We start from the raw sequence: 72,089 nt of genomic DNA on the forward strand, positions 1-72,089 counted from the left end.
CATGTATAGCAGTCTGGGAGAAGACTTACTGAACATCTCTTTGTAAATTGATGAAATCCCAGTTCTGGTTCCTTTTGTTCATTTTGTTACAGCATTACAGAGCATCACAAACCACCACAGGCTTTATCTCAGTAAACCCACCAACCTAATGCAAGTATCAGTGCAACAACTGAGATACCTGGAAGGTAGAAGAAAGAGGACTGGATTCATATATAATGGCATAGACGCCATCAACCATTCTTGATGCACCAAGCAGGGCTCTTCCAGGCTGGCAAATGTGTGTGGCATGCTGTACCATGCTTGAACATTTGGAGCAGACAACTGTTGTGGCAAAAGCAATCCAAGTTCTGGAGTAAGGAAGAAGGCTTCTTAGACGTCATAGACCTCTTCTTCCATGGCATGATTGACCTCCCCATGAAGTTGGTGGAAAGTATTCTGCCTCAGGATCTCCCAGCCACGGTGAGAACTAGTCCTAGATGTATTGCGTGACAGTGATAGAGCAGGTAGTTCTTTTTTGTACAGGATGTTCCTATCAACTTCTATCTTTTCCAAACTTTTGTCACAATTTTCCCTGTCCTGAACCTTAAATGCTTCTGTGTACCGCATCATCTTGTGTTTGTTAGGATCAACTCGGTCTTCTACTCTATAGGAGAATTACAAAAACATAAACTGAATGAATTAGGAACGTTCCAGTTTATCAACAATGATGATCAGCCTCAAGAAGCAATTGGGAGAGGACTGCCAGCAAACCCAGACATTCTAGAATCATCAACACAAGAACAGGAAAATGATTTTAAGAACGATCCTTTTAGTTTTCTTTCCTTAATACATGCTCTTATGCAAGTGGCCCTGCCTTCTCAGCTGTTATCACAGAGTAATCCCCTTGGCTTCATCCCTGTTATTGACTTCACTATCTTCACAGTTTCCTTGGTTTTAAATCCCTTTAAATACTTTCCTAGTCACAATTTGCCCTTTCCATTTTGCCAGCTGCCAAATATTAGTAGATAATAGAATCCACCCACTGGAGACCCAGTCCATTTGGCTCCATGTCCAGATCGATTTCCTTTTTCTGTGCATATATTTATTTTCATCTATTTCCTTTTTTGTTGTCTTTCTTTCTCTGCTGCTTCATGATTTTAAGCCTCAGGATACAACATCTTTCAGCAAGATTTGATTTATCTTCTCCACATCCACCATCCCATCTCTGCATTGCTCATATCTTACCTTGTGAAATACTGTCCCACACTAAATATAGTGAACCTACATGTGATTTGACAGAGCTAGAAGACATCACAACTCTCTATTCCTATCATCAAATTCAGAATCGGTGCTGGAAGTTGCACTTGCAGAGTTATATTCCACATCTCAGACTGAATGTGTTGCATTTTACTAAATTTTAAATCTACTTGTTTTGCCCAGAAAACTTGCAAGAACTTCTTTCAAAAAAAGAATTCAAGCCTCATTTCTCTACTAAAGCCTGCAAGAAGTCCTACTTCATAGAACAATCACTCCCCCTTAGAGTTTTATCAGCAAAATATGAAGCAGTGAGAAAAGTCATATTCCCAAACAAGACATTCTTTTCTCATCCTAACATAAATGTTGATGAAAATGAGAAATAGTGAGGAATCTCATGCTATCTAGCAGATTATTTGTTTATTGTTTCAGGAAAGTCTAGTGTAAGACTTACAACCTGATGCAGTCTTTGCATAGCATAGTAGAGTTACCTGTGTCACTGTTTTTGAATTATTTCAAGGCGATTTGCTGCTGACAGCCTTACTGATTGCTTTCAGCCTTAACCGTTCTGTGATTCTCTAATTCTGCCTCTGCCATTCCACAGATACAATGCATAGGTACATCCAACCAACTATATAGGTGTGAAGAAGCTTTGTGATACTCACTATAAGGAGATTGAAAGAAAAATTCAGGCCTTATAACCTATGTAGCTGCTGGGATCTGTCTCCTGGGACTACTAGATAAGAAAGCATTAACTGATTTGGCAAGGACCTGCTTTGGGAGGGGAACAGCGCTTGTCCACCATGAACATAAACCAGGCAGGGATCTGTGTTCTAGAAAGGATGCACACCAAACACTCCTTTCCTGGCCACTGAAATGACTCCTTGTTCACATCCATACACTGAATGATTCTTTTGAGAAACATTCATACACACATCAAAAGAGAAGTCACCTGAGATACCATCGGTCTCCTAGCCCATATTCCCGACCGCAGATTCCAGAGCGAGGCCAGAGACATCGTGGCAGTTTCCGCTCCAGCATAACAGTAGTAGCGACAACCTTTACAATAAAAAACAAGGGAGGAGTTCAGATGAATGTGAAAAAAAAACTCTCTTAAAAATTATTGGTTTTGCTAATACTGATAGATCCATAGGTACTGAGAGAAAATACCTTGTTTATTATGTGACAATTCATTATTTTGCTCCTAGCTGTACCACATCTTGAAGAAACAGTGGTACTCTTAAAACATTTTATACCTTATATATATATATATCCTTTTATACTTTGTGTTTAGGTGTTGTAATCAATTTCCAAGCTAGAGAAAGGACACCACTTACATCAATATCACAGTCTTGGCAAATCGAGAGTCTATTTACCATCATACAAAATTATTTTGTATTTCTATAGTCTAAAAAACTATTGTTTTTTCTCTCTCTCTCAAAAAAAAAAGTATTGGGAAGTGTATATCCTGCTGAGCAGCTAGATAACTAGTCTTGTTCAATCATGCAAAAAGCAGTGCAAGCTTTCTGATCAAGAGAGACAGACCTACTTCCTCTAGTGAATCTAAAGACACAATTGACCTGTTTGAAACAATTTCTCTGCATTTTTATTTCTTTTATTTCTTTGGAGTCAATCTCTGTAATTATTATTTAACTATCAATTACAGAGAAATGTGATGTGTAAGACAGGGTCAGCTTTAATTCTTTTTTCAAGAGATTCTCTGAGTCAAGAAACATACAGCTATGGAAACACAGAAAGGCTGGAGACATTTCTAGCTGCTATTTGAAATAAAACAGGTATACAGGTAAAACAAATTTATTTTGGAAGGCAGTTTTAGGTAGGAAAAGCTGCAGAGGAGCAGTCTTGCCATTTATACTATAAACTTATACAGTTTAGATGATTGTATAAGTCAAAAGGATTTGAGGTCAAATGCACAGAATTACAAGGACATAGCTTACTGCATTAGCCCATGTGAAAAGACCTGACAAGGGTTTTTAAGTATGTGCTGTAGTGCAGGGAGGGTGAAGCGAAAAAATGGCCAGACATTTCCCTTAGTCAACTTTTTCTTCTTTATTCAGAAAAAAAATCCATACCATGTAACCTAAGTTACCTGGGCTCTCCAGAGCTCATCCCGTTCATGGGCCACTCTCCAGTGTGTGTCTCCCATCATGGCAATAAGCAAGTTGAGCATAAGAAGGGTAGCAATGACGGCAAAGGCAAAGTATGCAACGCTGTACATAAAGGGCAGGTCCACATCATAGTTTGCAGGGCCATCAATGATAGTGAGGAACAACTCAAAGGTGGTGAACAAGGACATGGGATAGTTATAGAACTGGCCAAGGTTTTGAGGGTTCTCAGTCTGGAAAATGATGTAAAAAGCTAGAGGAGAACAATGAAGAAAAAAGGTAAAAATAGTTTAATGGTGTGAATCATGTTCCAAGAGCAGCAACTAAATCCTATTAGAGATGCTGACAACACAAGCCGGCCAGGGAAGGTACTGCACGACATATTTAGTGTAGTACTCAGTAACAAGACCAGATCCCAGACTATGGTCACTGGTCAGCATTATAAAACAACTCTTTTTTTGAGACTTGGGTTAGCTGTATGTGCTCAAAAGAAAACCAACAAAAAAGAAATCTTCTTCAAAGGTAGAATACGTTAAATGCCATTTTTCAAAGATAAGCATAATAAATGCAGTATCTTTTTAAGTCTTGACTTACATATATTGACAGTGCATTGCCCACATTTTTATTATCCTGGAAAGCGCAAGGATTAATAACCAAAGCTATCAGAACAGAAATCAATGCTGGGAAAGACACCATGCTGAGCAAAATAGAAATTATATATCATCACTCCTTTTACCAGCTGAGAGGACAACCTGAAAGTACACCAAACTCTGCACTTGATTCAAACAAGGAGAGTTCGCAGGGATAACATAACCCAGTTTTCCTTTTGTAGACTCACCTGATGCAAAGCCCAGTATTACCACAGCCATGAGCCAGCAGAAGCGCATAAGATCACCAAATATCATCTGTAAAGCAAAAACAGCACTGCTGTAAGGTCCAACTGTCCCACCAAGCCATCATGCAACCACATGTAAACCATTTTCCAGATTCTAAGGTCATAAGTGCGTGAAAGGAAGCTTTTGCATTTTATGGATGATTCCGTTTCTCTTACAAGAGAAAGAAAGTCCCAAACTCTTCATGCAGACAAGAACTTGAACCTTTGCCATTAATTCAAATCCTGAGACAGAAAGAGTATTCTCTGAATTCTCTCTATCTGGAAAGTGGTGTCAGGATGTGTGTAACAAGCCCATGTTTGTTTCTTATACCTTTTGGATCATGATGGTAAAGGGTCCCAGCATCTGGAAGCCTCGTGCAAAGTACATGACATTGCACCATCCTAACACCAGGGCAAAGGACATGGGCACCACCTCACCAGTCATGCTGGTGAGACGCATCACCATGGTTATCAGAATCATGCAAGCATATGTGATACTGCAAATGAAAAAGAGACAGTGAATAAAGTTCAGTAAAGGAATCTTACCCTACTTTTTCTTTTCTTTCTAAAAATTTCAAGAAAGGCACACAGAGACATCAGTCCCATAGGCAGAGGAGAGTTACTTGGGACTTATCAAGGTTAGGTGCTCAACTCTACCTGCCCACTTGTCCGGCTTTTTTCACACCATTTGAGTCAGTGAGGAAAAGAAATCAAGAAAAGGCATATTCAAAAAAAGAAAAGAGAAGGTGATTCATCTAGCAAAAGATAGCAAAGGGAATTATGAGAGACAGTGCATTTTTAGATTTAACAGATGATATACTTACATAATGATGTGGAAAGGACCTCCTAGAATGGTTTGTCCAAAGTATTTTGCTGCTCCAACTCTAAGGATATCTGGGATCTAAGAGAGAGACTCTATTTACTTTAGGACTCAGACAGAATTCATTACAATATTAATTATACTGGTAACCCCTAATAGTCGCATGGTCTTGGAGCAAGCCACATCTGCTTTGTTTGCTTGTTCACAGTTTTTGTATTATGTTACTTTGAAAACAAAGGGATTGCGTCTTTTTTGGCCACTGTGGATGGATACATGGGCAGAGCGCGAGCTGTTTACCAGTCCTGTGTTCTTTCACATCTCTTTGTCATTAGAGTTTTCCCTTTTAAAGAGTTCGATCTTATAGTCCATATTTTAATAAATATCAAGTATGTGTATGTGTGTTTTAATAGAAAGAGCTCCTGCTCATTTTGCAGAAGAGTTTGTAATAAAGTGGTAAAGTGAACACCTAGATAGGTCCATGTCAGAATTCTGAATGAGGGTCCTGTCATAGCTCCATATAGTTCCTGATCTCCAGCTAAAGATAAATTTTCGATAGTTCATACAGAGATCACAACTAAACACCCCTGAATAGATGTATACAGAAATTCTCTAAGAATCTATTGATTTGTAATGAGACCAGTTGGCATCTGGAATCTTTCAGGTTAACTGTCACAATCTCTATTTCATTTCAAAGATGATGTTGCCAGTGCCAGTTGCCATGGCATATATTTTGAAACACTAAGACTCAGAAGATAACCCCTATCAAGTCCCAAACACAAAGTAATATTTGTCCAGTAAGTCAAACCTGACGAATAAATTCAAGACTGTACAGGTCACTATTTCTCTTACCTCAAAAATCAAAATTACTACAGCACCTATGACTGTGACCAGTTCGCCCACCAGCCTCAGCTCATCCTCATATGTCAAATATGACTCCTAAAATAAAAAAAAAAAAAAAGAGAGAGAAAAAGAGTCAGAGGAAATGACCTCAGCAAGAAAGTCTGCTGTTAGTGTGAAAAATGTGCCAAGGACTGAAGAGGCTACAGAAACAAGCTCAGCCTGAGCACAGAGAACAGTAGAGAACAGTGTATACCCAGTGTTTCTCACTGACCAAGGCAGGGAGAGAAAAGTTGGACAGCCATAACTGGGAGCTGAAAAGTTTTCTGACTTTCCAGTTGAGTAGTTTAGATTAGAATTACCAAGTTCTGCACAGTGGGCTCTGAGTCCTACAGACACAGTACCTGCAGCATTTTCTGGATATAGATAGTATTGTCTCTACTGCTTGTTTTGTTGTCTGTTCGGGGTTTCAGTGGTCGGTAGACGCAGCACATAGTGAAGCAGACCATGTAGAGCACATAGAATAAAGCCAGGAAACAGAAATAAGGCCGTCCATACATATTCCACTTCAAGCTCACCAGTTCCTTCACAGGTGTTAGGTCTAAGATCTGTCGGGCCTGAAGAAGATAGAAAAAGAAATAAAAAAGCTATTTGCCATAAGAGAATTTGTCTATAAGCATCATTCATGCTGTTCCCTGGGACAACATCATAAAATTATTCTTGCCTATACTATTCAGCATTAAGTATCTGAATTTGTTATGCAAAAATGAGAATGCTCAGGTCAGTTTGGATTAGCTTAGGTTACCAGTAAAGAACATAAGGAAAAAGTAAGAAAGATACACGCTGCAAAAATGGCTTTTGAGTACAGGTAAGAAGCACAAGAGAAGCATGTTAGATATTGGAATAGGTTTATTTTCTCTGTAGGCCTGTATGCATATAAACATTCTAGCTGTGATTTAGGTACATTGATGCTAATCTATGAGGCTGCATTGCAGGAAAGAAAAGATATCTTTTAAAACAGCTTTTATGAATTGTCTCATTTTTACAGGGCTATATACAAAAAATATGACAGGTATATAGTAGGGGTTGACTTGCAGTGTCAGGAAGTTTATAAACCCTGTGAACTTTAGGGATTCCAGTATGTATAAAACTATTCCACTTCATGAATAATCTTTTACTGTAATTGGAATCCATTTTGGAGAATATTCTATGTTAAGCAAGCCAGCACAATGTACTTTATAGCTGACAGGTTCTCTGATCTGTGCAAAATATACACCATTATTAAAACAGAGTTGAAAATAAGATCATTTGAATTCTATTTCAGTTGCAGGACAAACCTGCTGAGCAACCTTATGGAATTTGCTTTCCTTTTTGAATTTGCTTTCCTTTTTTAAAATTTCTTTTAAAATTAAAAATCTGAAATTATACATCTAAATTAACACAGAGTTCAGCAGTTCTTCCTATCAAATTTAATAACAATTGTGGAAATTCTTCATTTCTTGGGAACATATAAAAAGGTCCCTTACATTATTAGCCCTCTTTGAAAAAATGGTTCTGATATTACCTCAGCTTAACAGGCAACTAAGAGATTTTGGAAAAATTTTCAGAGCAACTTATTTTCAATCTGAAGGCAGCATCTTAGTAGTATAGCTTGGATTTTCACCATCTCTGACAATTATAAAAAAAAACAGTATACCCAGCGAGCCGTACTGTGAGAAGATGAGTCTTCCTATAAATTATTTATATCAAATTTGAAGTTTTGGTCCTTCTCTTTAAGATATTAGTCCAGCTCAAGTGTATCTATCTAAACCACACACATTTCCAGGAATAAACAGAAGCTTCAGCAAGACTCTAGTGTGCTATGGAAAATAGCACTACTGCGTACATTAAGGTTGTGCTTCTGCCAAAGTGCATATATGCATAAGCACTTCAGATACATATGTGTATCTGAAGAAATACAAACAAACAAATAGGTTCATCAGAAAAGTTAAAACCGTAGTTTTAGAAGTGACAAAAAGGGTCATTAAAAAGTAAGATTAGTGGAGTTGTGAGTAATGGAGGGAAAAAATTCTCTCCCATCATATATTTCCTTTTTTAAAAGGAAATATATTATATCTTAATTGTCCTCATGGTTGATTGGGTTAATTTCCACATATGTCCATAAATGACAAAAAAAAAAAAAAAAAAAAAAAAAAGCCATGGAGATGTTTAGGAAACAATAATTCAACTTGTTTTTTTTTTGTGAATCTATCAATTTGGAGCTAGAATGATTCTGATGAAAACTCTAAGACATGGAAACATCAACACCATTCTGCTCTTTTTAATTGTGTTTCCTAGGGCAAGATGAAATTGTGGCTACATTGGTAAGGCATTATCATTCTTCACAGGAACAGTATGCAAAAATATTTTTTAAATAAAACATGTCACTGTAACAACATAAAGACCTGATATTTAGAGAACAGTTTTTCTGTTTTAAGGAAAAATCTAATCTGTATGGGTTTTGAGGAAGTACTGATCAATGTGATCTTATGTTTGGAGAGATAACTAATTACGCATGTATGCAAGTCATGTAAAAAATGTACATTTTGGCCTGGATTGTCCCTTGGAATTATAATATACAGGATTAAACTTAATGCAATTATTCTTAGTTTATTCTATGTTTAAAAAATACAGCTTCTGTTTCAAGACCAGAATTTCAGCATGTATGCTCAAAAGCTTGTTTGATTATTTACATTTCTATCTACTTGTGTAACAAAGGTCACTACTTCTTCCTACTTCTTGTCCTTCATATGTGTCCTTAGATCATCATTACTATAAACACAACAGTCACAGAACATTATGCAATTAATTGAGGTACCCAAATTAGTTATGTGGTTATCCTAAGTTTTCCTCTTTGCAAGTAATAGGGTCCTACAGATGATCATTCAGATCATCTGATCATCAGTCTGTCTGCAGTTCCCCACAAACAATATGTGAAACTAAGGGTATCTCTACCCTCAGTGTGCCTGTGGCCCTTTGTTTGGCTTCCCTGTGTGTGAATGCGGATCCCATTAATTTAAGTAGCATATGTAAATATTCAAGGTCCAGAAACAAGTTAGTCGCTGGCATGTTTATGGAGGATCAAAGATTGCTTTGTAGGTCAAGGATCTAAGTCTACTTAGTGGATGGAACCCGTTGGATTCAGCTACTTTAGAATTATCAGGGTTATTTCATTTGCAGGTCTTTACCTATAAAAAAGGGAAGAATTTATTTGGCTCTTTTAATAAAACATGTGTAAAGTTCACAAGAACAATAAGCTACTCTTCTGAGAATCTTGGCTAAAGTTGCCTGGTAAGCACCAAAATGTCAGTGAGGCCTTTTCTGTAAGAGGTCTTTTCTGTGATAGGAAGACAAACAGCTCCAATTCATTGAAGATTAGCCTGAGTTCTGATAACTTCTTGAGGAAAAAAGTTGCTGATAATAGCAACAACCGTTTCTTTGATAAGCATTTGAAATATTTTTGTTGTGTGTGTGAATACAGAATTAAGGATGACAGGATATTCCTATCAGTACAGAAATACAGGAGACTTTTGTATCAGATGCTTAGATGCTTTAAGATAAGAAAATTGTTATTTTTTCCTAAATGTAATTAATACTCAACTAAAGTTTGAAGGCTAAAATAAAGATGTGACATTTTAAGCTTCCATATTATTTTTGGAGTGACATTTAATTGAGTAATCTATAGCCTTCAGTCTCCTAGAAGACTGACCCTTAGAGCATAATTAGGACCCAGAGGATTCACTTCACACCTTGCATCTGAGTTTGACCCATACACTTAATTAAATTCTTCTAGATTTATTTCCTAGTGCACTGCTTAGAGGAAAATTGCAAGGATGAGTCAAAGCGGCACGAGGAGGTTACTTTAAATAAAAACTTACTGCTCCCTAGATGTTCTCCCTTCTTTCACTGTTATGCCCTGTTTCCCTTAAGTAGTCAATGACAGACTGAACACTTTATAAGGAATATGTATATTTCCACAAATGGGCATGACTAAGAGAACTATTGAATGGCTAAGAAATATTCAGAAGGATCAGAAGAAATTGAGAAGGAATGAATCTAGCTAGAGTAGGGTAGCCTTAGATGTTCACATTTCATTTTCAAAAGAGTGAAAATAAGTTTGGAAGCTTACTGGAGTCTTCGTGTAGCTTAGCTGCCTTTTGCATTTTTTGTGGAGTTAAGTAGTAAAGGGTCAGAAACTATGCCTTAGTACCTATCTGTTCTTGCATCATCTAAAGGGGATGAAAGGGGAGTCTGCTTCTGATTGGTGCCTAAAGACACTACTCTAGTTAAGCATGCAAAAAAACCGTAATTATTCTATTTTAACGGTGTTCTGGAAAATAAAGAAGTCGTCATATCTTACAGTATTTGGGGACTCCCTAGCCTTTGAAATTAGAAATCTTGGATTTGCATGAACTATGTGGTTTGGGAAAAGATAAAGGGACAATTTTGTTTCTTTCCTTCAGGACTATGTTTTAGCATTCTGGACTACTTCCAAGGTTGTTCTGTTGCTAGCTAGCTTATAATTTCTGAATGCACTGTCTGCCTCACAGAGATATCATGTTAATCAGCATCACAGCTATAGAAAGTTATTTACTAGAGATATGCAAAAACTACTTGTTATTTACATCTTTGAGCTAGCGAGAATGAATCTTTTCCTGAATCACTCAAAGCCATTTCCTGATGCTTTCTAATGTTAAGTTCCTTCAACCATCTGCAAACAGTATCTCTAGAATAGCTGTTAAACCATCAGATTCATCCATATCATAACAGGCTGCTACATTCCATGTATTTCCTCCAGCATGTGGCAAAGTCGATTTTCCACAAAGACCTCTGTCTATATCTGCAGTACCTCTCTCTTCTTGGTTGAGACAATGAGCTCAAGGAAGGACTGATCTTCAGCCCAGGAGTCAATCTCTGTGAGATCATAGAGCACAGTGGTAAAGGGGCCAAAGGACCAGAGATTGTACTTCCGCTTCTGCATGAGGTATTGAAACATCTGAAGAAAAATGAAAGCAGTTGAAGAGATCAGAAACTACCCAGTTTATAATCATTTTCATTGCAACACATTAATATTGTTAAAAATCCTTCTTTACAAAATATTTCCGTTGAACTTCTTTGTTATTGTTATAGTTCTCACAAATTTCAGGACCTGCTTCTCTACAATAATGATAAACAGTTCTTCTTCCTCTTACAAAAATCACACTGGATATGCTCAAAATGTATGATAATTTTAAAACCTTCTTAACATATCTGGACTTATCACTTTCAAACAAGGTAATTCACAGAACAATCTTTTTGAGGGGTGTATATGTGTTTTATTCAGGAGGTATTTCAGAAACACATTATCAAGAATACAGGCAGGAACTTTTACTCTGGAGGAGACCACTGATCCATACAGTTTTGTCCATACATCTTTTTCTGGCAGTAGACAACAGTAGTTCAATGGGACCTTAATCACCTGCAATTATACCTTACATCAAGTTAAGCGAAGTATGAGATTTTATATTAAAAAGAGTTCTAGATTATGCTTTTCTATGTGTCATATGTAGACATCTAGATCATAGAGACAACTTTTTAAATGTTGCTTGGCTGGACTTTTCTGTTTACGCCTATATACCACAAATGTTTCAAAAATAGGGTGAAAAGATACATTCTTTAGGCAATTGTTCCTCTCACTAGGATTAAGAAACTTCTTACACAACTATTCTGGTCTTTTACCCACTAACAGTGTGTTAAAACTCCCAGAATCTGGGTGAGATTACTTGAAGTTGTCCATTTCTGAATACCTTTCCCTATGCAATATCTTTCAGACAGCTGTGTCACACACAAACTCACCACAGTATTGCCCTCAACACCAGCCAGTTTGAATGGAGTAAGCCCCTCATTGTTCGGAATCAATTCAAGTGATCCTGATCCTTGCTTGCTTCTGTCATAGGAAAGTATCAGGCTGTACATATGGCAGGCAAATGTTTTGTTAGGTTGTAGGACCAGGATATGAAGAACAGTGTTACCTGTGGAGGAAGCAGTACAAAGAAAATATGTGAAATAGCCCAGCCTTGCAGAAGGAAAGTAATTATTGCTTAACAACACTAATAAGCTGCTACTTGACTGATGCTGTTAACAATGACTTCATCCAACAGTTGTTTGTAATGAGAGAAAAATATACATTTTCACAAATGATAGGAACCTGAAGTATCCAGCTTTGCTGTACGCAATTTGCTGGGCCCCATCACACATACCTAAATAATCCTGAGCTCTAATGTCAGCTCCATTTTCAATGAGCAACCTTACAATCTCCTCATTTCCCACACAGGCAGCAAATGATAAAACGTGCTCTCCTGCAAAGAAAGGGACAGGGGAAAAACAACATTAATGACCCAAGATTCATGAGAAGTTGGATCACTTAGTGGGAAAGCTCTCCATACTAGGAAGGAAAGGAAGAGTTACTCCAGGTAACCTGTAAAACTCCTGCCTCCACTGCTAGTCCTGCTTAGAAAGGAGGAAAATAACAAACCTATAACAACAGGAAAGACAAGGTGTCCTTATCAGGAGAATATCTTAGTAATGGATGACAAATGAGTTGCAGTATGCAGTAAATATTACAATTTTTATACAATATATAACTTCTGTATGCACACAAATATAAAAAACATGTTAGATTCTTATATATTTATATGTAATTGTACCTACATGCTTAGGTGGAGCAATATGGCCTGCTAAAAGGTGTGTGACTGAGGACCCTGGAGACGGGAGCCTCTGCTCATCAATTAGGTGGAGACAAAAACAATTCTCTTTCATTTTTCATCACTTCAATGATTCCCTCACATAGCAGCAAGAAGATAAAATAAGGCTGTACCGAAATAGAGGAGGTTCTGGGAGCTGCGCCTGAAGAATTGTCCAGTGGCTCGTGCCATGCAGGCATTGGCCCCTCTTTTGAGTAAAGCCTTCACGAGAGCAATGTTCTGGTTCACTGCCGCAATGTGGAGAGCTGTCTGCCCTGTAAGCACACAAACAAAATAAGGTACCTGGGCATTGAGATTTGGCTTTGATGTTATCCCTGCTTTGAGCAGAGTTCCAGAGGTTCATTTCTACTTCAATCTTTTTGCAAATCTGTTAAAAGGGATTTTACAATCTGCCAACAAAACCAACAGGATGACGTGTTCCATTAAGAACTTAATGGGATGTGAAGATAAGATCAAGACATGGCCAAAGCAGGCCTGGAATATTGGAATATTGGAATTTTTTTAAACCCATGGAGTATTGGAGTATTGGAATTCTTTTAAACCCATAATTAATATTTTAGTGGTTTCAACAATCTATCTAGTATTGCTGTGTAACAGACAATAGGCAATAATATTGCTGTATAATTCTGTTTCTTATAAACAGAAAAAGGAAACATCTTCTCTTCAGAAGAAAGAAAAAGAAATATGGACACATCTGTTTTTAATCTCCAGTCTTTGTACACCAAAGAACCGAATTTTCATTTCTAAGAGGAAATCAGATAGGTAGCTGTCACAAAAGACTAGACTAGATGTGCCTACAGCTGAAGCTAAAACACTGTAGATATCCTCACCATTCCTCTATACCCAAAAGACCAGCAGGGATTAGGGTTTGTGAGTTACTCATTTGCACATTTCTTGCATATCATGTGTTTGATTGATGATTTGATTTAAATACAATCCCACCTTTCCACAAAGGGTCAGGAGCCACTTACATGTTGTTTTGCAATGCAGCTGTTGGTTTAGCAATATATTGAACAAGGAACAGTATAAACCATTTTCCTAAATTTGAGGCAATGTCCTACACATTTCCTAAGTGTGTAGGCAATGCTTTTTCCCTCCTCCTGCAGAGAACCCTAACCATTTCCCTACACTGAGGTACTGAGCGGAATGCTCAAGTTTCTGTATTCATCAATAAGGGGGTTTCTCCACAGTTTGGCTGAAGAGCAGGACAAAGGGAGGGGAGACTGAGTGGAGCCATGAGCCCAGAAGGACAAAAAGAGCCATCTGCAAGGAGATGGGGCCTTTACAAAGGAGGGAAACAGGGCAATTGCCCCACATTCTTCATCAAGGGGGACAAAGGAGTTGGTGAGCTCAGGTGAGAACAGATGGCGGGAGGCCGGAGTTCGGTGTAGGCGGGCCGGGAAGGCTGTAACTTCTGAGTACCTTGGCCAATGGGGAAAAGGAGAGGGCGTCCCTCGGTCGGGAAATTAGGATAAAAGGGGGGCTGCGTCCCCCAGCAATTGGAGAGACCCCACAGGGATATGCCCGGTGGACTCTCCCTTTATTCGAATAAAGTTTTAGGACTCCTCTGTCTCCTTTTGGACATTCAGTTCTTGACAGCGAGATTTTCCGCACAGTACCTTCGTAAAGCTCTGATGTCATCCTTTCATTGACGAGCTCTGGAGCAGCCTCCATCAAAGCCACTGCAGCCTCCACATTATCATACAAGGCAGCTACATGAAGAGCTGTCTCCCCCACTGCACCTAGAGAGTAAGAGAAGCATGTGAGTCATCTAGACATTCAGCTACATGGGACAAAAGCAGATATGGATTTATCGATGTGGAGAATTATGGAAGTGCTAAGTTCTCCCTTGAGCATTGTAGGGTGCTGCCTCATTATATGACATGCTAGCAGCATAGCCTTGTCCTTCATCCTCTCAAAACCTGGAAGCTGAACAGAGACTTCAGGTGTTTGTGAAAAGAAGGATGTTTTTTAAATGACAGGACACCCTGCCAGGCACACCTTAGCCATCTCCTTCAGGAAATGTCTTCACTCAATCCTTCTAGAAAAGAGGCTTGGTCAAGCTGTAAACCAACCATATCATCTCTGATCTTCACAACTCACTTAGCAGTTGACCACGTCTCTGAGCTAGAAATCTCACTTTGTTGCAAAATGGAGACTATTACATTTTTCTTCAATCCGTTTTAGAAACTTGTCTCAGCTGCCGACATATAGTTAGGTAATTTGATACTGCTAATGTAAATGTTGTGGCACAAACAATGCTACTCTGACTTTGCAGGAGGTTCTTCTCTTCCCTCAAAAGTAATTTGTAACAAAAAAAATCATCAAGTAACCTCTTTGATAGATATCACATGTTCCATCAGTGAGAAGTTTTGTAATAGCTTGGAGGTTGTTCTCCTTGGCAGCCTGGAGTAGTGGGGATTCCCAGATCCTACAACAAAAGAAATAGTGTCTGTTAAAGAACACAAGTCAATCACAAGATGCCTCTCTGCAGAACTAGAATGAACAGTACTCAAGCCAGTAAGGATCTTCAGAAAGGATTTTCACCTGAAAGGTAGGCAATACATACCTACTACTTGGGGGTAATGCATACCTAATATTTTTAGGCTTAAAAAAAAAAAAAAAAATCGTTCAATCGCTCTTGCCTTACCGGCACATAACCATGTGGTGGCAGCAGAGGGAAAGAAAGCAAAAAGGAATAACCAAATTGATTCTTGTTCACACAGCCCACAGTTTGAGGCATGGAAGATAACAAACGACCAGTCATTTGAGATTTCTTTTGCCAGAAGACTAGTTATCTCATGAGCAAAAAAAAAAAAAATCAGTAGGCTTTTATGGAACACAATAAAAAACGATTGCCATTTGAATTACTCACAGAATGGATAGAACAGAAAAAAAAATACAAACAAGAATTCACCCTGTATCTCAACATAATGTCCTATGGTATAATTAAGAAATGAGATGTGAAATGTAATGATGCTGATAGAACTGAGGAAGTTGATGTGAACTGAAAAACATGCCATTCTGGGAAAAAGCATGCCAAACACAAATACTAGACCAGTGAAACATTTATAGGTAAAGAAAGCCTTTGAATCCTCCACCAGACTTTTGCTTATTTCAGTAGATCCTTCAGAGTCAAATAAGAATTTACCAGTACTTCACTACAGCAAAGTTTTTTAATGTGGACAATATCCTGGACAAGTGCAAAGCTGATCACAGGAGTGGAAAATCTACTCTTGTAATTTAGTGTGGTCCTTGCAATATTGGATGCTTCTAAATTTCCTGTTCAGACATGAAAATATCCGTAAGTTACTAGCCTTCAATCCTTGATGTAAAAATGACAGAACATCAATCTTATAAATTGAAAAGCCCACTGGCCAGTCCAAAATAAATTTTTAAAATCTAAATATTTTAGGATTTTTTTTCTAAGTGCCTGTTTAACCAGTTTTGAATGGTGTCGGCAAGGCTCCCTTCACCCAGCTATGTTCCTGTAAAAGCTGATCACCTGTGCACCAAGTACAGTCAATATATCTGATCCAGTCAGTGATGGATAGGATAGGTATTTCCTGAAGGCTGAGCAATGTGAGCCCTCAGCCATGCTTGCCTCACATGCAGAGTAACAACTTTTATTTGCACTCTCTTTTACATTCCACCACTTATGTCATGACCTCTGCTCTCTATCTGTCCATGCTAGTCTAGGGTAGCAGGCTGAGATGGACTGATGGTCTCAGATTTTGCAACAATATCTAATTAAACAAAGGCACACATACAACAAAAAACAACAACAATAAAACAGGTTCACATAGTTTATCTGAAAGCTAAGGAGCTGTTCAGTCTCTTTTCAAAAGATACATAGGACTGGGGCAACTGGTTTTCTTCCTCAGAAGAAACTCATTAACCTAGACCTGAGAACTCATTAACCTAGACCAGGCTTAGACTTTCAAAATATAAAGAATAAGCTGCCCCTATAGGCCATGAGGAAAATTTTACTAACTTTGCATCTAGCCTTTCATCTGGCCATGTCACCCCAAAATATGGGGATGAGAAACAGAAAGCTTTCTAGCCTTGACATTCTTGTAGAAAGGGATCAAGGACTGTCAACATGAGTACAGCTTTATATATTGGTTTTGGTCTTTTCTGTGGTGCAAGGAAGAGTTAATTTTGTGAGAGATGAACCTGCTTCAGTTTGGGGGGAAAAAAGGATCCAGTTTTCCAGGATAATTAAGAAAACCTTGAGACCAAACAGATAGTTTTCTGGATAATGAATGAGAGAGGCATTTTCAGAGGAAAAAAGTGTTCTTATATGGAGAACCTGAACAACTGATCCCTTCTCATAAATGAGCCAAACTATCATACAAAATATTTTATAGATAAGATCTTATTTAATGATTTATTGTTATTACTTCCTGAATGAAACAAAATATTTATTTTGAATCCAATTTTTACTGTGCTAGTTACCCTGCACACCTGCTTGATCATTGAGCATTCAAACACACTTTGCTAATGGCCAAAATTGGGGCAGCCCAAAATCACAGAAAGATGGACTAATTATTACTATATTACAAGTCACAATATTATTACTTTTCTTATTTTACCATATTTTCAGAGGAATCTTTTCATTTTAAAAAAATGGGGTTTTTTGAGTGGATTTTCTGTTTGTTATTTTCTTACAAATAAAAATGTCTAAGTAGCTCAAGTTCAAAAGTTAAAGCTTTAAGGGAAAAAATCCCCCCCAAAATGTAGGAAATAGTCTACATCTGGGTTTTCAGGATGAAATAGCAAGAGGATCATCATTCCAAATGAGGTAGATTCAGCTTTAGTTTGGAGGCAAATTTTTTACCTCTACTTTCTGAGAGTTTAGATTTGTAATTATTATTAAATACCTAACACAACTCAGGTCAAGCTGTAATGTGTGAAATGGACTAAGTCTAAGGAAAACAGTAGAACAATGATAAAGGTGCTATGAACAAAGAGAACATCAGTCTTGTTTTCTCTACCTGAAAAGGATACTTTCCTTTCACCAAAGTTGAACAACTGCTAGTGTCAGGTTACACAAAAAAAGCACACAGGACATTTACATTCGTCAAAACTATAAACTTGGAGATAGAGTCAATGATTGTTTCTTGTGTTGTCATAGATTTATTCCTTATATTATAGTAGTATTTAGTTGCAAAATTTTAGGAATACAGCTTTTTCTTGTCTTAAATTATTATTTTATTAGCAACACTTTACAAACATGAAGAAAATAAGTTATTTTATGCAGAATTGTCTTTGGATTTAATCCACTGAAATATGTGCAAGTTCTGAACAGCTTTATAGGAGCAGGATATTGAATCTGGGTCATAAAGCAAAACAAAGAGAAATTAGAAGTATACAGATGAATAGAAATCAGTTGATCAAATGCAAAGTGAAAGGCACAGGTATTTTATTTAATATAATAAAAGTATAACTGAAGGGAATATTTATCATTTCACGAAAGGAACACTTAGTGTCACCAAGAGCACCCCATTTTCCAAGTGACTAGAAACTAGACAAGAAAAATGGTAAAGAACAGAATATACCTACAAAAATTCAGAATGTAAAGAACACCATCCTGATCAAATCAGGGAATCATTCTGTCATATTTTGTCTGTGTCCTTCAGACTCATCAGGCTCTTGACCTTCTTCTTTACCTTACCTATGTTCATTGCTTTCATCAATACTTACAAGCTGACTGGATGAGAACACTGCTACTAGGATCAGACAGATTGGGAGAAAATAGAGAGGCATTTGGAGCAAAAATGTAAGATTCAATATAAACGAAGAAAGTTTATCATTTCTGTCTCTGTTTTGGTTGAGGAAGATTGTGTTTTTGGAGAATATTTCTGGAGAGGCAGGAAGTGGGAAGGAGGTTGGGTTTGAATAGTATAAACAATACAACAATTGTTATGTTGATGCTTTACTGGGTATGTCTTTATCCCACAGATGACCTCAAGGAGGAGGAAGGATTAGGCAAGAGACAACGTAGGAGGACACAAACACAATACCTTTCTCACAAAATTCTCCAAAGCCCTTGTAAACAACTAATTAAATTATAAGCATCTTAAGAGGTAGGCACCTAATATCTATTACACTCAACTTCCAGAAATTTAGGCCCAAATTTTCAAACCTGTCTACTCAGTGCATTGTTCTCCAACTGAGCTCACAGATTCAGAGAGGCCAGGACAAACAACAAGCTGGTAAATAACCCAGAAATGTTGATAAATGTCACAGCATAAAGGCTCCAATGCCTCAGAAATTCATGTCTTACATATTTATATGCAATCATATATGTTTTTACCATCTCTTATTTTTATGGCTCCTAATTGGGAAAACATTCTACTCTTATTTAAAATATATCATTAGAATTACCAAAAAATTAATACATTATTGCAATGTGATGAGTATGTAAGTATTAAGTACTGGATGTACCTTCACTAATGTCACCTTCACAAAAATCCAAATTACATTACCTGAATCTTGAATCTTCGCACTGGATTACAATTTGAAATATTTAAAAGCTCTGGATATTTAATCAATTTTCTTCTTTACCCATCAAACACAGCATGAATTCTACATGTTACAACTCTAGTTCCTGTGTGTCAAAACAGCCACAACATAAAAACTATAACTTTAGATTCTTACAAAAACTTTCTGCATTTCATGCCTAGTTTCCATAAACTACCTTTAGTCACTGGATGAAGAGAGAAGATTTCAGAGAATGATTCAGTACAGGGACCTACTTAGGCACTTGGAGAAAACAATTCAGCACAGCTAAACTGTCTTCTATATCATTTCCTGCATCAACTATGTAATCAAGGCACAATAAGCTCATAATGTATCCACCTAAGTTGTGTGTGTAGCAATCAGTGCAGTACTGGTATCTTTTATAGGATGAGTTTAATGTAAACACAGTTATATAGAAAAATAGTACTTCTGATGGGCAACAAGAAACGTGATAGTATCCACATGGAACTATGTCTAAGTTCTCCTACTGAGTTAGGTATGCTAGTTAGCTGTCTTGAAGCTCTCAGTGATTCTGGAACCTGTATTACTATCATCCAGTTTACTTAATAGATGACTCAATGATAGGCTCAGGAAGTTGTGATTTGTTTTTCAGTAGAGATGAGCACAAGTCAGCAACACCTGAAAATCCATTGTGAAACAAAGAGATAGAATGTAGGTCAGGTTCTGACTGAGGGAGTAATGTGAAATAACTTTAAAGATAAGGGATTTCATAAGCACCCTCTGCCGGTGATACATATTTTTCTGCATTTACAGCTTCTTAGGCACTTCTTAACTCCATAAGGCTCCATAAGACTTAGTTATAAAAGTAGGAATTTGAATTTATAGGGGTATTTTTAATGAAGCAACTATGCCAAATATGTGAGCTTTTTAGACACCTAACAATCTGAAGACTTCTCTTCTCTCTGCTCATCTGAGATGAAAAGGAACATTTCTTACTCCTCCTGCCTTCCCTTCTACTGCTTGAGTCATTCCCTAGCTTGAATATTCCTACTGCCAGTAGGAATAATCTGACATCTGTTGGAATCATTCCCTATCTTCATGGCAATGTCCATTACAGAAGACCTAAGGCAATTCTTTCAAAGTGGCATATAAATTAAGCAGCAGCATTTTATTTTATTTCTTTTTCTATTGCAGTACTCAGAATATTCATTCCTCAGCACTTCTTGTGAAATCATCAAAGGAATTTCAATTCTCCCTTTCTTGTGCCAGTCTGCTCGTGTTTGCAAACCTTCAGGAGAGCAGGAGAGTGCTCAGAGAAAGCTAAAGAGCCAGGAGGAGGAGCAATGCCAAAGAATGTGCTATGAACGAAGAGTACAATGTGAAAAGGAGACAGATTAGGATAACAGGAGCTTGGAGAAGGAGCAATGTCAACAAATTTCTTCAGCACCAACAGCAAGAACCAATAACTTAACTAAGAACTCTTCTGAACCTGTGTGAAAGGCAACACTAAACAGAGCTTCTCCTATGATGATGGGCTTTATTGGTTCTTTCCACCAGGAAAAAAGATCCAGACTATACACCTGCTGTTGTAGGATACTAAAAACACTGAATTTTAGCAGCCATCTGATATTTCTGTAGTCTTAATTTTCATAGTGAAACAGTGCTCACCTACCTTATGTATCTCTAGAGAGTATATATGAACACCAAATGCAGAAATAAATTGAAAATAAATAAAATTACTTTGTGTAGTCAGGTAGACAAGCAACTGAGATTTTTATCACCTTTGATGTTTTAACCATCCATCACACTGAGTAGCAGAAAGCTTGCTCATTCACCTCCATTAAGGCAGTCTTCTAGCAAGATCACATAAAAATCTGCATCTGACAGCACCACAGAAATAATCTCATGCTAATACTGCATCAACTGTTTATTTTTCCTGTATTGGTTATTTAATTATTCAATGAGTTTTTTATAAAACTAATTTGTCCTCACGACAAATAAACTCACCCTAGGACAAAAAATCCAGCCCTTGTCAATAGGGCTCTTCATGCAGATTCATGCTAGGTTGTCTTCTGCATCTAATTGGTTTTTTCTAATAATTATTTTTTGTTTGTTTTTCTTTTTCTTTTTTTCAGAGAATAAGTTCTATGTTTAATTCTTCATGAGAAAAATTATAACCAAGCTTAAGAAAGCAAATGGCTTAGTAAACCTACAGACCGAAATCACATCTTAGGCAACAGAGCTATATGTGTGCGTGTTTTTGTGTTGTGGTGTTGTGGGAAAAAATGTGAGCTCCAGATAAGTCTCACATCTGAAATTAAGTTTTGTTGTTGTTGTTGTTTTGTTTTGTTTTTTAATATTAGGCTTAAAACATTTTTCAGTTAGGGCCTACCAGCATAAGAAAAAAAAGACCAGAAATGTTATTAGTAATACCTTTGACTTTCTCATGCATTCAGCCACAATTTCCAACAGGCTGATCTTTGCAACTTGACTACTGAGAAACATTGTTACTGATACATATTCGAAATGATAGAGCTGGCATCTTTGTGTCGCTTTCATCTTCGAGAGCAAAAGAACCAATTTATGTTGGTTCCCTATTACGTTGGTTGGTCTAGAAGCTCAAAGTTCCTCATGTCGATAACTCATAAGCAGTTCAGTGCAATAGGATTAGACTGAGTTATTTTGGTTGCATCATGTTTGTTTTTATGGTCAGAAAAGTCCTATGAATACAAGAAAGTCTAATCCTGTCTGTGAGACCAAAGAACTACACAAAACCCCAAGAGAATAACAGCAGTGATGTTGAAGGATGTTGAAGAGGGATACAAAGTTTTTGTTAACACACGTTTGCAAAGAGCTGCAAATTATGCAAATTGTTCCAACCATCTCTAATGGATAATTTCTGGGAGAAAAGATTTCTGTATTTCTATAATTAATTAATATGTGCAAAAGGGCTTTGATATTTCTGTTGAAATGTACAAGTTAAATTATTGTTAATAAATAATTAATTCTCACGACATCCCAGGAAAATCAAGTGATGCCACTAATTTCTAAGCAATAACAAACAAAATATTCACAGACCCATAGCACAAGACATATAAAGAAAGGATGAGGATGCTGGGTTCAGTCTGCTGAAGAGGAGGTTTGGGGCAATCAAATAGCAGCCTGAAACCAGGTGAAGGGGATTGACAAAGAAGAAAGGGCCAAACACTTGCTAATAGTAGACAATAAAAAAGGGGCAATAGCAGAAAATGGTGTCTTGGGAGGTTCACTCTGGAAGTAGGAAAAAAATACATCTTTTTCACCACGAGGTTACTACAGCACTGGAAAACACACTCAGAGAGGTGGTGGCATCTCTGTTTTTGGAGGCTTTCAAGAGCCAAGCAAATAAAGCCAAGCGATCTCTCTCTCTCTCTCCCTCCTCTCTCTTTCTCTCACTCTCTCCCCCCTCCTCCTCTCCCAAAGTAAGGGCAAGCTTCAGAGAGCAAAATTCCCCAATAAACCATCATTTCAGCCATAGCTCAATAGAGCATAAATAAGTCACGTTCACTCTTAGTGATGAAAGTACCTTAATTCATTAGCTTTACAAATCAAAGCCAGAAAGACAGAGCATACATTTAGAATTTGTGATGGAAATGCTATACTCAGTGTGATTCAATTGAGACCTATTAAGCCCAGCTATTGAAGAAAATAAGACTGGAACTCAAAACATTCCAACTTGAAAAAGAAAATCTTAGAAAGAAAAGTGCACTCAAGGTGTTTAAAGCTTATCTGCAGGTAGGAAAGCCTGAAGAAAAAGAGAGAGAAGCAGCAGGAAGAAAGAGAAAGACAAGAAACCTGAAGTGCACTGTACCTTTTCTGCTGGAGGAGGTAGATTTCATCCAGATGTTTATTGCAGGATTTTTTGCCTTGCAACATCTGACTCAGTCCATTCCAGATCCGGAAATAGAAGGACTTTCTATCCCCAAATAAAGGCACCCCCATTACAAGTCCCTTTTTCTGTCTTGCCCAGCTGCTGAAAAGCCAGCAATCCTCACTTTGACAAAAATCAGGAAAGGCTCACTACAAGGCAGCACTGCTCTTCTTTCACAGGAGACTGTCCTTCAGATGCATCAGCTGATCAAAGTACACGTAAAAACACAAAATAAAATCATTTCTGCCTAGCAGACCATGCTTCTAGCCTCATCAACAGATACTTAGTTTCCAAAATAGCCCAACCCAAAGGTGTGTCTGATTTAGAAATAGTTCACCAACAACCTTCCCCTCACAAAGACCCTATAGAGCACTGAGGATGTCTGTACAGAACTAATATCCTAGGCTTCTAGTATTTCTGTTCTGTTTCGAAAGTATAAAATTTAAAAGTAATCTTCCCTCTCTCTGAAACGCCACGCATAAGCACAATAAAGCTTGCAACAGGCAGATGAACAAGCCAAGTGAAACACCTTTTACCTAAATGAACCTGTGGGAACGTGCCCTAAAAGACACTGTGCTCTGGGAAGGCGGTAGAGAGGAGGACACACCTCCTGTCCCAACTCTCTGCAAATCCTATTAAAGACACAGTCGTTTGAGTCCCCACCTTCTCTGCTCCACACAAACAAAATGCATTCACTTTAGAAGCTGAAGGAAAAACTACATATTTTGAAATTTGAAAAGATGCATATTTTGAACTTTTCCTTTACTTCCTGCATCCTCTTAATGTTTCTTCATATTACTACTTCAGAAAAGCATATTTAGGAAAGGAATTTTTTTATAGTATTTATTTAACTAAACTTTTTTTTTTTTTTTTGGTATTTAAAAAAAAGCATCAGCCAGCTCCTGGGGGTGCCTCTGAAGAAGCAGAAAATATTTCAAAACAGACATTTTGCAGACATAGAAGAAAATTTGGGAGGAAGGAAACTGCCTAGTCTAGTATTTTTTTTTTCTCTGAAATAACTGTCCTAATATTCTTGTAGGTTGAATCAGCAGAAATTTTCCCTCATCCTTAATAGTGCTGTAGTGGAACAAGGTTTTGCTTGAGTTCAGGATGACTGGAGCTAGGAGGAATCAGTAGGTAAGAGAAGAAAATATGCAAAACAGTAAGATAGCCATAAAACAGAGTTATCCCTTAAGCTCTTCAGGTTTATTTAGAGGCTATGCAGACTTGTCAAATCAAGATTCATGTCTAAAATTCTGCAAACTCCTGGAGTACCCTATGCTTTTCATTGCATCTGAGTCCTACTGTGACTATAGGTCCTAGCCTTGTGTTGTGAGGACTACCTGGTGTTATTTTACCTCTACTTGCTTCTTGTTCCAGATTCCTACTGTTAGTAGGGTCCTTGGCCTGGATGTGAGTCACGTGTTTTTCTGGTACATGTCTTGACTTCTCTTGTTTCTGTCTTTAGCTCATTCTAACTGCAAAATTTGGCTTCATTTCTTGATTCCAGTTTGGCCCTATCAAAAAAATATGACAGCTGATGTCAAAACATCTTACATACATACACTTTCTCACCTACATCCATATGCCATTGGTGACAAAGTAAGGATGATGATTACTAAAAGCAACATGGCCAAATGCGTTCCTCATGCTACCCTTTACCTAACAATGGTAAGGAATGAGGACCAGAGTAGCAATGTTATGATGGTACTGATTCTGCCCAATTCAGTTGCCATTTGGTTCTAGGGAATGCATGAACATTTCATACAGCACAGTCAGTATATGCTGCCCTTTGTGAAGCTAAGGAGACTGCAAGAGCGAAACAATAAGTGGAGAAAAAGAGGGAAAAAATACTACTACTGTTACCAAGGAGTGCCCATTTACACATATCTGCTACAAATAAAGTGTAATCAGGAAGCAACTTTGGCCCCTGGAAAGTTCCATACTGCTAGAGACACAACCTTCTGTATATCACATTGTATTTTTTTTTTTCAGATCAGAATACATTTTCAAACCAATAGTCTAAATTTGAATGGCCTAAACATGAATGAACTGACTTAGAGTGACCTTGAAGCTCCATTTAGCTCTATCAGTATACCTGAAAAGAGAAAAAATTATATACAAAAATTACAGGAAAAAACTGCAGGAAAAAAAAATATTGTCAATATTTTCTTTTCTGTCCTGCTCAGTTCTTCTGTTCATTCTTTCTTTCAAATATAAATCAAAAAGATTATTAGCTGTGCTGTTTTAAAAGTAATTTAAATGTTAATGTAGAAACAGGCATGATTTGCACAATACGTGGCATAGATTCCTTTCCTTCTGAATGGCCCTGACCCTTGCATTCCATATACTCACAAAACTCCTGTTAGTCTTCCTGGAAATTTTGAGTGGCTAATATATGTAGGATTGAATCCAATGTGTTTATCTGGTGAAAACTGCAAAAGCCGGGTGGTGTTTCAAAGGTACTCTGAGGAAATAAGTGAAACCCTCGTCTTTCACAAAATCCACAACAATGTGAAACATTGGTAACCAGGAAGTAGAGATGATAAAAGACATTGCAAAAGTGAGGAAGGTTGTTGAAAACTAAACATGGTAAAAGTTCCTCATTTATATCTCCTGAAAAGATTTAATGGATTTCTATTTAGGACAGAAAGGTGGGTAATGAATGGTATCATCAAGATTTATACAAAGTGACTTCTGAGGGGAAAGTGAAGTCAACCTATTTATTATTTATGGTGACTTTAAATCCACTGCCACATTTGTCTTACAATTTTGTTCCCAGATCTAAGTTAAGCAACTGGTAGACATTTAAACTAGCATGTTGTAATTAGAGATCTAACACATCTTCAACATAATGTATAACTATCAACTAACAAGGACCAAAAATGTGTGTATCAGACATAAGCATCATGTTATACCTTTTGCTTGGACAAATTTCAGCACAGAAATTTGCCTGTTTTCCTGTCTGAGGAACAACATCAGAGCCAAAAGCTTCCAGGTTATTTCAGAAGTTCTTATCCTTACACGGAATCAGTCTCTTGTTCCATATTTTTTTTTCTGAATATATGCATTCAAACCCTAAAAATAAAATCATATTTTCTATTTTTTGCTGCAAGTCACAAAGATTTTTTTCCTTATCCCTCATAAGTTTTCTCCTCACTAAATCATCACTTCAGATAAGAGAAATTCTGTCAGTCCAACAAAGCAAAACACAAATGAAAACCAAAGCACACAGGCACAGATCTGTATACCCAAGCTTAGGCTACCATCTTTAGAGCATGAGTGGAAATGCAGCCTACAAACAGACTTCTATCAGTCTTTCAACAGTTTCCCTGCATGTTCCCCGTTGCAGTGCAGTTCTTTTCCTGGAAGAGTGACATCAGAGAAAAGAATAAGAGAATAAGCAGAACATTAAAAAAGCAATAAAAAATAATAGTTCCTGAGTTTCTGAGAACAAACAGAAAACAGGAGAGGAAGCTCAGAACTCATGACGTCGGCTTACGATTTTCTTGTTGCTAGGACACATACCTTCATCAAGTAATAGTATGATTTCTCCATGTATACATGGATAATCTTCCATCTGAGAATGTAATGGTGAGTAGCCAATGACCAGCATGTAATATCTGTAACATGCCATGTTACAGATAAGTTAGGGAATCTTACTGGACCATGGTATTTCCAGTCAGTCAAGTTGCAGCATCATATTTGTGTAGCAGTGCAAAACAAGGCTGAGGATGAGGGTATGCGAATTACGTAAAGTTTCACATCATGCTGATATGTATCTATGAAAAAATATATTATATATATCTATACAAAGAAAAACATGTAAAGTAATACAGGAAAACAACAAGCCATTCCCAGAGAAGCATACTAATAACATTATCTCCACCAGTTTTTAGAAATTCTTATCTTCTCAAGAGCTCATCTACTATGTAAAATAGAATGATTTAACCACTAGAAAATCACAGATAACACAGAAGCAGAAGTGACTTAACAGTGCATTATAAACTGTATCAGAGCATAGGGGTCATCAAGGATCTCCTGTTTATTGCATGACTATCTCTGATGTGTAATTCTGGGAAACAGTCTCATGACCTGAAAGACAGAAGAAGCTTGGAGGTAAGCTTTGTTTCAGTTCAAATAAGTGTCTCTGCACTTCTTGATTTGACGTAGCAGAAAGCAAGGTCAAGGTCTACTTGTGGTACAGAGTGCCAGCAGAGTTACAAACTCCTTTGAAAAATGTGCTTCAAAGACCCTGATGAAATGGATGAGGGATCAGTAGTAGTTCCACCAGCTGTTATATTAAGTTTTGGTGCAAGAGAAAGAAGATCCCAAGACTTTAGAAGACTGCCCCATCAACCTATGCAGCAGACTTTGGCACAGGTATAATGGTAGCATTTCCAGAAAAAAGACAAAGGAGATATCAGCAAGAAATGAAAGATCTGTAAAGTGTGGGTATAGAGGTTTTTCTAGAATTAAATTGAGGAATTTTCTTAGAGATGGACCAGTGCTAACCCATAAGTAACCTTGAGTGAATGAATCAGTAGGATTCTCATTGAGGTAACTCAGACAAATGGTCTGAATGTTTTCTTACCTTTGTGCTTTGTGTTATCGGCTTAAGTTGGAAAGCTTTCTGTTGGTGAGCTAGGAAGCTTACTGTTGACAGTCTAGACTGGAGATCAATCACCCAACCTCATACCCTGGGATAGCATCTCCAGGACTCACATGCGCAAAAGCAGCAGCTTATTCCATTGGAAAAAGTGAAAGAAGTGAACATGAAGCAGATTTCCTAGTCTTGCACGAAGGAACCCAGGAGTGGATCTTAACATCAAAGAGGGAGTATACTAGTGGCAGAGGACTTGAAACATTACCCGAACTGCTAGTTTATAGCAGAAAAAAAATGAGAGAGTAGAAATCGAAGTCGTAAGAAGATGACATCAAGCTGTGAGACCCTTTTCATCTGGATTTCCTCAGAGAAGGGCTGGGATTTTGACATCCCCAAGTGAGGAATCTCTAAACCAAACTGTAACATAGTGGAAAAAGACAATAACACAGAAGAACACCTCACTAGTTTTATTTGATAGCCAAGAATGCCACAAGAATAGCCTATCTTTAATTCAATACCTAGGAAATTCCATGTGTGAGTCTTACAATTGGTAGAACCAATTTTTCTACAAATATTAGAAGATCTCATTGTTTCTCATTGATCCACAAGTGGATCAGAGTATGTATCTGGGATTAATCCACTAAAATGGTAATCCAAATTCTATAGCCAGCAACATTTTTGCATTTAGGAAAAATGACGAAGCTAGTGTAATAGCTACCTGGAGTTCATATCCTATAATTTGAATTAAGACTAGGGTCTGGCATGTCGACTCCTGATTCTGTAGCTTGCATCAGACTTGAAAGATTCTGCAATCTCTGAGAAATAAAACCTTCCTAGTTTGAGTATGAGTTTTTAACTTGTAGCCCATGTTGCGGCAATTGTGTTATCATGCCAGCACAAATATCGAGGAATCAAACTTGAATTGTATCTGATTTATTTTGGCCGCAATAGATTAGGTCACCCAATACTTGAAAAACACAGATTTGACTTTTGGTGTTACCTAAACCATTATTATAGAACTCCGAAAACTATGTTTTAGTAAATGAGGGAAGAGGGAGAATTTTGAAGGTAAGTTTTGATTACAAGAGTTCAGCTTTGGTTTTGACTAAATTTGAATCCTGTTAAAATTTTGGTTGGGAAGATTCACTGCTGGCTAATTGCCATTCAATTGTACAGCAAAGGTTGCAAGACATGCCACACACTTCTATGATCTGCGAGATCCAGTAGATTCAGAAAATTTCCGTCTTTTATCCTGCCCCATCATGTTCTTGAGTACACAGATAGGCTTTAACCAGCCTCACTTGGGGTTTCCACCAACACAACCTTATCCTCAAGCCAGCCTCTAGAGCTGGACTGAATCTTTCTCTTCAAGCTTCAGAGCTCCCCAGGGTAGCCTGGATCTTTCTTCCTACTGAGTTCACCTCTCTTCCATAGTATATCAAGGGTGAGTTGAACATATCCGCTTGCTCCCAAAGCTCTCCAGCCCCTAAAGATGTCATTACACACATCAGATCACAGGAATAGGCTAGATCTGACTGATTACTTTAAAAAAAAAAAAAAAAAAAAAAAAAAAAAAAAAAGCTGGTCATCCCATCCTCAAGCATTATGAAAATAAAAACAAGTATCTCTGCATGAAATTGTTGCTTTCATGAATATAAAAGAAGTATTCATTAGAAAACACTAATATCCATTTAAGGCATCTGAAAGACTCCTTACAAAATTTGCCTGGTAGAGAAAAGGACAAAGGAGCCCATATTTATTGTATTACCAGTGAAAGGCTTTTGATCAGGTGGCATATCGCAGCCTGATTTCAAGCAGGCAGACTTAAAGGTCTTCTCCAGATAAAAGCTGAGAGGCTAGAAGAAGGCTCTCTGCTAAGTGACTTTCCTCTAGATAGAGGAAGTTTTTGTTTGTTCATCACCTTTGATTACTCATCTTGAGGAAGGTTCAGATTACTGTGTTACTAGGTGAGTAAACCTGTTCCTTCTGTGGCGATATGGTATAAAAGTAGTTAAGAAAAACCCTGCTTAGCTGTAGCATTCATTGTCCTGTCCTTCTGGGAAAAGGGCTATTATAGACTTCATGAAAATATTTGCTGTAGAAACTGGAATGGAGTGCACAAAACAGAACAGATTCAAGAAGAAAACACTGAACAAAACATTATATGAAATTTTGACCGTATTTTAAAAGGACAACAAACAAACAAACAAACTTCCAGAAAGATGGAACTGGTGTTTTCCATTTAGTGTGTTTGTTAACGTATTTTATTAGCATTTATTTGTAAACTTATGTTTACTAGTTATTTTTCTCTGTGTTTCTGCTGCAAAAGTAAATTGATACTTAAGGTTGTGGGTTTTTTTATTTTTAATTCTTATTTTTGTTCAAATTCTGTTGGTTTCACTCAGTTTAATAATGCTTAAACTTTTAAAGAAACAAGTATATGAGTGAACACTAGCAGCAAGAACTTTCCTGGATTCTAGTTACTGATTCTGTATATTACAATTTATTTATATGTATCACAATATCATTATACATACTTATGTAAATCACAATATTTATTTTGTCATTTTACATAATGTTGAATTAAAGAGTTTAATTCCATTATAATTGCTTTGTACTTTTTGCAATATGTCAAGACTTTCCTCACATTCCTGCTATCCAGATAGACTTCATCAGTTAATTAAATACGACCCTGAGCTACTATTCTATCCCCAAAGCCTGAAGATCTCCATTTTTATTGCTGTTTTAGTTGAGTTTAGCTCTTTAGCTGAAACAATTTTTCATGACAAACACATAATTAACAAGATATGAATCACCAAAATTAGACACAGTCCTCTCTACCTCCTCTATAGAGCAAAAGTTATAAGCTTTTGAATTTAAGCAAATCTTCAGGTACTGCCATATATTCCAGGCATTACTTGGACTCAGCCAAGATTATATACAGTTGCCTCAGGGTATTTTTTCTGAAGGAACTTCTGAGGCTCTTGTTACAGAGAGTCTCCTGAATCCTATGTTTTCAGTGAGTGCTAGCTAGATTCCTAAAGAAGGAAGTGAAGGTCTTCACTTACATAACTCTGAATATGCCAGAGTTTTAGAAAAAACATTATTAGAGGAAGCATACTGCCTTTGTGAGGGCTTCTGAGAATGGAAATTGAAATAAAAAGTTACCTTCCTGTATACAGGTATGATTCATAATACTTTCCAGGCATGCTCCAAAGCCTTGTATTGTGACTGGGCATGGACCAAGCAATTAAACATAAATTTCAATCTTCTTTAAGCTACATATCAACCAGGATATTCTTTCTTTTGTTATTTAGATTATTGAAAATGGCATACCTTTTTCTTGAGTGAGCAACAAAAATGCTCTTATTGATACTGAGAGGAGTATAGACAAAGTAAACCAAAGGTCACAAAGTAATGAAGCAGCACAAATTTGATACCACAAAGTGGCGTTAGGAGGTGACTCAGTAGGAGCCTAGTTTCTCCCTTGATTTAATTCTGATCCTTATGCTAGGTGTGGTCACTGTACACTGACTATCATTAAATACAAACTCAAGACAATGTAACACTCAACTACCAAATAATAAATACATGTTTCATGTTATTCGTAACAGTCATCATACCAAGCACACAAGTTTGTTAGTGTACTTACACATGAAACATAGCAAGAGCTGCTGTAGAAGTGGAGTTGTATCCTTTGACATTCTTCTGTGCTCCATGGATTGCTGAGAGTTCACTCTCATTTTTAATGTTTTTCCTATGAATACACTCAAAGTACAGAGGACACCTTCAATAAGTTTGCAAATGACACCAAACTCTGCTGGAGTCAGGACTGCTCTTCAGAGGGGCCTTGACTAGCTGAAGTAATGCATCAATAGGAACTTCATGGAGTTAACAAAGAAAAACACCTAGTTCTGTGTTCTTCGATGGAAAATCTCTGTGAATCATTTCAGGCTAGGGAGCATCTCTGTAGAAAAGGACTCAAGATTCCTGGTAATTTGGAGCCACCAGTGTGCCCTTGAAGCAATGAAGGTCAACCACATGCTAGGCCACGCAAACATGAGCATAGCCAGCTCGCCAAGAGAAATTATTCTCCCTCTCCATTGGAGAGGAGTCCCACAGCAGCATGGAATTCAGTTTAAACTAACCAAAGATGCTATCCACACCCAATCCAGCTAATCCATAGCTAGCTCAGATATCTCACTACTGCAGATTCCTACTCCTTCAAAGATCCTTTCTAACTCTCTCTACACACAATAATCTCTTCTGATCTGTTCTGCTTTATAATATTTTTATTGATGTGTCTTGAAATGAGTGTGATCTCCATATTTATAATCAGGAAGAAATTACTTCTCACCTGCTCCTCAAGATTTCAGAGTGAAATTGCTGCAGCTTCAAGTCCATCTTTCTCCAGAAAATGCCATGTTAGAATTCCACTTCTGAAAAGAGATCTCTGGAAGCCTCCAGTCCAACCTCCCATTGGGGAACTGAGAGTGGGTCTTTCAGTGTGATCAGCTGAAACACATACTTGAGTTCTCATTAATACAGCAGACAGAAGAAAACAACAACAAAAAATAAACAGAATTAGGGCCCATGTCTTTGCCCATCTTCTGATTTTAAGTCTGTAAGATCAGAGGGCACTTCTCTAGCACTGCTGAAAAGTGTCTGGGTGACCTTCATCCAGACCCTGAGGAAAGATCACAAAGTATTTTTCCACCTGAACATCCCCTGTGCACCCACGGCATTTTTCCATAATTTGTCCTTTGGGGTCACCAAGTTTACTAAGAAAGAAATGCTGACCGAATATACTTAGTTCATTTGACTCCTCCTCTACGTGGGATTGCCAGAGAAATATGTTACCTGTTTGAAATTTATCTGCCTCATAAGCAGCTTCTAAAGGCATTATAATTGACTCCCAATCCATTCTCAACTGCTGCCGTATATAAACTTAACTTGAAGAACAATTATTTCTCTTGTAGATCAGATGATGATTTTCTGTTTTAATTCCTGTTTTAGAAATTCTTGTAATGTCATCTCTTTCTCTTAGGTGTTGGGTTTTTGGGTTTTTTTTTTTTTTCCCTTTTTTTTTCATTCTTGCTCTTGGGTTTTTTTTATTTGTTTTCTTCCTTTTTTTTCTTTTTCTTGTTTTTTTTTTTTAGGACTCTAGTTTAATTTTTCTTCATTTAGGAATTACCTTTTTCAGCACAGCATTTTGAGACATTTTCATTTTCACTGTACTGAAACTCTCATATCTGCTTCTTTTTCAAAATAATGTAATCAGAACTTTATGTGTTATGTGAAACATGGACATGTAATCCATGCACTAATGCCTGTAAAATCTGTAGACTTTAATTTGTCAGGTCATTTACACAGTTCAAACAACCCTGCTGATTTGCAGACCCATGCAGTGTTTTGTAGCCAGTTTATGGACATTTTCACTTCTAGACTATTTTAGTAAAAAGGTGTGTTGAAAGGGTTATATTCTGGTCAAGGAGGGACTGATGATTGATAGTTAGTCATCTTTTTTAAAAAGTTGGCAGCCAGGGGTATAGACAGTATAAATTTACACCATACCACTAAACTTTTTAGATGCACTGTTACGTTTCATTCAGCTCTGCAGTTATGTCACAAAAAACTTGTACTGGTTTCTTTGCCATGGTATAACAGCAAAGTCTTAGCTGCACTTTCAATTCATGTGCTGCCAAGCCGTATTTCAAAAGTGATGTGGGGGATGATTCTATGAGGTAAAAATAGGGGAATGTCTTAGCTACTTATGGTTTTATGAATTACCTGTGTGAGTTAGATTTCTTGAATATAAATAAGGAAATAATAAGCAACCTGATAACAAATGATAACATAAATAATTTTAAAATTAAATAATTTAAATGGTCCTAGATTTTTGCTCAACTATCTACCCTAGAGGAGTGATTTACATGAAATCTTATCCAAATGAAAAATGACTGTAAAAATGAGTGTAACTTAACTGTCAGACAAAAAAGATAAATCATTAAAAAAAATTTAAGAGTACCTTTCATAACTAGTGAGCAAAATCAGTTCTGTGGGTTTTTTTTTGAATCAACTTTATCCTATGTCAGATCTTTAATATTGCCTATGCTCTCCTTTCCCATGACTTTACATAATATATTTTTCCTGTTAGAAGTTAGTTTTTTTATATTATGCAGAAACAGCAAACTTTTAAAACAACATCTAGGAGGTCATGGTCAGAAAACACCATGAATTTATCTTTTAAATAGGCAGAAACACATTTTTTTCAGACATCTTTTAACATCAAAACAAGTTTAGAGGGCAATCATTTAAGTTACTAAACATAAGGCTTTTGAACTTCCCCACCTTTGAGGATCATCTCAACAAAAACACTTTTGAATCTGCTATCTTTGGAACGAAGGGAGAACAGCAAAAAAATCTTCAAAACAGTTTCTGCTATTTGTGTCCTAGGGCTAGATTGCACAGCTCACACAAAGACATTCAACATAGTGCTGAGCTCAGGTACGACAGTGATGAGTATGGTTCACGTTCCAAACAGACAGATGAGATTAGACTTCGGGCATCACATTATCAAGAGTGTTACTGGGAAGAGTGTATTTCCTGGCCAGTTCTTCTCTCTGAGAAAGCCTAAAAGGAGTTCAATATCAGGGAGTACGCCTGCCAAAACTATACCTCCAGAACATGTTCACTTTCCTTACAAACAGGAAATACAATTTATTGGTAGTATCAGGGTATGCCAATTTTGAAAGAAGTATCAGTAGAAGGGAGGGTCTAAGCTTTAAGAGAGAGAGATGAGGAGAAGGGCAAGCACATCAGAGAAGATGTAGATAGTGCAAAACATTTAAGATCATATCTTTGCCTTTGTAGCGATTATTTGTCCAGTTCATGCTGCCAAAGAATCCTCTCAGTCATAAGATTTATTGTGGGACACAGATATTTCTCTCTCCCTCTCTAGCCACAATTCAAATTATTTACCAAATAATAATATTGAAATATGCAACTGTGGTTTGATTGGTTTTGTTTCACCAAAGTGAAAGCAAAAAGTAGTAAAGTAGTACACTAGAGTGGTATATTGTGCAGCTACCTGCATCAGATACCTTGAAGACTATTTGTAATACTCCCACTTAGATAATATATATAAGATACTATTGAGGTAAAATTCAGCCTCTAAATGAAGTCATTGGTATTTTGCAATTTACTTCTTTGCAAAAATCAACATTCAATTATATTTAAAGGTTCGGTGGGAATCCCTTGTATCTGCTTGTTCCATTGCACTCTTAATTTTGAAAACACAGGCTCCTGAATACGGAAGAAACATATAGTGGATTTACAGTGGAGACTGAAAGACCGGAACTTCTCTGATCACAGAGGAATTGGAATTATATCTATTCCATGGCAAATTCAGAAGTAAAAGTCACTGGGATTAATATATAGTGTTGCATGGTGATGTAGAAAACATTAAAATAGCAGGAATAATCTTCTGAAAGTCTTTTTTTAAAACACATTATTGTTTATTTAGTTCTCTGAATAGTAAATATTATCCCTTGCTAGTAAGAGTGACTAAAATACATAGCATGACACAGATCTTGTGGCTACAGGGGCAGTTCACAGTAACACCTTTGGCAGCAGTGAACCATCACAGACTCTCTTTCAAACAACTTAATTGTCTTGGCTCTCAGTCTTATCATTCTACTGCCCTCATTTATCCCAAACCAAATTACAGCCTGGAAGGAGATTACAGCAGTGATTTGTGTAGCTTATCAAATGAATAGTTACATCATGTGGTCAACTCTGGAACAGGTTCAAGAGAAATTAAGACAGAATCTAGTATAATTGCCCATTCATAAAGAAAACACGTCAGAAAAATGTCACTAATGTTTTGCCTGAGGAGGAATGGATACAGGACCCTGAATGCACTGAATGACTTTTTCCATTCCCAAGATAGCTGTATCCTTCATCTCATCTGCTATATCTGCAGGAACATGCAGAGTTGCTTCACATCTTATTGACGAGCACCTCCAGATATATGTAGCATTGACCCAGGCAGAGGCCTCATTCTCTTGCTGTAATAATATCTATCAAATTATTGAATAAAAACAATTACTTGGAATATTTGTTAATGTAATGAAATAATCATTAACTCATGTCTTTTCCCACACAGACCTTAGAGCACTTCATAAATGAAAAAAAAAAAAAAAAAACCTGTCAATATCTGCATTAATTACTGAGAATGATCCAAAGAAGGAGAAGACATGCAGATTCCATGGAAATGAAACATGTCTTAAGTCCTCCAAGCAACATATCCTGCTGCAAGCCTCTGGAGGCCTACAGTGTATATTGTACTGACTTCCTGATTTTGCAGGCTTTTTAATGCATGATTTTTTGGATTTCTTTGTGACAAAAAGAATCCTGCAAATATTAAGCTAGCAGATTCAGAGAGCAGAAAGCAAATAGAAGGTTCCCAGATGGTGTGTGTGTGGTTTTTTTCAATAATCTAACAGATATTTTCTTAGTTTTCTTAAGAATTTACTTAAGAACTGTGCCTTTCTGAATGAACATATATAAGAACCTAAACCTCCTCCAAAGTCATGTTTTACCTTGTGTCTAAATTTGGCCAGGGTACTGAAGTACTTTAGAACAAAAACACAGGAATGTTTTAAAGCAAACATAATAAAACTATTGTAAAGAAGATTCCAAATTTTATTGCTAACATATGACAGTCCGTGGTTGATGATTGCCATGGAGATGCTGAGATAAGTGATATAGGGCTTGAAATGCCAGACAGAGTGGTGCTTCAGCAGTTGAAGCTGTTGTTTGGGAGACTGCTTTGTCTTATTAGGCCACACAGGCTCTACTGCTGCTGGTAAAGGCATCAAGTTCTTCATCCATTTAAGACAGGGGTGCCTGGAAATTGAGTAGTCTGATTTAGGAGCTACCAATTGTAGAAAAGATTTTCTCCTTCAAAATTTCAAGGAGAGGACCTAAATCCAGGTATTTAAAAATTAACTAAGTCTGACTTAATCCACAAAGTATCCTGTTTTGATACAGCTGTTTGAGTTTGCTGAGAAACATCATTCCCAAGAGGTGACTCTCGCTCTCTCCTTGCTATTAAAGAAGACTGAGTAACACAGGTTCATACAACTAAGAATTATGCATATAAATTTTTGTGAGATGGCTTTGGGCCCTAAGGATCATCATTTGTCTAAAGCATGTAAAATGCTAAGTTCAATTACTTGTTAACGTTTTGTACATATTTCTACATTCCTCAGTCATTTTTACTTAGTATCTTGAGTAAAAAACATACCTTTCTGTTGCACAAGCTATAAATGTTATATAATTTTCAAGGCTGCTACCACAATAAGAGACAGGCCCAAGTCTGCAACTCTGTAGATGGCATTATTTCCTTTTCCATGAGTCATAGTAGGGAACTTGCCTATGCATTCACTGTTATTTTTTTAAATAATTAAAAACAGTCAAGGCAATTAAAAATGAAAACAGAAATGGCACAAATAGAGAGTGAAAAGAGAAAGTAGAAGTACAGCCTGTTCTTTGGTGGAAATCTAATTTGCAATTATCTGAAATAACCATCCCCATTGTTACCTTGACTGGCAGTTTAGGAGCTTTCTATTTCTTACTGTGGTTGGACTTGATGATCTTGAAGGTCTGTTTCAACCACCGAGATTCAATGATTCTATGTTTATTCCTGTGTGTGGTGAGATAGATGCAAGCTCTGGGATAAGATGGAATCTTATGCACAACTCTTGCATGGAAGTATGCCACCCGACTACCAGCATCTATTATGTTAGAAGAAGCAGGACATTTTTATTTTCAAGATCCAGTATTAGCCGTGTAAGAGGACAGTGTTCTGAAAATCCCATCGGGTTTCTGCCCTTTTTCAACCCTCCTTTCTAAGTACACTCTGTACTGATGACCTTAGAAGCTGTGATTCTGCACGAGAAAGAAAAGAACAAGAGCGCATACCTGGATGTGGAATGCATATGCAGGTCATGAGAAACAGATTCCAGGAGAACTACTTACCGTCCTGATAATAAGCATGATAGAAAAATGTAAGGGACTGTCTGCCAGAGGGGAACCAGTTGCTCAAACTTTGCAGTGCACTTGTTGACTCTCTACAACACTAGATCAGTAATCAGAATGCAGAACTGTCTGCAGTTACCTCACCACATTTTCTGCCTATGTCAATTCACAACAATTTGCTGTCTGGTCTTCAGCATTTCATTAATTTTAAACCCAGAAATTCCAAAATCCACCATTCCTATCTTGCAGCTATCCAGCTATTCCTGCCCCAAACCAATTCCTATTTTTGGTCCCCCAAACCAATTCCTATTTTTTCCTGCCTTGCATCCCTCCACCTATTTCTATTCTGTGTTATTTGCTCTTACCCTGTTCTCTGTTTTTATCAAGTTCTGTCTATCTAGTACTTCCAAATCTGCTCTTAGTAATGTCTCAGAATTTGCCATTACAGTCTGGAGTGTCCCCTAGTTCTCCATCACTATGATTTTTATGATCTGTGGCATCAAAATCAGCTACTGGGTGTCTCTTTAGTTGCCTGGCACTATCCTGTCCTCTGAGTAGTACAGCCTAGGGGTAGGATGCAGAAATTCACTGATTGTGATCTTTCGGTCCATTTCCTTTCTTCCCTCCATTGGCTCTTTCTTGCCTCAAGGCCCTCACTGCTCCATCTTAGGAATGACTTTATAGCCTCCTCCAACTCCCCATTACAAATCCACTGGAGTTTTGACCTCACATATGGAAGTCATCTGATGTAGACAGCGATAACCCTCCTGGTGCTGCCACTGGTCCTGTGCTTCACTGGACCGGAGAGCTGCTTTGTTAGATTTAATGCACCAGCTCCTTCAGCCTGGCAGGGAAAAAGCATACATTAACTAGCTTGTCTTATTCTCCTCCCCGCAAGCCAAATCTGAGAGCGGTTGCCCATATGCTATACTCACTTGGATATTTTGATTTTCTTTGCATCTCACACTGGGTCACGTTGCTGAGTTAGCTGAGGCAGGAGAGCATGAAATATGAAATAAAATCCTCTAGAATGAGAAATAATTGCTATGGCTCTGATTTATCCAAACATCTGCATTTCTTCATCTATTTCATAGGTTACAATCTCCCAACTCCTCTGGATATACTGTAGGGAGAGGAAAAATAATCTAAATGTCTTTTCTATGTAGGAAGGTCTTCTTGAGAGAGATCCAAGTGCAGTCCTTAAGATTAGTCCAAGAATCCAGTCTATTTGGTACAGGAATGCAACTATGTCTCTTGGACCGGATAGAAAAGGGCAACTGTAGGCAGGAATCCATTGTCCAGTACAGTTAGCATGGCTATAAGCAGAAGAGGCTATGATGAGAAAAGAACCAGGAGAAGCGAGGTGAAATGTGAATGTGTCTTCTTCAGAAGCAGAAAGAGGTGTTAACCTTCCAATGTGCAGACCAGGAGAGTGCAAACTCCAAAAGATTCACTTCCACATAGTTTAATTAGACTCTGTATTCAACAATGTCAAATTGTCTAAATTTTTCTGTTTCTTCTTCAGTGCTATAGCCAGGGGACTTTGCTCTCCATCCTGTATCCTAACATAACTCATTTCTTAAACATTACTATCTACTTATTGCTTATAACTCAACTTCTCTCTTAGACTTATTGATACCTAAAAATATTTTTGATACAATTTTATTTGGTTATTGACTTGGCTATCTGAGTTAGGGGCTTGTTTTTCATCAGTAGAATTAATCAGTTGTACACAGATTTGTATAATACAGAGCAATCTCTGCTTTTACACAGGATAACAGCAGTGAAGAAGTGTGGTTTCCTTATAGGAATAAAATTGACATGAAAAAGTCAAATGTGCTTTAATTCTTTCCTTTCAATCTTTTTTTATTCTTTCATGTGTCCAAAGCATTAAAGTTGAGCAGAGGTGTTCACATGCACACATACACATACATACATGCAAAACACTTTGTATCAAGAATGTTCCTGGAGAAATATACATGGAAGATCTGAGAGGCACAGACGAATATCCTGCTATTGATACAAAATGAGTAATAATCCCTTTCCTAGAGAGCCTAGTTTTGTTCTGAAGTTTTTTATTTAGAAATTTTGCCTTCTGATTTTGGAAACTATTCAGCTGTGGAGTTATGTTAAAGAAGTTCTGTTATTAGCTTAAAACTCTTGTCTTTCTGCATTTCATCTCAGTACATCTTTTTTTCTGTTACTCATATTCTTTGCCGACAAACATGTAATCGTGAGTGACGGAAAAGCGGAGTTAGAAGTCTTTAAACTTTAACAGCACACTTGCCCTGGCTGTTTTAACACCACAGCTTCCTATTAACTTTATTGTATACAGTGCTCAGAGCATACAGTTGCTCTAAGGGCAATCTAGTTTTTCTCTTTTCCTCCACATTCTTTTGTTTCTACTGTGTAGCCCCAGATTAATGTTTGTGTGACTGCACTGTGAACTGGATCCAAAACTCACTCATGAGAAAACAAATCCCTGTGTTTAAAATGGGTTGGTCACCTATCTGCCCCGTTAACTAAGCCATATGAGCACCAGTGTCAAATAAGAAAAGCTGTATGAAGTACCCTGTAGTAGAGTCCCTTGTTGAGGCCGGAATACAGACATTGCCAGAGTAAATATGTTGCCCACGACCTCAGTACTAGTGTGAGTTTCCAAATCTGGCATCTATTTACTTACCTACTGTGGCTAAATAAAGAATTTCAGAGGTGCAGGTGAAGGCTTCAAAAGTATTCCACATTCCTTGTGAGGAATGTACAACATCTTAAGTATACAGTCTTACACTGACTTGGGTACAGATTCCTTTAGCTCCACAGAGTAGGGAACATGCTCCAGAAAGTTACTTTAAAAGGTAGTGCAGGACTGAAAATTCCATGTTCCTACCCCACTCACTCTTAGTGTGCCTAGTGAACTGTCTTCTGATCTATTGAGCCTTCTGTTCTCTTCTGTATTAAAGTGTATACCTACTGACACTCACTCATATGATGTATGAAATTCCACTCACTAGGGGACAGTATCTGAGAAATTTACACAGCTAAAGTATACCATTCAGTAAAGTCAGTGTTTCTAAAAAAAATACTCTTAAGATCCTGAAATATTGTTTTGATCAGCACTCTCTAAACCAAGTGTAAAATATTTTGAAGAGTAACTGGAAAAAAGCCTTTGAATATTTTGGTCAGCAAGCAGAAGATAACCCAAGACCACAACCTGACATAGAAGTCAGTGTCTCGAACTGAGTTTCATACGTCTGGTAAAATTATCTTTATTTGACAAGCCTAAATTCCAGATAGGGTTGAGCCCTTCAGGAAAAAAAAGGTTGAATAGAATACCATTATTAAGAATAGGGAGAGAAAGCAACAATACAGCCAGCGATAACAGAAGGCTGTCTGTAAAGCTGGAAAGTTTGGAAGATACCTGGTACAGCAAATAATACCACTATTGTGGGATTAAATATGAATTTGAAAATTTAGCCACCCTGGTAAAATAGTGGAAAGTAATCGCCAGAATCATAAAATGTAGTCCAGATAAAAGTGGGCAATTTCATTCCAGAAGAAGTGAATAATAAGGGATAAATATGACATGAGTTAACTTTTTTCCTTCTTTTTTTTTTTTTTTTTTTTTAAACCACAAAATAAGTGCTTTGCAAGACCCTGTTTCTGCATTCATGATGTTAGATTACCATCTAGAGGACATTTTAAAGAACAGCCTGTTATTTGACTGGTTCTAATTTATTTCTCTCCACTGAGACAAAAACATAAAACAGCAGAAAATACACAAAACTGATTAAAAGACAAAGGGAAATGCATAACCATCTTCATTTCCACTCATCCCTCTCCACTGGCATCAGACTCATAAAATACTCTTTTCCAGTTTCAGAGTTATGCCAGGCACCGTTTTTAAGGAATTGCCACATTCAGGATGAAGAATGATTTTGCACATCAGAGTCTCCCGATGCTATGATCCTATCATATCTAGGTCTCTCTTTTAACTTTGAAAAAAAGAGCATACTTAGGATCTTTTTAGCTAGTTGTAAGGCAAAGTCCGTAGTGTTTCTGCCTAACAGAGAACGAAATCTTTGTATGTCAGAGGGCCCAGTGATGTCACAATGTCCCATGAGGAAGACTGTGGTCCTTGAGAAATCCTGGCTCCATTAGCTCAAAGGGCTGAGGAGCGAACATGTCTTGTGCTGGACATTAAGATTGGGTGAGGGCTAATCCAACCTGGATGCTTTCATCGGGATTTATAATCTATCTGATGGCCGTGTTCCTGCCTGCATACTGCCTAGACTACACTGATGCCTTCCTAGAACTGAAAAAGCAGAGAAACAATCCCTCAGCAGGTGAGAGGAGGAAATGGAGTGAGTGGGTCAGAAAGAGGGGAGAAAATAAAGACAGCAAATGACATAGGGTAGAGATAGCGTAGAGAAATTGAAGCTGGAGATGAAGGGTGGATATAGAAAATGGGTTTTGCAAAGGAAAAAAAAAAAAGAGGCATTAGAAGAAACATATTAGAAAGCCGCAATGGCTGGCTGCTTCCTAATGAAAGGGAAGCTAGTAGCCATGCATGATAAAAAGGCCTACAGGGCAAAGGACTAACCAGTCAGGGCCCAGGCCCTGAGCAAGGCAAGCAGGACAAACCTATCGATAGTAGTCGGAGTCAGGCAAAAGTTCATCAGGCAATTGGAATTGATGATGGGGTAGATCCTCATTCTGGAGGTTTAAGAATTCAAACAGCCCACAAGGACCTTGAAAGCCTTGTGGGCTTGAGGGGAAAGGTCCATGCCATTCATGTAGAGCTTTGGAGGCTGGATGGGCTTCAATAGGGTCCAAGTTCACCTTGGGGAGCACTGGACATCAGTCAGTCTTGTGAAGAGTCCAAGCTAGCCCTTTTGAGCAGCCCTGGGAAGGGGGGTAGAGATCTGCACTGTGCAGTGATGAGGACACAGGGCCAGGCTCATTCCTCAGATGGTGTTGCAGGGACAAGGCCCTACTCAGTTGGTGACTCCATGGAATTCGGATTGGGGCTCAAGAAAGACCAAGCTAACTTTTAGGTAGCAGCAAGTTCCAGCTGTTTCCTGAAGAATGGAGGCTAGAAACAAAGCCGCTATTCAGCAAGGTCTGCAGGACAGGGGCCTAACCAAACAGGATTCATTCCTCACAGTGCCTGAACAAAACGAGCAGGGCAGTCCTAAAGATGGTAGTCAGGGTCAGTCAAGAATCCAGAACATCAGGATCATTATGATGCAAGTCCAATGTCAAGCTGGGAATGAAGGTCAGCAAGTCAGGGTCAGAACCAAGTCTGTTGACAAGTAAGCAAGGTCAGGGACTGCTACGTAATTCCATAATGATGACAGAGGTCCAAAGTCAAGCCAGGAAGACAGCCCATAGATCAGGGTCTAGATCAAAAAGCACCATGGCCAGGATAATCTGTGATGGTGATAGATCAGGAAATTGAAATAGATACACTTACAAATATCTCAGACAGTGATTGAAGATAGAGGCCTGACCTTAACCAACAGGAAGAGAATGGGGGTGGAGGCTCTTGATGAATCTGGATAGAGCCATTAAGGCTCTAGTACACTCAAGGCCCTGAGAAGATCAAAGAATCTGTGACTATTGCTATAGTGCAGGAAGGCAAGGCAAGAAGATGTAAAGGAGACTGAGAAGCAAGTGAGAAAAGTTAAAAAGAGAGAGATACTACAGAAGCTTCCTTAGAGCCAAGAATCATTTAGATGGTGCCCTTTCCATTGGGGCCTGTTACTTGTCTTTTGCTCGCAATTAATTTCTCATTCTTTTCTGGGAGAGCGTCCTATCAGCCACTGCAAATGCATTCTTTACCATGCTGCTTCTATGAGTACAACTCATGGAATGCAGTCTAATAGTAAAGTTCTCTGCCCCGAAACTTGAAGCTGATCAAAGTAGTGACAGAAGGAAGTGGGCACTTTCCACTGAGAAAATAGGAAAGAGAAGATCAATAGATGAAAGATAGCCACTTTAAGCAAGACAATGAGAAAGATTATATTAATAGAAGGAAAAAGGAGGAGAACAAGTGTTGAAGAACACGACCCAGATTCCAGTCCCTGTTCTTCCAAAGTCTTGCTTCCCTGTAGCTCACTACATGTTAAATAGTAGTGATGATGATCTCCCCTTCCTGGATCAGTGATTTATTACACTGCACCAACAGCAGGCACTTACTAGGACAAAAAGAGAGAGGTTTACACCAGGTTTGCAAACTCATATCCACACACATCAAAGAATTCTGAGAACGCTATGGGGGAATAAGCATAGAGGGATAGGCATTGAATGAGGAAGGACAGATGCAAGAAAAGGACAAAGAAGGCAGGCAGAAATTGGGGAGTGTCGAGAATGGACACACAGGGTAAAAAGGAATTGAAAATTTATAAAGCAGAGAGAAAAAAAAAAGGAAAGTATTAGAGACCAAAAGGATGAAAAGAAAGCATTTGTTGTACCACTCGCCTCCATCCTGAGTTACAGATTGGGAAGAAATGGAAGAAACTTTTGTGGCCTCATCAACAGGGGAAGGCATGGAGATGCTTGACATGGTGCAGGATGAGGACTCTGAAAGGCTGAGGAATTCAGCAGTGAAGGATATGCTGTCAGATCTGGCCCTCTCTCTCAACGTTGGAAGCACTTTGCTGTTCTTTCTATGTGTGACACAGAGCCTGAATTAATTGCTATCAGAACAGATGAAGACAATTTGAACATCTACTTGCATTTCATAATCACTTACTAGTCAACACAACTTCTCTTCAACCATCCACATCTCCCAGGGAACCTCTAACTTCGAGGACATGAGCAGGAACTTTGTGCACATATTCAAAGTTGCTCTTACCCCTCCATTTTTGAGAAAAACAATAAACCTTCAATCCAAGGCTCATGCATTTTTTTTTCTACAGCAAGCCTCCCTTTTTGTACTTCACTCACTCTTTGTGTAAAACTATCTTCAGTAAAAATCAAGAATGGATTCAGCTCACCCAATCTCAAAGGCGATCCTGGTTTTGAAGAAGCAAATTCTTAAACTTGTCATACATTGTAAGAGCAGGAAAAAAAAAGAGTATTTCCCCAAGAAATGTTTCCTCTTCCTTTTAACAACATACAATAAAAGTTAAAAACTCATCAAAACGAAGACTGTAAACAGCTTTTGCTTTCTATATACATTACAAAGTGGTCTTTATACAATGAAGTAACTCAAAAGTAGGGTGAATAATATTACAGATGATTAATTATAGCATTTGAATGACTGACTGAAATTATAAACATGTTTCTGGGAAAAAATGACGAAAAGAGTGGAGGACGTGTATACATTGTTTAAAAGTGACCCTTAAAGAAAAGCACAAGCCTAAATTTGTTATTTTTATGATGGCTGAATAAATCACATTATTTTGAGGTATTATTATTTATTATCTGTGTTGGAATATCAGCTAAGAATTCCAGTTAAGATAGGCACAGTACAAATACAAAACAAAGAAACAAACCTGACCATAAAGAATTTATAATCAAAGTCCTACTGTTCTTTTTTTCTGAAGCCAATAGTTTTATATTAATATTTTAGTCTTTAATGAAAATAAAAACACTGATGAGCCTGTTCTTGGAAATTTTTCTGATGCATTGATCAATACTTGGTAAGAGTTAATAGAATTACTATGAATTTCAGTTTTCATAATTATGGCATATTACTTATATTAATCCCTAAAATTCTATTTTGATTAGATAGTAAAAACCTACAACACATGAACTCCCCTGTTTGGAGAGTAAGTATTTATAAATCTAGAATCTGAAGGGATGAGAGAATCTGGTTCAGGATTCAGAAAAGGTCTTGGAATTCTGAATGTTCAGGCTAAATAATCTTCAGAGATCCCTAGGACCCCTTCTATCTGTCCAATATTTCACCTTTACCTGTATCCTTGCCCTAAATCAGAGAATGTGAATGTGTTAATGAATGTGTTAATGTGTGAATGATTAGTGCCAGTGAACTTGGATAGAAGGGCACAGATGAGGTATACAGCTAAAATTCTGCTAAATATTATTCATGTTAGTTGATGAAATAGATATCAAGAAGAACCTTCATTATTATGTGACTCATCTAACAATTTAGAAGCTGGAGCTACTTAGTCTTTCCTATCCTAGTCTCCACTTACTGGCAGAAGATTATTTCTTCTTCTCTGGCAGTGTAAATGTGTGGTTTGCATAGTAATCTACAGAATCTCCCTAACAGCTGCTCTGATATGAACAGGTCTTAGGGTTACAACTTGTTGGCCTGCACCTTCAACATGCCTGTACAGCTGCTGGATTCCACAGCGAAACACACCAAACAGAGGAACAAATGTAACGGTACTTTCCTAGACTGTTTTAGCCCAAGATGACTGGTTATCTTACTACCTTGGGACTTGCTGGACTCCGGAGTTGACCCAGCTGGAACACAGAGCTGGCAGCAGTAGGAAGAAACTCTATTCCCATATGAACTCAGGTTGGAATTTTTGAGACAATAAACTGCTGAGAGAAGTGCAAGTTGAGGCTGAGGAAAGGATAAAAAGGAAAGCAGATAAATGAATACGAGCACCATGTCTCTCCATAAGCCCAGATATGATGGCCATACTTTCACAGTTCAGGCCTTCATCTCTCTGGAGTCAAATTTCTCTTCCTCCTTTGCCATGCAGATTACCAGATGTGGCACTTCTTATCCGGGTTCATTGGTGATCTGCTGGGGCAGTGGAAGTGTTTGGCAAAGTCCTGACTATTGCTGACAGACCCATAGACACGAAGTGGCAAGGGGCTATGTGGATCTGTGTGTATGTAAGACTGCAGTTTCTCAGGATCCTGGTGTCCACACATTGCCTGAGAAGCAAAATAGAAAAGTCAGTTTGCATGAAAGCCCTCATGTGAACAAGTCCTAAGGGCCCCCTTTCTGTCTCTGCAGATTCTGCATGCCTGAGGCTGCTGAAGTTAGCAAGGAAACACACAAGGGGAGCAAATGGTATTCAGATCTTTTCCTTCACAACCACAATCTTCTACCGTCTTCCCCTTCTCTGTCTCACTCTCCCCTTCTGACAAGTCATGTGCTCTCTTTGTAAATTAGCTAGTCCAGAGCACAGAGAATGTTGAGCATCTCAGAGCTTGGACTCACGTAATCTTGCACTTCCCAATCTAATATGACAATAAAGATGTAGCCTCAGTATCTTTGGTTTCTCACATAAAAGCATTTAGTGCTCATTGAGAAAAAGACGTGTTTACACAACATAGTAGTATTATTAGGGAGGCGACGGTGAGGATATTGTATGATATTACTAGTGTTGTGGCTGAAAACCAGGTCGTCACTCTGGTAAGTAGAGTCTTCATTCAATGACAAAGGATGCAGTAGCTGCCACATAGCCTCTGAAATACAAGTCATGCCACAGAGATCCAACCATATGTGGTTTCAGGACTGGACTAGTTTTCTATTCACTGCTCTGACTGAAGGTCACTTACATGTGCAAAAGTTTTTCCTTCAGAGAATTACAGCAATTAATAAGGGAGTTACTTCTCTATGCATGGAAATCCAATGGTTTCTGATCAGCAACTCAACTACACAGCTTTGCACAAATCTTTAAACAAGAAGAGATTTCCTCAGAAATCACCATCAGTGTTATGTATGATCATGTACTTCTAGTTCCTTATCTCTAAATGACATTCTAAATTTCTTTTTCACCATCATTCATTCTGAGTATGACATCTAGTCATTTATTATGACAGAGTGGTGGATGGAAGAAGACGACTGATTTGTGCTTTTCTAGTAAAATTCCACTTGCCATTTGTAAGATTGAACATGATGGCAAAAATAGTAATCAGAGGCTGGCTGTGATGCACACCTTCTCTGACACAACTTGTCTGCTGCAATTTAAGTTTGGCAGATACCAGAACATTGTTTAAGATATGTTCACAGACAAGACTTACATTAGCTTTGAGACTCATTACAGAACAGCGTCCCATATGTGAATTTTAGCTTTCTAAAAGAGATTCTGCATCTCTCAACATTATCATGCCCAGTTCTGCAAGGAAGATTAAAGGGACCTGAACATCAAGAAAAACAAACTATAACAACGTAGAGGACAATGGAGTGGGAGACAGATGCCTGACTAGTCTGGAATTCATTACATGAGCAAAACTGAGGTAAAAGAGTTGATCATGTGTAAGTCCAATTTTAGGTAAATCCTTCTCTTGTCTGTGCTTTTTCAGCCAGTTCTTATAGGCCTGTGGAGAAAGAAAAGTAATAATAATAGCCCAATCTTCAGACAGTTTCCCCAAAACATGTCTTTCATTTGTGAGATATATCAGTCTAATAAATATTCAATAAATCTAAAAATGGATGGTCAGAAGAAGGTACGTGGTAACTGCACTATTAAAGAATGAAAATTACTTTTAATACAAGTCACCTATATGAATAAAATGTTGTTCATGTTGTTGCCACCAATAAACCTTTGTTTAGTTTGTAAATGCATGTGAACTACCTCAACATTCTTAGTGAAAAAAGTACCATCCGAGACCTAGATATCTCAGAGCACACTGAGCCAAACAATTAATTAAACTTTCAAAATCCTTGCATGAAGAAAGCAAAGATCCTTCTAGACAGAAGTTAATGCTGAAAGGAATATTATGGCGTTGTTTTAACACCCTCACAGAACCACAGAGAATTCTGGTTCTTGGGGTAACTTAAATTAACTTAAATGCCTCAGCTTAGTTCCATAGGAATGATATGTGTGACATAATAATTATCTACTTTTGTATGCATGAGAAAATTTGGCCCACCCTGGAATAGATGAAGGGGAGGAATGGCCTTATGTGGTAGTAGTGAGGAGTGACTGAAAAAGTTGAAGACGTGCACAGCACACACTGCACTGGCAGAGAAGTACAAAGAGCCTAGGATGGGGCAGCATGTAGGACAGGGATGCGCTGAAAATCTTACAGCATATTGGTTGAGTTGTGTGGTGAGACTGTAAGATTAGGGAAGTAGGTAAATTGCAATACCTGGTAAGCAACAGCAAGTCCTCCGTTGTCAGCTGTATTCTCCAAAAGAGTAAAAGTACCATTGGTCTTAAACCCGAACATAGAGTAACTTTCATACTGTTTTACCAAGCAATCTATAGCTTGCTGTAGTGCACTCCTGTTGCAGGTAAGACAGCCCCCAGGTAGCACTGCAGGTGAAAAAAGAGTCCTAGAAAGTTAAGTTATTTCTGCTGTTCACTTACATTCCCCACACTAATCATTGAGATTCTCTTAGTAATCTACATGATGTGGAATGGGTTTTCCTTAGCTTCACATGCCTTAATAATATACATTGACCATAGGGACCAGGATTTAAATTGCTTGTGGGAAAAGTACCACTGGGGGCGTAGAAGAGTAAACAAAGAAGATAAGCTTGACCAACAGCCAGTACTCACCATAATTATAGAATGCATGAAGAAGCTCATGTGCCATGAACACCCCCATGGCTCCAAAGTTCACAGCACTGGAAAATAAATAGGAAAAAAAAAGGCTTTTGAAAAGAAAAGGACATGAGTGTTCTTTGTCTTTAGCCACTGTGTACAACTGTGTGCTGAGTAGGAGCATTCAACTCTGAAAGAACACAGACAGACTTTCTATTAATTGCCTCCCAGATATAGCACACTGTAAAATCCAAATAAAAGTATAAATTACTCTACTAATACTTAAAATTGTCCCATGGGTTTGAGTTAAATTTATTCCCATCCATAATAATAATGAAGAGTCTGCTGAGAAACAGTGAGAGTCTTTCTGAAACACCGATTCTAATGAAAATGTATTGTTGAGATATGTCCCTAGTTACTCAAAAATTACACTAAGGTTTGACTACAAATACTCTGATTGTACCTTGTGAATGGTCCCACTACAGGCAGTGGAACCTGACCTCCAGAGGTCATCTATGATTCTATGCCATGAATTTACAGATATTCTCATGAATAAGAGTCCACTCGAAGCTTATTTCCATAATATGAAATGATAAGCTCATTTCTTCTTCACTGATTAAAACTGTGAAAAGCATTAAGTGAATGTAGAAGATCATTATTATATACTAAGAAGTCAATAAAGCACTGACAAAAACAGAACAGCTCATCTTCTGTAACAGCTGCTTTTTCAGAAGCTCTGTAGCTTATAAAAATAGTGTTGCATTACTGATTTCTTATTTTTAAAAATATCCTCAGAGCAATCTGAATTGAAGAGCTCTTTTTGGCAGTAAATTTTAAATTTGGAGGATAATAACATGCTAGCGTGCATGTTGTCCCCCCAAAAGCTGATAAAATTTGACTTTTGAGTCTACTGAACTGGAAGGACAGTGAGAAAAATCTATTTTGTTAAAACTGAATGTAAAAGTAGCAAGAATCTCCAGACACTTTGTCAGACATAAAGAATATGGTGAGAACCCGTATCACTTTTTTTTTTTTTTTGGCTATTATTCTTTCACTGTGTCTTATTCTTGATACGATAATGACTTTCTGACACACTTCAAGTAGTAGAGGATATTGTACAACTAGTGGTAGAAAATCAGAAAAAGAAGAACTATTTTAACTGAGACATCTGTTTCTTTCAAAATTAAGCCTCTTCCGACAGTGTGAATTTATCTCTGGAATAAAATGGGATTTTGACAAGTCTTTATCCATTATCATTTAAGAAGAAAGGATAAACAAGACTTTTATGGACAACTACAGTGACTTTAATATCAGAAAAATTATTGCTACGCAGATCTGTTCAATACGATGAAAGAATGCAATTACAAGAACTGCAGAAGAATCATAGCTACAAGGCAAAAAGAATACGTCCTCTTATTACAGGAGGTTTCTTTAAAAAAAGAGAAGAACAGAATTATATTTGATCATTTGAAGAGACATCTGACAGGAAGTTACTCGGTGACTCTCCTGTTTTTTATAGGTTTCACAGGAATTCTCGAATCTAGAAAATAAGATGCAGAGGTGAGCTATCTTCTTTGTAGTTAACCTGCATGAGATTTCTGCCTTTTTGCCCTGGATTCATATTCAATGCCAAGAAATCTAGGAGTCTGATATCAGTTAGCGACAGATGAAAACAGACTCAGCTTAGTTTCTAGATTCTGATTTTTCTTCAGCAAAGTCAATGGTCAAACACTTCCAGAGATTATTGGTGCAGAACTACATTTTTTTTAAAGCGGTAAAGACAAACCCATTATGATTCTTCCCAAAAACATGGTGCAGCAAAGGGAATTACGTTCAGTTTCCAACTTTGCAGTCTCTCCATACCTGGGAAATTCTGGATTGAAAAAAGGGCTGCGAAACATTCCAGCTGGGAAGACCACCATGTGCTGCCTTAGTGAGTAGTAGGAATGGACATGCCAAGGGGAAATCTTCCAGCTAGAAATGAGAGAACATATGAGAGAACATATTAACTCCTTACTTCATACCTTGCTCCTTTCCTTCACTGCATGTGCAAAAATGGTTTCCTTCATACCACCTATATGCAGCACAGGCAAAGGTTGAAGTTCCTATCATCCAGATAGGATCCAGAGTAAAAGATGTTTAGAGAAAACATGCACTTGTTTACATACAGTTACTGTAGTAGCTTAGTTTTCATGCACACTAATGGATTCCCCTTTCACAGCTTCCCTGTCCAGTAAGTCATAATTATTAGCCTCATAATATGCTGCATAGAGGCAGCCTTGGGCCCCAGGCATGCCTGCCTTCAAAAGCATCCTGTGTGCTGCTTTTGATATAATCACATTGTTATTCATGTCAACGCATTATTTTGCTGTCAGATAACAGCAAGCCCAGGACCATCTACTATTCCCTTTATTCAAGGTTTTATGATAAGGGGAGAAGAAAAGGTGATTTTTTTCCCCAGCGCCTGAAATGCTGGCACTTTTGGTAGCATGAGTTCACACTGAAGAGAGGCTGCCAGATTAATTTTTTTTGAATATGAGTCAGCAAGACATCTTTGCAGTGAAAAAGGCCAGTAGCACCCTGGGCTACATTAGGAGAACACTTGCCAGTGGGTCAGTGGAGCTAATTACACTCCTCTATTCAGCACTGGTGAAACCACATATGGCATACTGCAGTCATTTCTGTCCCCCTTCACTCCCTGCACCCCACACTACTGGAAAGGGACATACAGGAAAGGGACAGAGTCCAGTGAAGGGCCACTAAATGACTAAGGGATCGATCATTTGCCATACAAACAGAGGCTGAGAAACCTAGGATTGCTTAGCCTTAAGGACATCCAGGGAGATCTTCTCAATGTGTATAAATACCTCATGGCAGGGTGTAAAAACAATGATTCCAGATTTCTCCCAGTGGTATCCAGGGAAAGCACAAGAGTCAATGGTCACAATTTGAAGTATAGGAAATTTAAACATAAGATAAAAATATTTTACTGTGAGAGTGGTCAAACACTAGAGCTGGTGCCCAGAGAGGCTGTGGAGTTTCCATCCTTGGAGATGTCCAAAATCTGGCTGAGCACAGTCCTCAGTAATCTCTTATAGTTGACCTCGCTTTGGATTGAACTAGATGATCTCCACAAATCCTGGCCAACCTCAACTAAACTGCAAGTCTGTGATTCTGTGGTTTTTTTTTCCAGTTCAGTGTCTAAAACTTACTTATCCTCTGAGTGATGCTGAAGGAGTCTCTGGTAGGAATTCTCCCTCAGTGTCTTCAAGCAAGCCACGATATTGAGGAGAAAAGTTTCTTGATTTACCTGCAACTAAGGGAAGAGACAGGCAAGGTGACAGCCATAGAGCATAGAATGAATTGGACAGCATGAGAAAGAGCAAAGTCCCAGAAGCAAATAAAGGGACTCATCAAAACACAAACCACTGAAATACTTTCTTTTTTCCTCTCCCACGATAAAGAACTTCAATATAAGTTTTGACATGAAAGACATCCACAGGCCAAACAGAAGAGATCACACATCCAAGCAATAATAAATCCCTCTCGGTCCTACCCTCTTGATAGAAGAAAGCATAAGCAACAAAGTAGAAGCAATAGCTACAGGTTCCCTAGACAGTCTGTTACAGAACAGTAAGATATGCTCCAGAAATTCTAGGCTCTTTCAGCAACAGGCAGTTGATACAGATAAACTGCCAGTAATGAGGCAGGCATGTTTACATTATATAGCTCACATTCTGGTATTCCAGGTTCACTTTGTCAGTTTGAAGTATGTGAGCTGGATAGCCAACTTCCACTTGTAGTCTGGAAATCTGAAAATGTATCAAACAAAAAAAATAAAGAAACATCACCAGGCTTTACATTCTGGAAGTTCTTTTTAAGCTGTATTTTGAATCATGCAAATATCGTCTACAAATCAATCCTTTAAAATGACAGCTACACTGTTTCAAGCAATACATCTCCACTTGTTGCTCTGCTTTCTGAACTCAGTGGCCTGAGGCCTAATGGAGCTCTACTCCTTTTTTAACAATGTTTTCTGTCGTTAGACTCTCAGAGCTTCGTCGCTCTCTTTATGTGCAAATCTGCAGGTGCAATGTAGAAGAATCCATGGGCAAACACTGAGCCTTTCTGTATCTATGTATCAGGGAATGATCACATGTATATGACTGCTCTTACAAAACCACAAACAAGGAGATCTTCAAAACCCACTTGGACACAATCCTGTGCCACATGCTCTAGGTGACCCTGCGTGTGCAGGAGGGTTGGACTAGATGATCTCTTGAGGTCCCTTCCAACCTTAATGATTCTATGATTCTATGATTCTAAGTGCATTTAGACCTGTTTAATAGCATGTATTTGTAGAAGTGGCTAGGAATGTCTCTTTCATTCAGGCTCTTTCCATTACTCCTCTAAAGGCTTCAGGGAAAGGAAGGCCTCAGTAACTTACACCTTCTGCACGTACCAGAACTTTAGCTTCTACACGAGTCTTCTCATCCATCCACTCCACCTGATTGAGTCGGCTATACAGGGCATCTCTGATCTCAGAGAACATCTGCTCAGCCTGCCATGGAGGAAAAGAAAGCACTGTCAGGACTGCATAAAAAACTCTTTAGACTTTGCTTAGTCTTCTCACGTTCTGACAACTCAACCACAAAACAAATAGGGGTTCATGCCTCTTTCTCAGTAAGAGAGGAAATTCAGTTTTTATATCTCTTTAGTCTTAGGTTTCTTAGGTGTACTGTGATCCTTTGTTGGGCTCAGCATTCTCTCATACATCTTTTCCTCTTGCCTCTCACTATAGGAGGGAAGCATAACTGCTTTGTATTTAAATCTTATTGGAATGCCACCAGACCCAAAGTCCTCGACACTTCTTGTAAATTTGGGATTCACAGCTATTACAAATTGGGGGTCTCCTTTTCCGAAGTTATAGCAGTGTGAGACTCTCCTTCACAAAATTATACTTTCCTGATTCAGTTTTGTGCTTCAAACACAAAAAGTTTTGAGTTTCCTGCTATCTTTTCTTGGGGTTGTTGTTTTGTGTTACTTTATACACTGTAAACTCTTCATAAACCTCAGTGGCTACATTAGTTTTCCTTTAAAAAATGAAGCCTTAGCCTCAAAAGAAAAAAAAATGTGCAGCTCTCCTCAAAAAAGTAGGAAAAGTGTGTATGCACAAGACCATTAAACAGATAATCAATCTGCATATGACCTTGTTTCCTTGGTTTGAGGTTGACATGGCAAAGAAAGAAAGAGAGGAAGCTGAGATGTGCTTAGGGGAGAAGAGGATGAATACCTACAAGTTTCTTGTTCTGTTGAGGGAAAATTTCTTGAACAATCATCTGCCCTAGGACTGGTTCAAAAAAAAAGCTGGTTTCACTCAAGCACATCCGCCAGCGATCTTCTGGGATCTATAAGAATAGACAAAGAAATAGAGACACATGTGAGTGAGAAAGAATAGATTAAGATGAAAACAGTAGAAAGATATGTAGACAGATAAACAGTTGCATATCTGCTATTACTTAGAAATGAGAGACATAAATAATAAGTAATTACTTTAACTGATACTCTTAAACACCTCAGAAAACTTTGATGTGACACCCAAAAATAGAGAACTGATGGCTCTGTATCATGAGACAGGAAACAACATCTTCCTTGTTTGTATTTGTCTCAACTCCTAGATAAGTCCTAATCATTTATGAAAGTAAGCAGGGTAAACTGGTACTTTATTTTACATAAATAAAGTTTTTTTAACTTTAAAATTTTAACTTTAAAATTGCATATCATATCACTTTCAGAAACCGAAAGAATTTACTGGCATGGCAGGAGTGATTTTCCTCCCCAGATCTAACTCCATCCAGAAGACACATGAAGATAACATCCAGAAAGATTGTCCTAGCGCTGCTGTGGAGACTAAAGAAGTTGGTGGTAGGATAACTCACCATTCCAGATCCTGTTTTTCCATGAAGAATCTTAGATAGCTCCAGGCGTGCATCTTGGAATCGACTGTCTAGGGCTGGGAAGAGGTTCCCAATCAGACAGACCATCATGTAGATGTGAAGGATCCTGTAGGAAAAGGGCACTTATAAAGATCAATATTAAAGGTCCGTTTAAGCCCATATTATTTAAGCACTAATATCATTAATAACCTTGGGCTAAAACAACGAGAAGGAAACCCTTAATTCAGGAATCACAGTGAATTGGGAGGAACAGGCATGAGAAAACATATGGAAAAACGAGTAAGAGGCTGAGTGTAAACATGGGGCTTGGCAGCACATTTGTTTGAGCCCTGTATATGATCACTGCAGACTGTCCTATCTGCTCATTGAACTCCATTCCCATTTTCTGTGTGGTTGTGCTTTTTGTTCTGAACATATATGCAAACTTGAAGTTGGACCAGCCACTGAGAAGGATAAGAAGTTTGAGTACCCTCAGGTGGAGTCAGATTATGAAATTTGGAAGATTTTAAGTTCAAGTGCCTGCTCTGAGGAGACCAGGAGGCCTAACACCAGCAACTGGTTAGGCTGAACGTCAGAGATCAGCTACTGGGGTGATTTGTATTCTATTTATGTATCTATCTAGACAGATAGAGAGATAAGCATTTTGTCTCTGTCAATCTGTGTGGCCAGATGTTATATGTCTATATACAGGGTGTGCATGTGCAAGACTATTGGGAGTAGGCATTAAGCCTCATGATTGGCTGAACCTGAGGATATAGAGCCACATGTGCTTTGAATTCATTATACCAGCAATTTCAGGAACATCCTTCACAGACCTCTATAACTGAAGTTATTTTTTTCTGAGGTTTGAACAGCTACTACCATAGATATTAACTCCTACCTTTGCTTCTGCCATTGCTCAATAAGCCGTGACATGCCTTGCAAGTAATCCATGTCATGTACTGCAATTGGCTGAGAGAGATTCACTGGCACAGGATGGAAGGCTGCCTGCAGACACAGCAGCCAGTCGATTGCGGGTGCCTTTTCCTAAAAGTAAAGTAAAGCTTACATGGTGAACTACACACCCAGATTAACTGATAAAAATCAATAGGGAAATTTGGGTATATTCCCTAATACCAGTAACGCATATTTTAAATCAGTTGAGCTGTGGCTATTGGATGGGAATTGGTTATAGTAGAAAAAGAGAGAAGACATACTTTTATCAAATTAGCATGGTGGGGCTGGAGTCCTGGAAAGCCCAACATGCTACCAATAAGAGACAGTAGGTTAATAGGTTATTGAGAGTTCAATAGATTCCACATATTAGCTGCAATGGCATCTAAACAAGGTATCTTATATCTCTTTTGATCTGGATCTTCCAGATATGAATACCTGTAGCTCCCTAATGGTGGTACGATAGAACAGCATTCCTCTCTGCTGTCTTTCCTGCAGTGGCGTGATAACTTGCTGGAGGTTAGAGATGAAGGACAAGGTAAGGGAAAAGAAGCCAGGGGGAACATCCTGTGGTTCTCCAAGCAGGTGCCCTAGTTTCTCCAAATATGAGAGATACACACGGAGAACCTACAATACAGAGCATTGGGAAAAACATGACTGAAATTAAGTCACTCTATGCATCCCATGCTGAGCCCAGCTGCTTTCTCAAGGAGAGCATTGTATTCCCGACAAATAATAAACTTATTTTTATCCTGCCTTACTATCACTTTAAATAACAGTACCATTTTAGAACAGCAGGCCCTAAAATAGAGAGAAAAATGTAGTAGATAGTGATACAAAGAGTCAGTATTCTGGATGGAGATGAAATGTCAGATTCTTACTTCTGTTTTCATGAGCTGTCAAGAAAATGTGTTGGGTGAGGAGGCTCATTATTTAAGGACTTGTCTGGAAGAGTCAGAGTCAGAAACTGAAATCAACTCATTTTTATGCATTTCAGAAAAAACGAGAGTGTTGTGATGAAATAAACCTTGCTGTAAAGACTTGCTCCCAAGGTCAAAGAGCTCAAGATTAAGACTTCTATAATTAACTTTAAAATGCTAGCTACCAATCCCCCAATACACACACATTTTAATTTGTATGTTATAATGCCTTTCTGTGGACAAGACGAAATCTAAGGAGAAGCCTAGATTCATATAACTTAAAAAACATATATTAAATGTATAGCAAGTTCTTTATGGATTAAAGCTCATCACCTAAGAAGAGGTTGCCTTTTACAAAATAAACTTCTAGTGAAGTAAACAATTTTGTACCAAATTCCTTCTGGAGACATTTACAGAGGTTCATACCCCTGTGTCCATACCCCATGGAAACAGGCCACTCTGAACCAGGAGGCAATTCAAGGAGATCCCTACACCAAGCTATTTTTACCTTGCTTCAGCCTCTGATATGTTACCTCAAGATAATTTTTTTTCTCTTTGAATTTACTCTCAGGTGGCATCTCAAACTCAGGATGGTCAATCTGCAAAAGGAGAGAAGGAAAATCATCCAACTTTCAAAAATTACTGGAAACATGAAAATAATACATTCAGCAGTCTGTGTTTATTTCTGTGTCACAGATTTTGAATTGTCAAGTGTTATAAATTGCTCATATCTGTTGCAATTGGTGTTCAAATGTAAGTCACACTGTTAAATATTTCTATATGTACTCATAGCAGTAGCAAACTATGTCAATAGCACTATTGCATCTTTATTGCACTACTCATGCCCATTCCTGTAAGAACAGCAAATTCTTTCCATGACAAAATACAATCTACACAGGCCAGACAGAAGAGATGAGAGAAAGGATGTAACTTATTTATCATCCTCTCCTCCTTTTTCAGGAAGACTTTAAAAAAAAAATACTTTCAGGTAGTTAAAAATCAAGCCTTAGGGGAAATTTTTACAAAACTTAGCATGAGCAAGCCTGTATCCCTCCAATTGCCTAACCTATCCTTTATTCCCAGTGCTTCCTGATGGCCCTGTTTTCTAAGTCCACTCACCTGAATTATATTGGTGTTTGGGTCAAAAGGGCTAGGTCCTACATGGACACTGAAAAAGGGAAAGGTGTTGTATCTGCCCATGAGAGTCTGAAGTGTTTTGTTAAAATCTTTTGCTTTCCCAATGCCTGTGATATTCCAGACACCAACCTAGAGAGGGAGACAGGCAGCATGAGAGAAGGAGAAACATATTTGTTCAATCCTTATTTACTCCTGTGAACTCAGTCATTATGACAACTGTGAAAAAAATAAGGCAAAGAGCAAAAAGTGAAATGCACGAAGACTTCTACATACTCCGTTTGATTGTTGGCTTTATAATGACATCGCTTTCACTTAAGCAAAGTCACAAACTACAGAATGACACAGGGATGGAAAGAGGTCATACTTTTATAAAGTCTTTGGGAATGACAAACAGAGATCAAAGATTAATGGTTCCACCTCCCTAACAGCAGATTCAAATGTGGGTTTGCAGTTGGTCATCCTTTTACTGAAAGGTTCTCCCACCATTCTTGGACACAGAGCATAAATTATCCTTGTTTATAGAAAGAGGGACGCACCTCCTGCTACTCAGCCTGGGAAGAGCAGCATTTTCTTCTTCAAGCAAGCCTTCCCAAAGCCTACAGTAGCAGATGGCTATCAAATCTTAAATACAAAATCTCAGCCATTTTTCATGATGTTCCCTGGCTTGTAAATTGTATAATACTGAATGGAGTGTCTGAGATTTAAAGTGTTACCCTTTCTGTAGTCTTGGTTGTTGAATGATTCTAAAGAACTATTTAAGGTCATTAGCATAAATCCAGGGACAAGGTGCCAGAAAGCCAGATTTGGGAGACAGCATTTAAAAATAAAAAACTGTATTACTTAGAAGTTGAGCTGTGAACCTTCAGCTTATTTAAGTACCATATGCTAGCAAAATACATAAGAAAAAAAATAGAAGACTATCTAGTCAGCACTTCACTTGTATCTTTTCCTTACAAGAATTAAATTCTGTAGAGAGAGATAATAACACAAACATTCACCTGACTTAGGAGGCCCTTCAACGGCTGAATTCCTTGGGATTCTATCAGTTGAGTATCCATGCAGGACTGATAGAACAAGACTGCTTTCTCTCTAGCTGAGCCTCTTACCCCAGACTGTGCGGTCTCTGAGAAAAAAAAAGAGGTAAATAAAGAGGTAAAAAAAAGGTAGAAAAATAGAAAAGGATGTAATAAAATATTATATTGCACTGTGATTCAGAAAAATTTAACAAATATATCCATGCTGGTCACTACTATGGAACCTTCAGAACCAGAAAGTTAATTTGTGACTAGCCAAGCTAAAAGAACTCTAACCGTGAAAAAGGAGAAAACTTCTATTTTCAAGAAATCCATCTAGCACTGTAAAAAAAAAATCTGTGCCTAGACTACTGTTAGGGCATGTCAAAATGGATGAAGGATCCTGTTCACCCAGGCATACAGAGCCTGAGACTCTTCAGAGCCGTGATTCTTCCTGAGGCCAGGTAAATGGGTCTCTTCACACTGAAAATCGAGTATAACAGGAATATAGTTCATATATTGGCTTCAGTCCAACATGAACTAAGGACAGGACCAGAGTATAGATTGAAAGACAGCCAAAGGGGCTACTTCCATAAGGCAACAGAAAAATGGCTTGGTTTTCTGTCAGAATTTGGAGTGTGACTTCCATAACACTTGGCAAACGGAACTGAAATGTTTGAAATGTGGTTATTATAATATGACATGGAATATAGGAATATATCTGTACATGTAATGGCAGAAGAATAAAAGGACTGGAATCAGTCCCTGTTGGAAATGACTCTGCTCTTAGATATCAGAATTTGCAGCTCTAACTGAGGAAGATGCTAATGTAACACAGCAATCATCTCCTGTCCCTACCTAAAAGTTTTTTCAGGATCAGCTGGTTTTCTTCCAACAATGCATCAAAGACATTTAGTGATTCTTCTGTGGTTCTGCTTGAGCGTTTGCCTTCCCAGCTGCCACAGGCATATTTGTAGAAATCCTTACAGGGGTCTACTGTGTCATTCCTAGAAATCAAGAGTCTGGCCAATAGTGCAAGACCCACCTCAGCATCACAGGATCCTGCTTAGGAAGAAAACAGAAGAGAACTGAGCAGCAACAATGGTGAGTGAGAACAACTCCAAACAAAAAAGTGAGGAGGAGGTCTCTGTGGGACATTTCTCTGAAAAGATTTATTTTGGTCCAAACTTCTTTGCATCTGGAGTGTTGAATTCCCTTTAAAGTTCTGCTGAACATGGAATAAATCATGTGCTATCTTTGGCTTCATTGGAGGACTGCTTTTGCACTTTTTAAGGGAGATTCTGAAAATAAAAGACAGATGATCAGGCCAGAGCTAGTGTCCTGTATTGGTACTATCTAGGTAGTCTACTTTGCTTTCTGAATGTATGTTCTCTGACTCAACACTCACTGGTTTGGCTAAGTATAAATAAGAAACTACTGATGGTGCCAACACATGAAACAAGACAAGGACATAGCACAGAGAGGGTAAAGTAGATTTAAAGTTTAAAGTTTAAAACATGTACATAAAACATTCTGCAAATAAGTGTTTAGTGAATTTGACAGAGGACTGAATGTTTCTAGTCTTTCTTTGCAGCTCCCCAGTGAGCAGGAGACTGACTTTTCTCTCTATGACATGATGACACTAGTTGGTGCTAGAAAAGTAGGACTAGACTTATGAAATCAGGAATGGAAAAGTGGAGGAGTGTGAAACATCAGTCAGCCCCAATTTCCTGGCTCCTAGACAGAGCAAGATGCTACAATTGCACACAGTTGTAGGTCAGGAGCATGAGAATCAAAAATATAGAATCAATGTATATAGGCAACACAATGCTGCCTCAAAGGTGTGTCCAGGCATAATAAAAGGCAGATACAGGAGGAGAAGTGGAGGGGAGGAGGATCTTTAAGTAGGAAGCTACGATCCAGAAAGGAGACCAAAATCCTTGTTTACAATCAATATCTTTTAACATTTAATCGAGATTCTGAAAGTCTGATTCTCACACAGATGCTAAGCCAAATAAGCCCTGGAGAAAGATAGAATATGAAGGAGTCTTATAAATGAGGGGATGAAGAGGCAGGGAAAAGGATACCATGTATTATACCTAGACTGCAGCTCATCGTTATGTGGGTGATAAGCAACGTAAGGCCCAGGACAATGCTGAGAACTAGTGCACACAGAAGTAGGCTTTTTCCCCAGAGACATTGCTCCTTCTTTGCAACTGCTCTCAGCTCTAGGTCACAGGTCTGAAAAAACAAAATGAGACAAGCAGAGGAAAAAAAAGAGAGAGATAATGTTGTTAAAGTTAGTACTAGTCATATTAATTTTCATCTATTTTAAGAGTAAATAACTGATGAGACTAGTGCTAGAGCACTATAATATTCCAGATCGCTGAGGTGATTCTTTTCCCAGAAGTTTCCTGACTTCCTTAATTTCCCTTGCTTTTCCAGATACACCTTTTGCACAACATGAAAAATTAATGCATTTCCTTTTGCACAACATGAAAAATTAATGCATTTGAAAACCATAAAATTTCTTATGTGAGGGTCAGTCTCCCCATAAGTCTATTCCGGGGTCACCTTGCATATACTTCCTCGAAGTATCAAAGCTTTTTTGTGCCTGGTGTCTACAGAAATGATTACTCTATTACGGTTTACTAGCCTGAGAATTCCTTCGAGATCTTTCTGCAAGATGTAACTCCTGCATCCTAAGCCTTGGAGTCCGGTTCACATGGGAGAAAAGACTTGTATAGTCTAAAAAGCACAGTAAGTTGCAAGTCACAGCTGATATCTTATATACAGACAGGTTTTATCTCACTTCAATTTATTTGTATTTAGTATTCTAGGTCTGCCTTTTTAGTCAGTGGAAGAGTACCCCTTCTATTTCAGACATCTGTCTTCAGATATGCTAAAGCATAATTCAGAAACATCAATCTTTTTATCCATTGTGTACAAAGGAAACTATGGCTATGCTAGGCTACTCTCCTAAAAGTTTATTTAAGAGTACAATAAGATGAAATTTACTCTGTGTGTCGTCTGCTTCTACCTAATTTGATGTGCACATACCAGAAGAACAGTGTATCACAAGAAAATAGACACGTGAATGGAACCTGGTGGTGTAACAACAGTGAAATAACTAGATACACAGTAAAGAAAAAGAGGCAGGAGAAAGAAGAGAAAAGGAACAGAGAAGCCTCAAGGAAGAGGGATAGGGAAGAAAGAGTATAGCAAGGAAGGGGTAACTCTAGTAGGCATGTGAGCTGATAAAATATGCTAGTTTGAGGTGCTCTCAAGGACTCCCACAGGGTCACGACCTGGCATGCACTCCCTCCCTCCTAGGAGTTTAGCTTCCAGTGCTTAAAGCCAGGTCTCTGAAATACAAAAGTTCTGTGAGGAACCTTGGCTGTCTTTGGAACTCTCTGAGAGAAAAAAAAAAAAAAAAAAAAAAAAAAAAAAGAAGCCTCAGTGGAGGCACATTCTCCTTCGTTTGGGAGCTGCTTTTTGCACCTCTCATGCTCGATCTCCATCTGAGATATGCTGCAGCAACATTAAAACCATGCCTATGCCTGGCTATACCCCATTGATTTGGATCCTGATCTTAATCTGTACACTTGACTTTCAGCCTTGACCTTGGATCTTCCTCTTCACTATAGATTTTCCTGGTGATTTAGCTGATTGGCTATATCACCAGATCTGCTTTACTCCCCTAATTTCAGCATTGTGGGGTAACACCCCTTACAGATAAGGACATTGTTCCTTGCCTGCCTTGTCATGGACTCTCAGCTACCAGCTTATCTTTCTGTGCCAGTCCTTGCTGCTCCCTTTAACAAAGCAGTTAAAGATTATCTTAAGCTTCAATTGTCATCAGGCTCAGAATTTAACTTCTTTAACACAAAACCAGAATGCATGATCTGTACAAAAATAACAAGAAGAAAAGAAGCCACAGCCTACAAGAAGTGAAGCACTCTCACAGTACATACCTATTCCCATGAGAAAAGGTTAGGAAAATGAATGAGTCTGCTGTTTAATAATCTTCCCTAGTGTACTATTGAAGGATGCTCAAATGCTGTGGTGGAGCTTCCTATATAAAAACTTCAACAGAATAGAAAACACAGAATGCAGTAAAGCAGAGCTTAGTATGTGATATCCTTCAAACACACACTTGTTACGATCATTAACAGAGGCATCTCAAAAGCAAATGGCAATATCTTGAGTCCTGCAACCTTTTAACAAGGGTTGAATGCCTAACGGCCTTTGTACCTTTAAAATCCTATTTTTGGCTACATAAAGCAGGATACAGAATAACTAAGTGGAAAGCATGTACGTACAAGCAAACTCTGGTGTTAAAAGTTGCAAAATAAAAAACACAGTCATATTGGCACTGTACATACAATAAATATACGATGAGGAACATAAAGGAGAAAATTTGAATTCCTTTCATACGCCCTTGCAGTAACACATTTTAGTTTTTATCTTCCAAGTGGAAAGTAAGGCGGGGAAAAATGGGAAAGAAAATTTTCCCATCTGAAAAGGAGGAGGAACAATATCAAGCCTTCAACTCTCACCTATATCTTTTACTATGCTCTTGACTCCTCTGTCACAATAGACTTGCTTTTTTCAAGGTGAAAATCTGGTCTATCCCAATTATGAAGTATTTACAACTTCTCTAGTCTCATCCCTGTTAGATTCCTAGTCTGCTTTGAATCTTATTTTTGTGCCACAAATGAACTATCTGGTTTTCAGAACAAAAACAACAAAATACAGAGCCTTTCCAAAATCAGCGGATTAAAGGTGGCATGAATTTAACTAGATGGAACTGTAGATGGACTAAATAAATTCAGGGCACAGGAGGCAGAAATGTTGCACAGCTTGAACGACACAAAAGCAGTTTTCATGGCAAGCTTCATAGCTTAGGTCTGTTATCCAACATGCCCAACATAAAAAGACAAGCAAATGGTTTGAAGGAGGCTATGGAAGAAAATAAAGAGCCTATAATCTCTGACAAAGTTCCCACATATGGGCTTTGTTTATGAGTAAGTAAGTATTTGCACAAAGCTGAAAATTAATGTTATTTCCATTATGGCTTCATTTCTTCCATGCTTTTAAGTGTGTGCAAGTGCTCTATAGCTAAATTTGTGAGATCAAATGCCTGTAAAATCAATAAAAGTTTATTTCTAATTGTCCTCTTGATTGTAAAACGAACAACTGAATTTATGTTGCAACAGTCTGCTCCATGAGACATCCAATTCAAATGAGAGCATGATTTAGGCTAGCAGAATCTGCACAGGATCCACACTGATAAAGCAAGAACTGTTTGATTGCAGATGAACCAGGCAAAAAATGTGACTTTCAGTCGACAGCTCTTGTTGTTTGTGAGCCAGCCCTGAATTCTGCAGAGAGTTTTAAGTCCTTTGTCTTAATTCCCTCTCACCTTACATTTCATCAGTATTCTGTACTGTTGCAGAAAAGAAGCACTAAGCATCTAACTTTGAGGAAAAGCAAATGAAATAAAGATACCAAGGGCAGGGATATTTGGAGCTGTTATTCATAATTATTTTCGAGGCAATTTATGGGTATAATTTTTCAGACAGTAGATTATTCACAAATAACTTACTTCTGACTGTTGTCCAAATAATGTACATCACACTAGCCATGTGGATGATGTGTTTTCAGACTAATTTGTAAATAACTTAATCATTTTTCTTAAATCTAGCTTCTGTAAGCAAATCATATAAGTACATAAAATTAAGCATATTAAATTCCATTTGAGAAGTAATGTTTAAGCCTGTGTCAAAACTAGTATGCCTGGTAACATGGGAAACTAAACAGAATATTTGCTGAATTAGATCTGGACTACCAAAAATTAGAACCATAGCAAGAGTCAATAACTACTTAAAATTTTGACTGATGACACCTCTCACAGGAATATGAAAATACATATACAAATCAAACATGCAAATTCTGGAGACAGCAAAATGCAGTTGAGATAAATACGACAAATATGATAAATATGACCTTTTGCTATAAAACCACAGGTTTTGCATCTTTGCACAGCATACCATATAATTTTTATTTCTAATTTTAATTAGTTTCATAGCAAATATTCTTCATTCTATTGCATTTTAATATCTTGTACATTTTGGCGACCCTGAGATAACAACTCAGTGTGTGCTGCCTGTAAACATGCAGTTAACATTTATTGGCTCTATTTATATGAGACTTCAAATCAGATATCATACTACACGAAGTGCAATTAGCCATGCCATTTTCACATTCATAAAACTATACCACAGTCACTCACAGTTATTTATGTGTGGGGGAAAAATGTTGCATAAAGAGTTTCTGAAAATAATTTGTTTGCTGAAAGATGAGAATATAGTCAACAAAGAAAATAATCAGACGGTTATTATTAGTTATTACAAGAAGTTAAAACATCTGGATGGCCTTTAAGATGACTAATCCGGAGGCAAGAAGTCCCAGATCCTTATGCCACACCCAACATCATTAATTCTGAGATCTGGGCAAGACTTTTCTGAGTATCAATTCTCAAAAAATAGTTTGCTCCAATTCCCTAGAGCGGTAAGTAGCATAGCTCTGAGAGTAGGAGTGGGTGCAACAAAGGTGACTCATAAGACTGGGAGACAAAACCACTGCCTACCTCTGCCATCATTCTTTGAGCAGACTTTGCTTCCGTGGTTACTGCAGCTTTCACCTCTGCTTATTTGTTTACCATGTCTTCTGTGCCCAAGACATGGTGCTGAGATCACAGGCAATCTCTCTTTTCCAGCTTTGCTGATCCTGTGGGGACGAGAAAAGAGAGAAAAGTTTAAGTGAAGAACGCCCTTAAAGAAAACAGGAGGGAGGGAAAGAAATGGACACATTTCTGCCACTCTCCACCCACTTTCTCCCTCTAACACCTCTCACTCTCAGAAAATTGGCTTTATGCCTTTTCTTGTTTCCTTGGGACTCCTGGGTCCTTCTGTCTCCTGAAGCTACAGGAAAAAAAAAATTGAACATAAGTATGTGATTCTTTATCTCCCCCAGCTTTTCTTCTCAACTATTTCCTACTTCTTTTCGCTCTAACAGTCCAAGTGCCCTCCCCACCCAACGAGCCTGTTTTACTCTGATATTCCTGTTAGCTAGTAGCCTGTTTCAACCTGCTGCTTCTTCGAGGCCTGGAGGCCTCTGTCTATTGCAAGATAATGTGGGGTTTGGATCTTAATTTTCCTCCTCCCCCAGAAGAAAGTCCTGACTTTCATTTTGCTCTCTCCAATGCACCCCAAAACACATTTGAGACGGAAACAAATCCACTTCTGCTTTTTTTTTTTTTTTTTTTTTGGCAATGAGAAACCTTAAAAAAAATAGTCACCTTATTTGCAGTTATTTTGACTGTTTGCAGCCTGTATATCACGGTTTCCTTAAGGATGAATACAGGTAAGATCTAGGAGGGAAATTTCTCTACATTAAGGACTGAAAAGAAGGATTAGTTCCCAGGGACCTTAGAAAACTGAGTGGTGGAAGTTTTGTTTCCACCACCTGTTTCCGTGGCTGCTGAGAGTTTTGGGGAACCAGTCTGGAGTCACCTTACCTCTCCACCTGGCTAGGTTCTCAGGACAATATGATGTCTTGGTTCACTAGTTTGAAGATTAATAGATGGCTTCCCTAATTTCTGATCTGTTTTATGAAATCCAAATCTTTCTAGTTCCATCAATCAAGATTTCTTCCTTATCCCAGGAGTGCTTTTCTAACATCTTACTTTGATTATAGAGTGATAAAAGAGTTATTTTATGGTTGAAGCCAGTTACTTATTCCCAGTTCTTTTTACCTCCTAGGTTACTGGTAGCTTTATACTTCTACATTTACTAAACAACGCTAGTGTGAAAAAGGTTCTTGCTGACCCAATACTTTACTTGCAATAGCCCAGCTCCCTTTAGCTTACTTTGCAAATACTCTTTGGGTAAATGGGTGAGATTGGGCTTAGTGTATGTAACAAAATACAACTCCTGTTTCACTGATAGGGGCACTGCTGTTTTCCAAACTGTCCAACAGATGCAGGGGTGTTTTGCTCATTGTGGCAATTTATCAGTAATTTATAAGCTGGTCCAGTCCCATATCTTTATGCAAGCTAAGATCTTGAATGAGGAACTGGGATTATGCAACAAATTGTAATCCTGTAATCCCTGTAATCCTTGCTTTAACATATCTTTCAAAATTTTATGTTACATGTATTAAGAAACATTTGTTTTATGTATTTCTTCCACTTTTCCCTTTTAGAGATTTCTATTCTTTCCTGTTTTACAGCTTTCCTTATAATAGCTACAACTCTAACTCACTTTCAAAAATGTTTTTCATTAGTATGGACCCAGAACCAGTATGAAAATGTGTGTTGACAGCTGACCACATTTAACTGTAAGTGATTTTACAGTGGAGGTATCTTTGTGAACTGACATGACAAATTTGTTCATGGCAATATGCTGTTTATACAGGTGTCTTACCTATGTGTTTGAACTTATCCACTTGCATAATTATGATGTTAAATAGCTCACAAACTGTAGGTAATGAATTATCTTTACCTTTCTTCCCTAGTGAACAGTATCTAGGCTTTGATACAATGGCTATGATCATTCTGAACACAATATAATTTAAACTAAGAGTAATTAAATCTTGGCCAAGCAATTAGGGCCAGTTCTGATCTGCAGGAAATAATCCAGCCTATAAGCTTCTGTAGTAGTTTATAACCATCTTTTAAAGGAAAGTTCACCTCTTTTTTTGAGGTTTGTCCACTTCTTTCTTTAACAAAAGTAAGATGACTACCCAGGTTAAAGGAAAAAAACTAGCATAGTCAAAAGTTATATTAAGCGTTCAGCAGTGGCAAAATCACCCTTAGATGTTCTCTGTTTTGAAATGAAATTTGAGAAGACTCAAAAGCTTTCGAACAATATACCACTGGGATGTCATTGGAGTTAATACAGTTTCATAAGCCCATATCTTTTTAAACAGATTCTCTGCTTCCTCAAGGTTGAATGTAACTTTACCACAACTTTACCACAAAAAGACTAAATTATTAAGTTAGTTATTATTTATATTAATTTAATTTTCATTAATAATACTATTATAATAATATATTATCATGATATAATAACATATCATGTTATAAAACCGTATTATTAATATAGTATTATTATTAATATGCAATTATTTGTATTAATTTAATTATTAGAATTAAAAATTGTTATTGTCACAGCATATGGATCCTCCTCCATATACTACCTAGAAATACTTTGAATGTATGTAGATGAGTGTGTTTTTCCAGACCTTGTAAATTAAGTAGGATAGCTCTTTCAGCTAGTGATGCTACTTTCTCAGTAAACTACACTACTCTAAATTGGTAGGGAGAAAGCTATTTTGCAAGGATTGGTGTAAATGATGTGGAAGGTGATGTTTCTTCTCCTAAGCCATCACAGGCCATAATATTGAATATTGGAGCTAGTGGACACTCTTAGTTTCTACTGGAGAGTGTGCTCATAAATAGTATTCTATTGCAAAATGGTTTGTTGAATAATTCAGAAGTGGCACTGTTACAGAGACAAACAGGACATTAAATCAGTTATTCCAGAATTCAAGTCTCTCTCTAACATAATATCTACATATTAATTGCACATAGATATGATCTTTATGCCCTTGCTATGAGACATCCAGATATAATCCATATTTTATCTAAAACCAGCATGTCCCATACTTCATAAAAAATCTGTTTGACTGGGTTTATTATTTGAAGCTCAGTAATTTGCACACTACTGCTCTGTGCCTTTCCAAGCAGAGCCTACTTGCATTTATTTAATTTGGAGTAAGAAGAGAGTACATTTGCATCTGGTAGCACTAAACCATGTAAACATACCTTTCAATTTCCATACAACAAATTGGGTATGAAAGTCTTCTTCAGTTTAGACATCACAGGACAGTGCAATGGTGCAATGTCTGTGTTTGTATTTAAGCCGTGAAAAAGGTTTAGCTCAAAGGAGATTGTGTATTGACAATATGCAGCCTGACGTTGGTATTGAATATACAGCTTATAAAGCTTTGAAGGCACCTTTGTTAACTACTGAAAGTGAAGACAAGGCAAAAAAAAAAAAAAAAAAGATACCTTCTGTAACTACTGAGGTAGGAAGAGGAGGTGATGTGAGGGCAAGACGTCACAAGTAGTCCTTATCAGCTAATTCCCTTGTTATCTCTAAGGCACAGATGACAGCTCTGCCCTCTTACATCCAAAAGTTAGTGAGAAGATCTCTGGCTTTCTTTTTCTCTGTGAAAGAATCTCTGACTTCTTCCTTTTCTGTATACAAAACATTAGCTCTTTTAAGCTCCTCTAGGTCACTCTGCATGTGCAGGGGGTTGGACTAGATCATCTCTAAAGGTCCCTTCCAACCTTAAGGATTCCATGATTCTATGATTCTAAAGTCTAACACTGATCAGCACATTGGAAAGTATACAGTGTTGGACATGCCTTCCAGCTGTCATACATAAAAATATCTAATGTGAGTTATATTTTAGATAGTCTTTTTAGAATCAGATAGAGGTATGGTTAATAAAAATGTGTAATTATTAAGAATTTCATTGACGTGTTTGGGAGATGGTGCAAACATTGTCTCTGCATCCAAGATGATTATGAATCCAGGCAGATTTCGAAAAAATATTCCCTTAATAACTGTCCTGAAGTGACATTGAATTTGAACTTTGATCTTCTAAGTTATGTGAACCCTTCCAAAAATATGGCACAAAAGAAGGCATCTTTATAAAAAGTCATCTTTAAATCTTAAAAAAAATAGTCATCTTTACAAATAAATGAAAAGCAGTATATGGACAAGCATTATAAAAATACGATGTATCAATATAAATTTGATTGGCATCTTGAAAAGATTATCATTAAAAAAAGATGATTGTACCAGTGACCAGTGTGGATTAAAGCAACATGAAGAAAATGCCTATTCACATAAAAGACTGTCTGCCATAGGATAATAAAGGTTATGATGGTTACCATTGTAACCATCAAAAGCAAAAATTTGTTTTGAATACATCAGAACTCTGTAGCACTGCAACTGATAGCTAGAAAACTCCAGAAAGATGAAAGCAGGATAAACTGAGAGCCATAATGTTTTCCACTTTGGATGAGAGGACTGATGGATGGATGGAGAGATTCATCTTAGGCCAAAATTGGAGTTGCCTGTCCAGGGTGACAAAGAGAGATACCTTAAGAGGCAAAGATGTTCTTGGAGATTTTGAGTTACATATCCATATGTATGGGAGCTTCCCTTCCCTTCCCTTCCCTTCCCTTCCCTTCCCTTCCCTTCCCTTCCCTTCCCTTCCCTTCCCTTCCCTTCCCTTCCCTTCCCTTCCCTTCCCTTCCCTTCCCTTCCCTTCCCTCTTTTCTATTCATCTCAGAGCACTTGCTCTCTTATCTATCACCAGTAGACCAGATGCATCTTTATGTTTAACAGGAAGAAGGGCGGAAAAGCCATTGACAATTACAACCACCACAAGGAATAGAGAGGCTCTAGCTTCAGGGAGTCAAAGTGAGGGGTAGGCAATTCCTACACGATAGTAGGTCTGAAAGGGATTGTAACATGGCGACCTGAGTGATGGAAGAAGGTAAGAGTTAATATCCTAGTATCTGTTCAAGCCTCAAAAAATATTAACTTCAGATACTATAAGTTGTAGAGGTCTGTGGCAGAGGTTTTACACCTCAGTCAATGGGCCAGCTGCCCTCCTTTGATAGCATTCAGAATGCTCTGTTTTCACTTACTTGGCTAATGGATAGCTTTCCCTCTTCTTGTTCCTCTTAAAAACTCAACAAGCCTATGTTTTTATGATTAGCCTTCAGTCTCATCACCTAACATGTAAGAATTCAGCAATGTATTGCTGAATATGAATATTGAATATACTGAATGTTCAATTCTATAATGTATTTTCTATACTCCTCATCAGAGAATTGCTCAGCTAAAATAGCATAATAATTTTCAATTGTTCAAATAATTCCATAAAGCTTTAACCACAGTAATTTGATTTACAATTTTAATACTCTGGATTTTCTGTGGCTGCAGAAATACGGCTCCACACATATGTGAACTGTATAGATAGTCTCTTACCTAGAGTACACTTTATCTTGACTGAGGTGACTTTTCAAGGTAGAGAGACTCCTATTCTTCTTGGTAATGTTCCTGTCAAATCATTTTCTGAAGTTAAGATGCCTCTCTTGTTGTGAGCACCTAAATCCTTCTCTTCCACTTTACAACAGCTGGCACATCTATGCGAGAGGTGGGACAAAGGGCCAGATTCTCTTCCAGACAGAGGGAATTACTTGGCCACCAAAACATTAAGTCATTCTTCTTTTTAAAAGAGGCAGGAATGCTAATTCTGACAGCGTAAGCTAGACAAGAGTTCAAACTGTAGTCTCAAAGAGAATGAGGACAGAACCCGGGAAAGTCTACTGTTGTGTTAAAGCAATGTTCTGAACGAAGACTAACAGAACTAATATACAAATGAAAGGTCAGGAAGTAAAGAAGCCTGTGCTACAAAGAGGGATCTGAGAAATTGTCAAAAGAAGGCTGGAGAACTGTGAGTGTATAAAAACAGGAACTAAAAAGTGTGCCATCAGTAAAGAAATAACACAGTAGTTTGGCTCCACATTATGACACTGATTAACAAGAACAAAATGTAGGTTGGCTTCATCAATTAATTGATAGGAATGATCCCTGCCTTTCTCAGAAGCTGGTTTTGGCATATTTACTGTACTGTGTTCTTTTACTAAGAAAAATGGAACATACAGTAGTGAGTCTCTAAACATCTTTCTTTAAACCTAGTGCTCCCAGTGAGAATATCTGTCAAACAGATGCACAAGTGAGGGAAGTTAGAATGAGAAAACTCACATACATTTTAAAGTCCTCTCCATTTTCTATACATAAAATCAGAGTGATCTGTGGAAACTGTAGTACGAGGC

General features: G+C 37.9%; 2 protein-coding genes across 2 annotated transcripts; both read right to left on the reverse strand.

Moving 5' to 3' along the window:
* Positions 1-369: 369 nt before the first annotated feature.
* Positions 370-23,139, reverse strand: LOC104564897 (transient receptor potential cation channel subfamily V member 6). The gene is made up of 15 exons (XM_088538370.1): positions 23,009-23,139; positions 15,006-15,103; positions 14,292-14,414; positions 12,786-12,926; positions 12,169-12,267; positions 11,765-11,940; positions 10,779-10,925; positions 6,295-6,507; positions 5,903-5,989; positions 5,058-5,134; positions 4,565-4,730; positions 4,198-4,264; positions 3,344-3,612; positions 2,186-2,292; positions 370-643 (listed from the first exon to the last, which is right to left on the reverse strand). The coding sequence occupies exons 1-15, from the start codon at positions 23,137-23,139 to the stop codon at positions 370-372; spliced, it is 2,175 nt and encodes a 724-aa protein (XP_088394496.1).
* Positions 23,140-46,203: 23,064 nt separating this feature from the next.
* On the reverse strand, positions 46,204-64,749 carry LOC148590875 (kell blood group glycoprotein homolog). The gene is made up of 18 exons (XM_088538369.1): positions 64,710-64,749; positions 61,201-61,407; positions 59,960-60,163; positions 59,087-59,211; positions 58,071-58,217; positions 57,485-57,550; positions 56,470-56,658; positions 55,979-56,124; positions 55,081-55,204; positions 54,439-54,549; positions 53,604-53,702; positions 52,876-52,953; positions 52,354-52,457; positions 51,005-51,115; positions 49,157-49,224; positions 48,744-48,910; positions 47,874-47,969; positions 46,204-46,577 (listed from the first exon to the last, which is right to left on the reverse strand). Exons 1-18 carry the CDS (start codon positions 64,747-64,749, stop codon positions 46,401-46,403), a joined length of 2,259 nt encoding a protein of 752 aa, XP_088394495.1. The 3' UTR covers positions 46,204-46,400.
* Positions 64,750-72,089: the final 7,340 nt, after the last annotated feature.

This window comes from Tinamus guttatus, unplaced genomic scaffold (genome assembly GCF_059628265.1).
Source record: "Tinamus guttatus ecotype Peru unplaced genomic scaffold, ASM5962826v1 Tinamus_guttatus_pri_ptg001052l, whole genome shotgun sequence".
NCBI lineage: Eukaryota > Metazoa > Chordata > Aves > Tinamiformes > Tinamidae > Tinamus > Tinamus guttatus.

Bases quoted from the DNA above. Each gene is read 5' to 3' on its own strand.
- LOC104564897 (XM_088538370.1), bottom strand. From the start codon at position 23,139: ATGGGGGTGCCTTTATTTGGGGATAGAAAGTCCTTCTATTTCCGGATC. The intron at 10,926-11,764 runs GTGAGTTTGTGT...ATTTTTCTTCAG, and splicing joins GTGTTGAGGGCAATACTGTG to ATGTTTCAATACCTCATGCA. The intron at 4,265-4,564 runs GTATAAGAAACA...TTTGCTTTACAG, and splicing joins TTACCATCATGATCCAAAAG to ATGATATTTGGTGATCTTAT.
- LOC148590875 (XM_088538369.1), bottom strand. From the start codon at position 64,749: ATGGCTAGTGTGATGTACATTATTTGGACAACAGTCAGAA. The intron at 59,212-59,959 runs GTAGGGACAGGA...TTTTTTTCTCAG, and splicing joins GATCCTGAAAAAACTTTTAG to AGACCGCACAGTCTGGGGTA. The intron at 54,550-55,080 runs GTGAGTTATCCT...CTATTCTTATAG, and splicing joins GAAAAACAGGATCTGGAATG to ATCCCAGAAGATCGCTGGCG.